Source organism: Durio zibethinus, chromosome 1 (assembly GCF_047325235.1).
Source record: "Durio zibethinus cultivar Kanyao isolate XHJ-2024 chromosome 1, ASM4732523v1, whole genome shotgun sequence".
NCBI classification, from domain to species: Eukaryota; Viridiplantae; Streptophyta; class Magnoliopsida; order Malvales; family Malvaceae; genus Durio; species Durio zibethinus.
In genome coordinates, this window is record NC_143162.1 from 31,835,476 (window position 1) to 31,907,375 (window position 71,900).

The 71,900-nt window shown below is 32.2% G+C and overlaps 4 protein-coding genes, 1 long non-coding RNA gene and 1 pseudogene across 14 annotated transcripts; 3 read left to right on the forward strand and 3 right to left on the reverse strand.

Annotated features, from left to right (window-relative positions):
• Window positions 1-6,218: 6,218 nt before the first annotated feature.
• On the reverse strand, window positions 6,219-17,674 carry LOC111312322 (fluoride export protein 1-like). 3 transcript variants are annotated; one of them, XM_089765115.1, is made up of 7 exons: window positions 17,299-17,665; window positions 9,360-9,726; window positions 9,178-9,252; window positions 8,880-8,978; window positions 8,095-8,287; window positions 7,559-7,983; window positions 6,219-7,190 (listed from the first exon to the last, which is right to left on the reverse strand). In XM_089765115.1, exons 2-7 carry the CDS (start codon window positions 9,717-9,719, stop codon window positions 6,972-6,974), a joined length of 1,371 nt encoding a protein of 456 aa, XP_089621241.1. In that variant the 5' UTR covers window positions 9,720-9,726; window positions 17,299-17,665; the 3' UTR covers window positions 6,219-6,971. The 3 variants fall into 3 exon arrangements, with proteins under 3 accessions (XP_089621241.1, XP_089621244.1, XP_089621247.1); XM_089765118.1 differs by having other exon boundaries at window positions 7,559-7,938; window positions 17,299-17,664; XM_089765121.1 differs by having other exon boundaries at window positions 7,167-7,306; window positions 17,299-17,674.
• On the forward strand, window positions 12,410-14,315 carry LOC149520540 (uncharacterized). The gene is made up of 6 exons (XM_089746244.1): window positions 12,410-12,617; window positions 12,884-12,996; window positions 13,087-13,115; window positions 13,246-13,262; window positions 13,474-13,721; window positions 14,196-14,315. Exons 1-6 carry the CDS (start codon window positions 12,410-12,412, stop codon window positions 14,313-14,315), a joined length of 735 nt encoding a protein of 244 aa, XP_089602370.1.
• Window positions 14,466-14,848, forward strand: LOC149520541 (uncharacterized). Its single transcript, XR_016344233.1, has 3 exons — window positions 14,466-14,559; window positions 14,664-14,739; window positions 14,826-14,848. It is a non-coding gene; the product is annotated as an uncharacterized LOC149520541 (long non-coding RNA).
• Window positions 17,675-44,523: 26,849 nt separating the features above from the next.
• LOC111312323 (fluoride export protein 1-like) lies at window positions 44,524-49,903 on the reverse strand. 4 transcript variants are annotated; one of them, XM_089765136.1, is made up of 8 exons: window positions 49,590-49,901; window positions 47,559-47,924; window positions 47,377-47,451; window positions 47,081-47,179; window positions 46,295-46,487; window positions 45,761-46,185; window positions 45,395-45,510; window positions 44,524-45,240 (listed from the first exon to the last, which is right to left on the reverse strand). In XM_089765136.1, the coding sequence occupies exons 2-8, from the start codon at window positions 47,916-47,918 to the stop codon at window positions 45,207-45,209; spliced, it is 1,302 nt and encodes a 433-aa protein (XP_089621262.1). In that variant the 5' UTR covers window positions 47,919-47,924; window positions 49,590-49,901; the 3' UTR covers window positions 44,524-45,206. The 4 variants fall into 4 exon arrangements, with proteins under 4 accessions (XP_089621262.1, XP_089621261.1, XP_089621259.1 ...); XM_089765135.1 differs by lacking the exon at window positions 45,395-45,510 and having other exon boundaries at window positions 44,526-45,394; window positions 45,761-46,140; window positions 49,590-49,903; XM_089765133.1 differs by lacking the exons at window positions 45,395-45,510; window positions 49,590-49,901 and adding an exon at window positions 48,736-48,758 and having other exon boundaries at window positions 44,598-45,394.
• Window positions 49,904-56,465: 6,562 nt separating this feature from the next.
• LOC111312324 (fluoride export protein 1-like) lies at window positions 56,466-61,697 on the reverse strand. Of its 3 annotated transcripts, XM_089765141.1 has the most exons (8): window positions 61,406-61,697; window positions 60,548-60,636; window positions 59,377-59,742; window positions 59,195-59,269; window positions 58,899-58,997; window positions 58,112-58,304; window positions 57,578-58,002; window positions 56,466-57,208 (listed from the first exon to the last, which is right to left on the reverse strand). In XM_089765141.1, exons 3-8 carry the CDS (start codon window positions 59,734-59,736, stop codon window positions 56,990-56,992), a joined length of 1,371 nt encoding a protein of 456 aa, XP_089621267.1. In that variant the 5' UTR covers window positions 59,737-59,742; window positions 60,548-60,636; window positions 61,406-61,697; the 3' UTR covers window positions 56,466-56,989. The 3 variants fall into 3 exon arrangements, with proteins under 3 accessions (XP_089621267.1, XP_089621269.1, XP_022768223.2); XM_089765143.1 differs by lacking the exon at window positions 60,548-60,636 and having other exon boundaries at window positions 57,578-57,957; XM_022912488.2 differs by lacking the exon at window positions 60,548-60,636 and having other exon boundaries at window positions 61,406-61,696.
• Window positions 61,698-64,004: 2,307 nt separating this feature from the next.
• On the forward strand, window positions 64,005-65,456 carry LOC111311250 (cold shock protein 2 pseudogene; annotated as a pseudogene). Of its 2 annotated transcripts, XR_016344246.1 has the most exons (3): window positions 64,005-64,991; window positions 65,093-65,131; window positions 65,255-65,456. The product of XR_016344246.1 is annotated as a cold shock protein 2 pseudogene, transcript variant X1 (transcript). The 2 variants fall into 2 exon arrangements; XR_016344248.1 differs by lacking the exon at window positions 65,093-65,131 and having other exon boundaries at window positions 64,038-64,991.
• The last annotated feature ends 6,444 nt before the right edge of the window (window positions 65,457-71,900 follow it).

Sequence of the window (71,900 nt, forward strand, 5' to 3'; positions counted from 1 at the left end):
AAATATCAAGCTATTGTGAACAACGATTAGCTACTACATAAAACATACAAATATCAAGCAGGATAAAATTGACTATTTGAAAAAGGTACCTACTATCAACTCAATAGATCTTGATAGAGACCTAAATAGTTAATACAAAACTATATTTAGTTTTAGTAAAAGAAATATAAAAATTTAAGTTCAAAATAATTTGATTTAATATAATGAAATCAATATATCATAAGAAAAAATGAGTATAAGACTAACATGTTGAACTACACCACTAAAAGAAATTAAATTGACTAGATAAAGTTGAACTTGTGGAAAAAGCAACCAACTTGGGAAGCAACTTACTACCTCACAAACCTATGGTGACTTTAAAAATGGTAGAATTGATACGATAAACAACGAAACTAGAAACAAGAATCTTGAATAGATATATCACATTTTTCAAAGACATGACAACTTTGAAGATATATATATAGAAACATTTATAGAGAACTAAAGCTTCTTTTGATACATTGCAAATTATTTATTGTCATTTTGGTTAGGAAACAAGAAAAGGCAAAAGTAAAGGCCTATTATGTATGATTCTAAAATATGTTACTTTCTTTTGATGTATGTAGTTAGCTCTTCTCTAATCATTCAAGATAAAGACTGTATAATTTAGATTAATCAACTGAAACTTCAACCTCTATTTTTAGGCCGAAGCTCCTAAAAACTTGTGCCAAATAAAAAACAAAGATGACAAATATATCAATTGTCTTTAAAGAGAGAAGATTATTTAAGCAAAATGAAACTTATGTAAGAACAATTCAACTAAGCCATAATTTCACCTTAAATAGATATAAAATTGAAGAGTTATAAGATAAATATAAAATAAAATGGGTAGTACCTTAGTGAAGTAATCCAATATTAGGTAAGAGTCTCTTGAGTAACTTGCTTTTTTCAAAAGTTGGGTCAAGACTTACTGTAAGAGAAAGACTAAAAGAGTAAAGTATTTTATTATACTCCCTGACATCAAAGTAACCCTGTGATCTTCTCAAAGAAAATATGGATGGAATAGTTAGTTTATACTACGATGCAAAATTTTTTTTTATCAAGAAATGGTGAATGAAAATTAACCAGAGAGAAAGAGATAGACAACAAAAGATTTAAAAGTAATCCTTAATAGAGAAACCATAGAACAATCTATCCCACTTAAACGTAATCTTATAACTAAGATTATGTGAGCATAATGAAATGGACATATTTATTTCTATAAATTATAGAATAATGTTGGACTTTTAAAATCTTAATAAACAACATACATTAAAAAATCTTTATCATACATTAATCAAATGTACTAGGCAAAGAGTTTTATATGATGCAAACCACTAAATCAATAATACATAGAAATTAGCCACTCACCCATTCCAATACACAATTTTTAGCAATAAAAAACCTACTTAAGGCATCAGAGTTTCATTACCATTATGAAATTAGATTTAGCCATACTCATAAGATAAAAACTAAAGCAGTCATATTCATTAAGAATTGTAACTCTATACATTGAGAAATCTAATTCCAAAAATTAAATTATTTCTTTCAAATGTTTAACCACTTCTAAATTTTGCAATATAAATATTCTTAATGGGGGGTTGTGAGATAATTAAATGCAATTTCAATTAAACTAATAATAAAGGTGCTTAGGCAACATATTGGTTAAATGAAAAAAGAATGAACACTAAAATGTTTTTTTGAATACATTTTTTCCTTAAAGTAGATTGACTGAATTTGAAAATTAAACCAAGCATGTAAATGTCATTGAAGATAAAACATAAAAATATCTAATTACTTTTGTCACCTTCCAACACAAAAATTGAAAGTGAAATGCCAATCTACTTTGTAGATGACCTTATATGACAAACTAATAACAAACCATAATTATTTAAATTCATTTAATAAATTACACATTGACATGAATAATAAATTTAGCATTAACAAGCTTTAAATCTGTAAATGCAAATCGATATTGAGTATGTACCTCTAAATGGCAAGACCTCTTAAGAGTTTGAAGTGAAGAGACTCGACTTGAGCAATAGCTCAACCAGTTCCTTGGTTAAAACCTCGTTGGGTTCCGCAATGAAGACTTCATTAGTGACAAACTGAAAGCAATGTCAATAAAACAAAAAATAGTTTGAGAAATGATGCAACAAATGGAAAAAAAGATGAAAATGAGAGATGAGAGATAATACCTTTCGTTTTTTTTTTTATTTAAGAAGCTGTCATGTTTTTAAGTTGTAGAGATTACAAGAATCTCATAATTGTGAAATAAGAAGAATATTCTAAGAACTCTAATTAGAGGAAAAACATAAATTAAACTGAGAAATTGATTGATGGTGGGAATGGAAAGGAAAAATTAGGGTTTGGTTTCAAAAATTAGGCAAAATAACATAGGATTAAATCTAGGTGATTTGAGATAGAGGTTTTAATTTTGATTCAAAAATTGATAAAATTAATTTGAGAAATGAGTGAGCAAAATGATGAAGAACAATCACTTTAGAAAGGAGAGAGTGATGATTTTTTTTTTCTTGTAAACTAGGAAATAGAGAATTTGGGTGAGCTCTTTACTTTTCAAGACCCACTATGTCGTAAAAATATTTGTTACCTTTGGCGGCTTTTTTCAGCTACAAAAGATAGATTAAAATAAAAAACCTCAAACGGTGCAACAAACCATCAAAAAATGTATGTGCCTTTAAAACTAGCATTTTTTTAGTGTCTCTTCCATAAGATATGGCCTCATTCTCAAATTAACCATTAGTTTTGGCCTCAAAACCCACCTTTTTACTAGTTTCAAAATTCACATTTTCCTTTGCACACACACACAATATATATATATATGTATGCATATTTATAAAGATTTAATCCAATTTTCTTTCGTTTCTTTTCACCTTTCCATTTACACTTTCTTTGATAGAAAGGAAAGAAAAAGAAATAAAAAATCTAAAATAAATCATATATTAGATTGAAAATTTTCTTTGTCATTCTCTATTTCCATCCTCACCCAATATAACTTATTTTCTTGGCTATATATTTCAGATATATACTGCATAACTTTAGTAGAAAGAGGCAATCTCTTACCAGACAGGAAGGGATCTTTCCACCAATATTTACTCTAGTATGGTTTCTGCAAAGTACTCAAGTATACAATTAATTAAATGAAAAAAAGCCAAATGAAAAATTTATTAAATAAAATAAGTAACAAAGTTCTTTCACTTTTTTTTTGGTATGGCCGTTTTTTTTTTTTGCTATATATGATATTGACAAGACATTCGAGAAAATATTTTTAATTATTTTTTTATTTATCTTTTTTTTTCTCATGCAAAAAAATTTTTAATGGAATGGAGCTAATTAGGATTTCAAAAAATAATTTAAATTATGATAATATTGATTTTGTAATTTAATTTGTAATAAGGTTTAAATTTTCTATAAAATTAATTATAAGCAATACATCATCATTAAACATATTATAAATATATAATCTATAAGCTATAAATTTTTAACCCATACTAAAAAGTGATAATTAAAATAATGTTTAATGGTCACCTCATACTTCTATAGTTGGGTGTTTGGGGACATCATCATGTTTCTCAATCTAGCTTTCCTCGCCTTGTCTATAGGTGGGCACTCATCAAGGCCTTTAGCCTAGCTTTCTGTTTGGTTTTCCTTAGCCATGCCACAGCCCTAAAATACACTGTCAATCATGAACGCACAAAACAAAAAGGGATTTCCTCAACCTTCTATGCATTTAATGATCCAATCTCGGTCCTAGCATACTAGCACACCTGTCTATTGACATAACATACTAGCACATACATTGTTAGGCACCAATTTGTACAATGGCTTAGCTCGCCCTGTACTTTCAGTCAGGCACCAATCTATATACCTGTAATGCACACCCAATACTCTCACAGCACCACAGCAACAATCAGTTAAATACCTATTTAGCACTCTTACACGCTCGTACCTTATGCACCAAGGGCCATATCACCGGCACATGAGCACATAAACAACCTAAGATGCCCGTACAATATGATTGAATGCCCGTACCAACACATTCGAATATCTCTCGAGGCTAACTCTGGTTCTAATAGCATCAAGCACTGATCATTTCTTCTAGACCAATTTTCATTGCATTCTCTGAACTAGCTCCAAACATGCTCTAATATCACTTGTCACTCATTGAAATTCAAGCTCCAGAACCCGTGCAACATCAGAACTCAAGAATGGGCTTATTTAACGTTTCAGATTAGCCTTCAACCAAATCGGTGCATAGACACTTAGTACTCCAGGGGCCAGTCGCCCAAATTGCTACTAGACAAAGTTGCACATTAAGTGTTTGATAGAAAGCTCAAGAGAAACAATAGAAACAGGTAAGAGTAAACTTGTACTATTTCAAGTTATGATGTGTACAATAAAGGTAGGGGTACACCCTATTTATAAGTGAAGCCTTATTGCATCAATGACTGATATTGATTATATCCTAAGGCTCATAAAGAGTCTAATGTATACAGGAGATTACAATAGGATTACATTGAAAGTTCTAATTTACATAGACTTTTATTAGAAAAGAGTTTGAATCAAGTGGGACTCCTACTTCAGTAATACCTGGTTGAGGCCTCTTTTTGGACCCGCACTTGAGTCTCTAAAAGCTATTAAACCTGATCCCCGGCCTGAGCTCATTGAGCTCATTTTAGTGCCTGCACACCCATTCTAGGTCATGGTCTTGCCCCTAGAACCTATGTTAAACCTTTGGGCTTGTTCTCCCTTACAATTTGACTTGGTCCCTCTTTCCTTAGAATCGTTCACTATCTCGACGATAACGTCTACGTCTGGTCCTTTCTACAGACTGTGACACTAGCACTTTTCATTTAATTTATATTATAAAGATAAATATGTCCTGAAAAGATAACTTTTTATTTTTAATTTTTTTCATTTAGAATTTTTTATTTAAAAACTATAAAATAATTTTATTCATTTAATATAATAAATAAAAATTTTAATTATTTATTAATTTTATAAATATTAAATAATTTAACTTTTTATTATATACAATTTTTAATTTAATATCTTTAATAATTATTTTTTCTTTTTACTTCAATTTATCTCATTGTCACTATTGATTTTACATTCAAATATGTATCTCATCATTAATTTTAAAGTATTTATTATACGTTATTATTTTTTATTTAAAAAATGAATTTAAATTTAATTCTTTTGAAGAAAAATCATGCATTGATTGTTAAATTAAATGGTTGAGCTATTATAAGTTATTTTTAGTACAATAAAATAAGTTTTTTTTACATAAAGTTAGATCTTTTGAATCAGGGTAAATCTAATGTGTTGATATCAAAAAATTAAAAAATAAGAAAATTTGAAAAAATAATTTATCTAGACATCGTTAAAATTTTTTTAGATATTTTTTTCGTTAATAAAATTGATAAATTCATTGATAGTGTTTTTATATATATTATAAATAAACACTTTCAAAAAATTTTGAATCCATCACCATATAATATAATTCATAATTAAAATAATTATTTATTTTTTTCTTGTTTGTATAACAGGTATATATGGGCATGAATATTTTATATAATCTAGAGTAAAATTACAAAAATATTTTGAGAGAAAAAGAAAAAGGGATTATATTATATTTAATTTTCTTATAATTATAAAGATTAAAGAAATTAATTGGGATAAAATTGATAAAAAAAATGATTATTTTGCTAAATTCAAAACTAATAGATAAAGTAATGAAAACATTTTAAAACTTTGAAATCTCTAATATAATATAATAGAGTGAATCAGTCTTTATGAATTTTTTTAGATGGGACTTGGCTTGGGAGTTGGGAGTAGACTAAGATAAAAATTATTTATTAAAATAAACTTTAAGAGGTAAAAAATAAAGTGTGTTATGCATGTGTCAAAAACTAATATATTGTTAAATCAAAAGAAATTATTAATAAGAAGGCAATAGGCTAAAAAGCTAGGATAAAACTAGCAAAAGCAAAGACCAAAGGCTAAATTGCAAATACGCAACTCCAAACTGATCACCAAAACTACAAATATTAACGCATATCACCTGACATCCAAAACCCAAAGACATGAAAATAGTAAAGCTGCCATGAAAAAGAATTATAAGTTAACCATCCAAAAGTAGCTCCCGACGTCTAGAAGTATGACAGCGATGGAGAAAATCCAGAAAACCAAGTGAAACCATCCAATAATATTTCTTAATACAAGAAATAATGAAGCAAATCCACCCAAATTCAAAACCAAAATGTACAGTCAATATTGCTACCGCAAGCTCAATAAAATCCCCCAGTAAATCTTCCCAGGGCCTTGCAGAGAAATACTCGCAGTACTATCAAGGAAATGTGTCAGCATCGAGTGTTCTCTGTTAAAGTTTCATTCTGTGTCTAGAATAATTGTTGTACCATCTCTTAGGATTTACTTAACGGATGTTCGCAAACACTTTTAGTTAAATTTTTACGTTATTCTCACCAAATTTGAGAAGAAATAATATATTGTTTACAAAAATCTTTTTTTAAATATTTATCCCTTTAGTTATTAAAACAGCTAGACCGAAAAAGAAACAAAATTAATGAACAAAACGGAGTAGCAAAAAGCTATCCTGAACCTCAAAAAAACCTGTTGGACAAGCTTTCAAACATTGAAGCAAATGTTGTGCCTTGTCACCTATGTTGATGCTTGATATCAGGCATCAGCAAACATTGTTTAGCATTACCGGAATGGCTGTATCAGGCAGCAATTAGTATTAGTATTAGGCAAGGTATACATCAGAATACTAGTGTACGATCGGGACTTCTTGTGGCAGGTGTTCATTTGTATGAACAAACTGAATTACTCTTCGCATCGACTTTGACTTCAAGGATGCAAGTGTAATCAAGCGAAAGTGATAAGAGGCAATGATAGCAGCCCTCAAAATTCTAGGCAAATCCTTTTGTCCAAACAGGTATGTCATATATCAGAATCCCCAATCCAAATGAAACCCCTGTGGTAATTAAGGCATAAACATAAGCTCTCCAAGGGTGCTTGCTTTCTCTCATTGCATTGAACTCAGAAATGAAAGTAGAAACTGTACTCAGACAACCCAGAAATCCTAACTCTATCCCAGTTGCAACAGGGTTGAAGTTCCTAGTATTTACCTGCACCACACCAATCTGACCTTATCAAAATTTATGGAGTAACAATTACTATATTTCGTGCTCATAGAATAATTACTCTCAATAAAACAATTACTATATTTCATGCTCAGATTTTCCTGAAAAAGAAAGAAGAAGAAAGAAACTATAGTCAATTAGTCAGGCTGAAAGCATAGCTGCATAACTATTTGGCAAATGAGGATATGCTTTGAGCCAGCATAAGAATATTTCATGATTCAGATAATGAAAGAGCAATCCATATGCCGTTATATGGAAGACTATGCCAATGTGCATGCATGCAGATGCAAAAGAGTGAGGCTTGCAATTGGGAATCAAAAAGTACGGACAGAAACCATTCAATGAACCCTTACCGACTTTTCCGCTACAGAGAGTCCTGCCATTATACAAGCTGCAGAAACATTGGCAATCAGAGTCCCAAATGGAAGCCATCTCAGAATCCCAGACTTTCCCAACCCACGTCCATTAATTCGAGCTAAGAACCACCTGATCCACACTCCTAGAGGTGCAACTAAGCAAGCCAGCCACAGCTGAGCTTCACTGCAACCACTGCCAAATTCCTTCTTGAGCAGTGCTCCGCTCACACTCAATAAACTACCTAGAACTAACAATAATACCACCATTGCTGCCAAATGATGTCTGCAACTGTTGAGCCTCCAATTACAATAAGTGCTAGGGACTTCCCTTTTTGTGTTAGTATTCAGCCTTCTGAGAATCCACCTGAAACCCTTGGCTGTCTCAATCCCAAAAATGATGGAATAAGCTACAAGAAACAGGCCTGCCGACAAAGTTTAATTTTTTTGGATGGTTTAAGCCAAGACAAGACCTTTTTCTTTTTTCAGTTTTGAATGGGCAAACAAAAAAAAGACTTGCCATTCATAAGCATTACCTGTGAGAAACCCAAGTACAGCTTGCACCCAGTGGCCATTTACACTGAGATCAAGCATTTTCTGATTCCAACCACTGAAAGTCGTGAGGCTTCCCAAATACCCAGTAGTCAATCCAATTGCCAAAATATCATATACCTGAGATATGTCTGCTTTGAAAACAACACCCCACCACCCCATCAAGAAAGAACCAACCTGTAAGAATATGTAATTAAGTTTGCAAGAGCAAAAGAACTTGGAAGATATTCATAGGAGGTGAAACAGAGAGAAATCCAAAGAAAATGAAGATCTATGTGGGGGTGCAAAAACCAAACCCCAGGAATCCAATCTATCCCAAAAATATATTTTCTAACCTAAGCCTGGAAACAGTTGTCCACCACCGTAACTGCCTTGGTTTACCTTTAATTCATTTTAGATAACTCCTCCTTGGTTAATTAAGTACCCAGAATCTACAGATTGAGATTAAGTGCTATGAGCAGCATGTCCAGCCCACGCGCCTCATAGCAGCATTCATAAGAGTAGCGCCTGGTCTAACAAATCATCAATATATCATTGCCAACATTAAATGGCACAAACTGCTCAATTAGCATTAGACAAACCAAGCCAAAATCTTGAGGCGTTCCAATAGAGCCCAAGCCTTTACAAATGTGTATGAGCGCTCACTAATAAATGTATTTTTGCACGCACGGCGGTGCCAGTGCGTGTGTGCACCCTATACCCGTGAACTGTCACTCATTAAAAACAGTGCGTGTGTGCCAGAGAGAGAGAAAGGGAAAGAAAGGGATACCATATTAGAAGGAAGGTTTGGGTATACAACCGTATGGTCGCTGGTCACACCTGAAACACTAGGTCCAAAAAGTCTTTCCAGCAAATATCTAGTTAAAACCTGCAAGACTATCAAAAGTCAAAGTTTGCCAATAAAACATATTCTTCCTTATGTTTTGTATCTCAAAATAGGAATCAAGGAATGACCAAAGTGGCTCTTTGAAGGCTGAACAAAAGACTAAAACGTCAATTCTGTCCAACTTAATAATTTCCTGTCACTAATCTAGTTAACTCAAGAATAGAAAGGTCGATTATATTACCCCAAGAATTCCAAAAACAGCCAAATGGATAAGACACAATATATACTCCAATGACAGAGGTAGTCCTTGTTTTTCCTGCATAAGGGAGCATGAAGCACATAATTTACTTGCATTATTTGAAGTTTGATATACATACTATCATTAACAATCACACAAGCAGAAACAATTAACTAAAAGCTCACTTGTTTTTTGTCCCTGGTGCACTTCAGTGGATCAACTGGAAGGGGAGATGTAACATCCTCTGGCAAGGGTGACACGAGAGAGATTGCATTTAATTCTGCCGGATGAATAACTGCCCCACTTTCCATTGCTTGATCTACAGACAAGAGGACATTACTACTCACACTCTGCCTATTGCTGTGGAGAGCCCGATCACCAACATCTCCAGCCTCCGAAACAGTCTCGCTATGAATGTCATCATCAAAGGACACAACACTTGATGTACTAAGAGAAAGCTTCCTCAATGAACAGCCAGGGCTACTTGCTCTACTAAATGATCCAGTTCGTGTAGGTTCAGAGTTATCATTAGTACCATGATCCATAACCCTCCTGTCAGAAATATCAGATTTCATTCCTATTGATAAAGCATCAAAAGAAGCAACACAAATTTTGTGCTGATTATTCATAAACCAAGAAAACATGAAGCAGTAGTAGACAATTCTTGATTATGCTGATGATTGGGTTAACTATACTTGCAGCATCAGTAAAAAATTGTCACGTACTTTGTTAAACTAAAGTCCATACATATAATAACAAGTGATTCCTCTTATACAAATTCTCACAGCAAAAAGTAATCTGAAAGAAAAAAACCATATAGACAACTGCATTTCTCAGCATTTAAACATATGTGTATGAGAGATAAGAAAAATAAAATCATCAAATGGTAACTTGAAAGGGGTGCAATGGGACCTACTCAGACTGCTTATTAACTACTTCAACTATTTGAATATGGAGAATTTTATTTTTCAAGATAAAATCATTCGAATGATTTCCTTGCACTTAAAATCATAAGCATCATCTAACACTGATCTTATTTCAAGATTTTCCACACCAAAATAGTCCGCTTCCTATGGATAAGCAACTGAAACATGTTTCAGTAATGCATGGTATTCTTTTTAAAATTAACAATTACAAACGATACATGTTAAAGGCCATAACCAAATGATAGCTACATGTTATCTCTAAAATGCCGTCCCAAATTCAGATTCCCAATTACCAATCTCAACCATCAAAATGTTTCTAAAAAGAAAAAGAAGGAAGTATGAGATGATGTAGCTGTAATAGCCTCAGCCAGGGATTCAAATAACAGTTCGATAGCGGAATAGCGGCCGCAAAATTGTGATAGCGCTGCCCTCCGCCATCGTTAATAGATAAAAAACGGTTGAGAAATTCATTCACAACAAAAATGGAGAGTAACGGCCGCAAAATAACGGCGTAACGGGCAATAGCGGCAATAACGAACCGTTATTGTCGCTATTCCGTTTTTCTACTCACGGATTTAATAGTTCTAACAAAAAAACAAAATTTTAAGCCTGCAAAACAAAACAACAAACTTGCAAAAGTAAAAGTAAAAGTAAAAGTCAAATCAAAAAATAAAGCTCATAATCTCAAAGCTTTATCATCAAAAGAAATTTTAAAACGAGCTAGAAAACAGATCAATTATTTCAAGTTTCAACTTTCAACCATTCAATCGGCATTTTCGGTATTCAAATTCAAATCAACCTCAAGTTTTCAATCAACATTCAAGATCAAACAAGGTAAGAAAAGAAAGTTAAATTACCTTTTTTTTTTGTAAAATTTCTGTAAAATGATCTGTTGTGTCTTGTGAGAGTTTGAAAGACGAACGAGATATTTGTAGATACTAGGCAAGTCAGCAAGTGATAGTGATAAATGGATGTGAGAGAAAATGAAAGATGAAAAAAAAATAAGAAAAAATTTCTGGAAAGCCAAGAAAGCAAGACGCAAGACGAAGAAGAAGATGAACAGAAAAAGGTAACGTTTCTATAATGGTCTCCGTTTGCTAGAAAAAATTAAACAAATTTGATATATTAAGCTAGTGGAGAGATTGGATGGGGTGGGGAGGATTGGGTGTGGTGGGGCGTTGGCGGAAGGTGGGGAGGGATTGGGTGTGGTGGGATGTTGGGGGGAAAGGTGGAGAGGGATTGATGGGGGTGGGGAGGGATTGGGTGTGGTAGGGTGTTTGGAGGGTGTGATTGAATTTTTTTTATTTAATTTTATAATTAATTTTTGAAAATTTTTTAGATAAAATTTAATTAGTGGTTTTGAAAATTTATAATTAATATAATATATAGACATTTTAAATGAAAAATTTTGATAAATTTTTTTGTATAAGTTAGATGAAAAATAATTAAAATTAAATATTATATTTTGATTGTGTTATATATTAATTTATAATTTTGTATATGAATTTTAATTTTTTTTGTTGTTTTGATATTTATATTATTGTCAATTCTTTTGATATTATATTAATTCTTGTTATTTTTGTGTAATTATTGAAGATTGTGTTTATTATATAATTATTAAAAGTTGTTTGTGATAAAAAATTTTTTATATCAATTAGTGTATCAAAAAAAATTAAGGTACTTAACAAATTTAGCATTTTATGATCTATTACTCTTATTAAGATTAAAAACTAAAAAATAAAAAATATAGGTTTGAAAATTTTATTAAAATATAAGTTTGAAAACTTTTAATTTTTGAAATTTTTTTTAGATAAAATCTAATTAGAGGGATTGAAGATTTATAATTAAAAAAAAAAAAGAGATTAATAATTTAATATGATATACATAGAGATTGTAGATGAAAATTATTGATAAATTTTTTATATAAGTTAGACAAAAATTAATTAAAATTAAATATTATATTTTGATTGTGTTAGATATTAATTTATAATTTTGTATATGAAATTTAATAATTTTTTTTGTTGTTTTGATATTTATATTGTTGTCAATTCTTTTTATATTAGATTAATTCTTATTATTTTTGTGTAATTATTGAAGATTGTATTTATTATATAATTATTTGAAGTTATTTGTAATAAAAAAATTAATATCAATTAGTGCATCAAAAAGATTAAGTTATTTAATAATATTCTTAAGATTAAAAACTAAAAATTAAAAAATTTAGCGTAAAATCAATTTTTAATGATGTAATAAGTAATATTAATATTTTTAAATATAAGTTTATTTTGTTTTTATACAAAATAGTAAGTATGCCACCACGTGAAGAGTTTTCGAGTAAGGGAGTAGCGAGTGCACCAAGTGATGATATAGGTTGGCATTTTGGAACACCTATGCCAAATACAAGAGGAAATGTTTCATGTAAACTTTGTGGTAAAGTTGTAAAAGGAGGAATAACACATTTCAAAGAACACACTGCTCATAAAACTAGTAATGTTGCACCATGCCCCAACGTTACTGGTATGTTATGTTTTTTTAATTTCTTTGAAAATATTATTGTTAATTTCTTAATAAAAATTATAAAATTACATAAGCATGTGCAACTAATTTTCTCTTTTTTTTTTAACTATATTATTAATAGGTATAGTAAGAGAAAGTATGATGAAACTCCTTCAAGAAAGCAAATAAAAAAAAGCTGACAACAAAAGAAGAAAAAATGAATTTTTATCATAGTTAAGAGGGGAAGATGATTATGAAGGATTTATTGATGAAGACATTGCTACTAGACAAGCCGTGTGAGATAGTATCCAATCACAACGTGAGTGGCACAAAAGACAAGAATTCAGACAAAGAACTAGTGGTTGGAGTAACATATATGAAGAAGGACGAAGCTCTCATGGTTCAATTGCTGAATATTTTGAAGAAAAAACAAGGAAATCAACTCCAAATGAGTCTGAATTTTCATTAAGGGGAGCTGTTCCTGAATTAGTTAGAAGTAAAAGTTCATGACAACCAAAAGTAAGTGATTCATTTCTAAAGACATTAAAAAGAAAAATGGGTGAATCAGTATCAAAATTTTTGATATATGATCGACTTCCTTTTTAATTAGCAAATTCCTCATGGTTGCATAATTTGATTTATGTGGCAGCAAAAATTGGCCAACATGTAAGACTTCCAACACCTTATGAGGTCTCAGATGTGTATTTACAGTCTGAGTATCAACAAGTTCATGAATGGATTAATGGATTAAAAGCTTATTGGAATGAATTGGGTGTCACTTTGATGTGTGATGGTTGGACCAATAGTTTGAATCAAATGCATATCATTAATTTTCTTGTTTACTGTAGTAAAGGGACTATTTTTTAAAAATCTGTAGATGTCTCAAATGTCCGTAGTAGAGATACAAACTTTTACTACAGATTATTAGATGAAGTTGTGGAAGAAATTGGAGAAAAATACATTGTTCAAATAGTCACTGATAACGAGATAGCACTTAAGGCCGCAAGAAAAAGGTTAATGGAGAAGAGAAAATATTTGCATTGGATAGCATGTTCAGCTCATTGTTTGGACTTGTGCCTTGAAGATATTGGGAGGAAAAAAGATGTGGCAAAGGTTTTGGATGATGTAAAGAAAATGACTTGTTTTATATACAATCACATTTGGACTGTTAATTTGATGAAGAAATATACACAAAGGAAGCAAATACTTCATCCTGCTCTTACCCGATTTGCCACTCATTTCATACAATTAGAAGAAATAATGAGGCAAAAGCAAAGTTTGAGAGAGATGTTCAATTCAAAGGTTAGTACTTAGTAATTAGTACAATTATTTAAATCTAGCATCTTTTTATGATATTATTGTTTTAAAATATTAATTTAAAATATATTACTCTAAAAATTTATTGATGAATATATAAGAATTTAAAGATTCAAAATAGGGACAACAAAAATCAGGACCTGCTTATGAAGTCAAAAAAATCATTTTGGAAAAAGATTTTTGGAAAAAAGCAGGTGATATAATAAAAGTTTATGAGCCTTTGGTAAAAGTGTTGCGCCTTGTGGATGGTGATGAAAAACCACAATGTGCTTTATTTATGAGGCTGTGGATAGAGCTAAACAAGCAATTCAACAAACTTGTCGTTATTCTGCTGAATATGAAAAGATTATTGACAATAGATGGAGTTTCATGCACTTTGACTTGCATTCAGCTGGTAAGTAAACCAAGAATATAGATGGTATTTAAAAAATATGTTTATTTTTATACTTAAATTGCTTATATATTTTTTTTTATTATTTTAATATAATATTGTTATAAATTATGTTTAGGTTACTATCTAAATCCATAATTTCAATTTGGAGTGGAACATTTTGCAAATGTATTTAAGGAAACATTAGAAGGTATAAAAGCAGTTATTGAAAGATTAGAACCTTCGATAGATACTCAAATCAGAATGATTAATCAGGTTAGTATTTAATACTATTTTATAACTTTAACATTTGTTTTATGTATTAAAAATTAAATTATTTTTTATTTATTCATTTGTTATTGTATTTTCAATCGATGTAGTTGTTATTATTTCGAGACAAGCATGAAACATTTGGTAGTCCACAAGCACAAAGAGCTTGGAAGCAAATGAATCCAGGTAAATAGTAAGTTTAATAATTATAATTTATTTATATTATTTAATTGTATAGCCCATTGAAATTTAATTTAAATAATTTTATACAGCTGAGTGGTGGATGATATATGGCACTTGTGTTCTTGAATTACAAAAACTAGCAATCAAAGTGCTTAGTCAAACAACATCTGCATCAAATTGTGAACGTAATTGGAGCACATTTAGCTATATTCACACCAAAGTAAGAAACATATTGAAGTTTGAAAGACTCCAGAAACTTGTATATACCTATTATAACATGAAGTTGAGGATGAGACATCAGAAAAAAATGAGCATTGATGAAATAAATAATAGTTTTAATCCTATTAGCCTTGATCATATTTTTGAAGATGATGATCCATTAACAGAATGGCTGCAAGAGAAAGAAAATCCTCTATTAGATGGTCAAAACTCTGATTGGTTGCCTGCAGATAATTCTGATAATGAAATGAATGTTGAACGATCACGTCAATTTCAAGAAAGGAATTTGTCTCATTCAAGTTCAAGTCCAACACCAAGTTAGAGTGATAATGATGGTGATAGAGATGGTGATGGACATGATGATGGTGATGGTGATGGTGATGGTGATGGTACGAATTTTGGTGATAATATGGATGCAAATCGACCTTACAGCCCACTTGGAAGAGAATTTAGGCTTGCTGCTACTAGTGGACTTTTTATTAATATGACAGAATATGGAGGAAATGCATTTGCTGAATCTAGTGAGGGTCAAAGTGCACGTACAACTCGATCAAAAGGAAAAGCAAAGAAGCACTACTATGAAATTTCTAGAGGTTCTTCATCTTCAGGTTAGAGACCAAATTCTAGTAACTTTGAGTATAGTGAATCATCTGCTAGTACTCAAAGACATTACTATCCATCAGAACAACATAATTTTCAATCTCATCATGGTTATCCACCTCCATATGGTTATTATCCACCTCAAATGTATCCTCCACCTCCTCAAATATATCCTCCACCTCAAATGTATCGGTTACCACAAATATACCCTCCACCACAAATGTATCATCCTCAAATATATCCTCCACCTCAAATGTATCAAGAACAAATGTCTCAGGGATAGAGATGGAGTCAACTTGGCTCTCAAAGTGAAGATAGAGAATCTGATCATCCTCGTCATTCTACCATGTGGTAAATTTGAAATATGTATCAATAATTGTAGTTGATGAAATTTGAATTTATTATATTTTTAAGTTTGTAATTTTATTAAATTAAATGCTTGGTATTTAACATATTATGTTTTGTTAATATTTGATTTGTTTAGAATTAATATTGAATATGAACTTGGCCAAGAAAAATTTTATCGATAAACCAAATATGAATGCTTTTTATAATCTAAATAAAATTGTGAATAATTTTTTTAGAAAATAAAAAACATAGAGTGTCATAAACTATTTTTAAAATCATTGAATAAGAGTTTTTATAATTATAATTATAATTATAATTATTACATTTTATAATAAATTATGCAAAAAAAAAATTTCACGACCGTGATGACCGTAGTGACCGTAATTATCTCCATTATATCCGAAAACATAATAAATGCTACGCGACCAAAAACGTGATCGCAACCACTATTTAAATTCCTGACCTCAGCACTGAAGCAGAGCCATCCAAACAGAACTGAGAACACGACAATATTTAGGAAAGGCATAATTCTGTCACATGAAGAAGACCTGATGCTGAAACTGGCATATGCAAGTTTAGTGAATTTGTTGGAACAAGAAGTTGCAAGGACCAATCCCATGTGGAATTACAAGGGTATTTATGTATTCAATTGTACCATTCCAACAAGCAACAAAGAAACACATTTCCACTGCATTGCTCACCCGGATTTAATGAAGCTGCAATACTAGTAATTGCTTAATGCTTATATAGTTTTCAGACATTAAAAACATAGCAGAAACCCTTGGAATAACTATTTTTCCCATCCTTCAATTTATATTGTGATAATTCTTATCAATTGAAGGGGGTAAGCAACCATAAAAAAGAAAACCAAAGAAAAAGCGAAGTTTCCAATAATTGCAGTGGTTATGGTAGATTGAGGGAGAGAGCATGATAAAAAAAAAATCAAATACGACAAAAATAGCTATGAACCCACCATTTTTCTCAGATAATCTGCCATTCCATTCAAGTGGAAGTGGATCCCACTTTGGATAAAAGAGTAATTATATTCTATTCAACAGGAAACTTTATAAATTTAATTGGGAACAATCTCAGTTTTTAATAAAACCATAAATCAACGTCCTTTCAATAGTTTTAAAGATGTGTACTCCACTAACATAAGAGACCAAAAAAGATGAAAAGTTACATCATAAAAAAAGTCTATAATAAAGCCAGGTTTAATCCAATGGGATTCCAGCTGAAATTCCTAAAATATTATTAAATCTTTTGGAACAAAAATCTTAAAAAGGCCAAACTTTTCCATTTTTGCACTAAAATAATAGGCATACTGTAAATAATTTCATACTAATATAACCCTTAATAATTAAATAATAGTTATAGAGGAGAGAAGTGGCGTACCGAATATTCGTAGTTGAAGTTTGAATGCCGCGGGAAACGAGCAAGAGAGGATTCAAAGCCAAAGAAACGCGTCACGAACAATAACCTTAAAAAAATAATTTCTGAGAATGGAGTCAAAGCTTCAGCAGAAAACAAGGTGGTTCTGATGGGATGATGAGATTTGGATGTTTCGATGGTAGGAAGGTTTTGGGGGTTAAGAGTTTAAACTGAAATGAAGAAGGATGTTAATGAAGGTCACGGCTTTGGAGGAATGATACAGAAAATAAAAGCCGACGTGATTTAGTTTTAAAACAATGGAGAAACATAGACTTTATATGAGAAGACATAAAGAGAGAGTTGGAGGTGGCGTTGGGGAGTTAAGACTTTATATGAGCAGATATAAAGAGAGAGTCAGAGGTGGCGTCGGGGAGTTAGCCACTTGGCTTTGATGCGTTGGAGTTTGACTTGTCTCTGTACTTTTTACTGTTTAAGGTTCAAAGATAGAATAAGTTCGTACAATGAAACTGATGCGTGGGTGATGCATATGGAGTGTATGCATTCTACCTTTAAAGAAAAAGAAAACAAGTAAAATCAGAATAATATTAACAAATCCCTGCATAACAAACTAGTTTCATGCATAAATAATAAAAAAATTAATGTCACGTCTCCTATGTTGCTATGAATTTTTTATACTATTTTTTAATAATAGTGTCTAAACAATTTTGATTAAAATTAAACAAACATAAAAATATTATTTCTAATTTATAAATTTATATTATAAAATTATGTTCAAATAAATATTATAGTTAAAAAAGTCATGTATTTCAACAAAAAATTTTAATATAAATACTACTTTTTTAATAAATAAATAAATAAAAGTTTTTTGTCAAAAGAAAATTAATTTTTTAATAATTTGATATCTAAGTTTGCATTTGTAAGATAGATTGTTATACATATTCAATCTTTCATATTTGTCAAAATGTAATACAAAGAAGAAAAAAATATATATTAATAAGGTTAGATTGCATTTAAAAATCTTTGTTATAAATTTTTGTTTGTAGAATTTGTGTTCAAAAATAAAATATGCATTATATTATATTTCATTCCAAGCTAGTCAATCGCAGATTCTTTTCATGCTCTGTTTGTAATAAATAAAATTAATGCAATGGTCATGTGGATTTATATTATTTAATAAATATATTAAATTTAAATTATATTAAATATTTAATACATTCATTTACAATTAATTTGATTCATAAATATCATAAATGATTAAATGATTAAATTCAAAAATAATTAAATTCATTCAATTTGGATTTGATTCATAATTAATAAGTTATAAACATAAAGTTAGATTCAAGATTTAAATGAAATGAATAATATAATTTATTCATAATTAATTGAGTTTATAAATATCAGAAATTCATGAATACTTAAATTCATAAATAGTCAAAGTATATTCATTTATAGTTAATTGGATTTATTGATATTATAAATTCATGAATGATTAAGTTAATAAATAATGAAATAGAATAGACTCAAATTTTAAATAGTATAATATACAAAACATACATATTCACAATTAATTAAATTTATAAATACTATAAATCCATAAATATTTAATAAAACTTACACGACATATGATTCATGCTTACATAATAGTCTAAGTGACACGATATTAAAAATATGATAGAGATAGCCAATAAGATTGCAAAGCAAAAACATTATAAAAAAACTGAGTTATGTCAAATGTCACAATTTCATAGATCTATAAATAAAAAGAATATATTATTAGATTCTACGAAATCATTGTAAAAGAAAATTTTTTGGTTAGTTGAAAATTATTAGAATTAATCTTAATAAAATATTTTATTGCGTTATTATTTAGTAGAATATATTTATATTCTATTGCATATACATAGATTATTTCTAATGAATTATTTTTAAAAGGATTTACACTTTCTTTTATTATTATTTTTTAAATTAATTAGTTTTTGTAAAATGTTTAAAAGTGTGTATTAATATGACATTTAACAATTACAGATATTAATTACATATATACAAATATTTTTAAAACTTAAATGTTTGAAATTTAAGTAATTGAATTTTTATAAGTTAGAAATATCTTTAAAAAAAACGGGCATCAGAGTAATAGTTTTAGAAGAGGAAATATTGGAACTTATAATTCTTGAATTATGAAACTACTTTCTATTTTTATTATCTTCAATAATTTTTTATTCAAGTTAATTGTTATGATTTGCGTTAATTTTTTAATATAATAAACAAACTATAAATATTTAAGATCAAATTCAAACTTAAATTAAATTGCTTCAGTTTACTACTAATTTCTATACACAGCGGCAGGTAATACGGTCAAGGTTTTGTCAACTGACACTGCTTCAGTTTCGGGCTCTTCGGGGTGGTAGAGTCCTGACAATACTATCTGGTACTATGACAACAGCGTGTAGATCGATCAAACTTGGTAAATTAATACCAACCATAAGCGTTCCATAGATCAGACATATAACCAAAATATTTTAGTCGGTGTTCAAGACTCTGGCACCTTCTCGACTTAACGTCGAACTGGGGGCCTAACTTTTATGGAGATATGTCTTTCACAATAGTAACTTACTATTAGTATGATCTTGGGGCAGTATAACTTTTTTTTGGCTGAGGGAAAGAGATCAATGATCTGTTTAACATTTTAACAAGAATTTCTGATGCAGAGGATCCATAAAATTATGGCAACTGCAGAGCATACTCAACTTGAATCACTGCAAACTATGAATAGCTTGAAGAAATCATGAAGCTAAAAGTTTAACTATGGAGAAAGGAAGATGAAATTACCAAAATAGAAGAGAGGTTTTTAGCCAAACATTTTTTATAAAGAAAGGTTTGTTACAAGAGATGTGTTTATTAATTTTTTGGATAATTCCTAGATTCCTAGATTCCTAGATTACTTGATTCCTAGATGATTTCTTCTTAGAGAAGTATCATCCTATTTATACAAGAAAAAAGTAAAGGAATAGTAACCTAATAAGACAATGCTAGGACAAGACATAATTATAACTTTACAAGTGGCTTAAGATAAAGCTAAAGGATGGTGACTCATAACTATGGTATAATGAATCATTACTATGGTACGGTAACTCATCACTATGAGTCATTACTTATTTGACATAAAGTAAAGGTAACTCATCATGACTTGACTTAGACATAAAGTTGATGAAACTTGACATAAAGTTATCTTGATGTGGAGGCATCATAATCAACTCTTTGGAGTCTTCTGGAGAAAACTGAAATTATCACGCGTAATTATACATAATTAGACTGGAACAAGGAATCTTCTGTCTTGGATCACCATGAGTGTCATTATTTGAGAGAACGATGAGTGTGTTCTGAAGAGAGGTTGAGGTGTGAGTTGTCTGCACCTGGTGTGAAATCATATCCTATGTTTTCTAACCATTGATCTGGATCAAAATCTTCAAGAGGGTCTTGAGATTCTTGTCATTCCATTTGTGGTAGAACTTCAGAAGGTTTCCAATAAGGATTCCATTCTACTGGTCCTGTATGGTCAAGTTCAAATCTAGTAGTATCAGAAAGAGGTTCTATCTAAGTACTATCAAGTCTAATTTTATAAATCTTTTTATCAAATTTGAGCTGGTAATTGTATTCTAAAGGATAATTTCCTCATGAAACTTCATCTTGGAGCTCGGGCTAATTTTGCTTGGAAAATTTATGATTCATTTCATAAATTTATCTATGAAATTCAGTGTATTCAGCTAGGTGATCAAACTGTGAATCAAACAGCGAATATCCTTGAGAGCTGGAAATTACTGCATAAGGAAAATATTGGGGGTCTTTTGTTAAACAGCTGTAAGATCCGTGAAAGATTAAAACAATATGAGGATTAGGAAGAACTTTTGTATATCTGTCATAGGTTTCAATCCATTGAATCCAAATGGGAATGGGTCTGAACCAGGTGAAAAAAAACTTAAGATGTTGTTGACTGAGGTCCAACTGGTGTTTGATAGGGTTGGTGGTTGACTGCTGAAAAAGGTGGAGAAGGGTTTTGAGCTTTGGGAGTATGAATTCTACAGCAATATAGTAAAGGTGACAAAGGTACCACATAAAACAAACTATTTCTTTCGGGAAACAAAGAGGTTCAGGGAATTTAAAAAGATGGATGAAGGGATAGTCAGGGTGTATACCAAGAGATTGAATGAAGGTGTCTCCAAACTTTATGAGTGTTTTAGACTGGTATTTAAGCAAGAGGTGTGAGGCTTTTTGATCAAAGGTTTGAATGGCAAGAAGTCTTGATAACTCTGAAGGAAGATTTTCTACTAGAAGGTTAAGAAATTCATTAGGTAAAGTAAATTCATCATCAAGGTGAGGTTTTTAAGAAGAAGGGAAAATAGAGCTTTTTGAGGATAAGGCTTATGAAGAAGAAGGTATTGGGTTCATCATGAAAATGACTGAAAGAATCTGTAAGGTGTTTGAAGAAAGGTTTGAAGGAGGTCCTGTGAGCATATTTGAAATGAGGTTATCTTTACCTTTTATATGTACGATCGTGAAGGAGTACTATGAGAACCACTGTGATAGCCTGAGTAACTATGCATATGGTATTATTTTTTTTGAAATTAAGATTCTGATCAAAGGCTGACATATCTAATTTCACGAGAAAATGATATCTAATGAGGTGAAATTCAAATCTTTGGATTTCATACTTTACAGCTAAAATCTCTTTTAGTGTAGAGTGATAATGAAGTTTCGAATCATTGAAGTTTTTGCTCTTGTAATCACAGATTTATCTATGTCCATCTTTTTTTTCTAAAAAGATTACTGATCAAAACTGTTTACTAGCATCTGTCTGTAATATTCTTTTTCCATCAGAAGAAATCTTTAAAGTGAGAAGTGACTTTGCTTTTATCTTCAAGGCTTGTACTACATTTGTCTAGATCTAAGACCACGTGGGTGGTTCTTTCTTGAGCATCTGTCTGAGTGGATGAGTTAACTGTGCAAGATCTAAGAAAAATTCACTCATGTAATTGACTATGCCAAAAAATTACTGGATTTGTTTCTGGGAAAGATTTTCATCAAAAAAATCTACAAATGACTGAGCAATGTGAGGTTGAGCTATGTACTGACTATCTTTAAGATGCATGCCTAAGAAATCAATTTTTGTAGCACCAATGATCATCTTTTTCTCTAAAAGCATTATCCCATATTGTTGAACAATTTGCTGGAACTTATCCAATAACTGTGTATGAGATGTGTCATCTAGAGAGAACAATAAGATATCTTCAATGTAAATTAAGACATTATCAAGAATTAAAGCAAATATCTTTGTCATGACTTTCTGGAACAATGAAAGAGCAACTTTTAATCCAAAAGGTATTACTGTCCACTGAAAATTATGTTGGGAAATGCAAAACGCCGTTTTGTATCTATCCTGTGGATGTATACCTAGTTGCCAAAATCCTGCTTTAAGGTCAAACTTTGAGAAGACTTTTACATTTGCCAAATTTACAAACAAAGTTTTTCTGTCTGAAAGAGGAAACTTATCATCTGCAAGGAAAATGTTAAGAGGTTTGTAATTGATTACCAATCTTAATTTTCCACGAACTTGTTCTGAACGTTTGTTGACATAAAACGCTTCATATGCCCATGGAGAGGAGGTTGGTTGAATTAATCCTTGAGCTTGGAGAAGAAAGCATTCTTGGATTACTTGCTTGAAATGATCTGGATTCATGCCTGAATGACTAGCTTTTGTAAGATTGGTAGTTTCATCTCTTTTAAAAAGAAGAGAAATAAAAAATTCAGGGTTTTTTCAAAGTGGGTGGTCACATTTCTGGAGGAAGTCTGAATGATTTTCTGCACACGAAAAATGAATAAACTTGTGTCTGAATTCTTGGAAAACATCTAGTTGAATGGTTAGGGTGAAGAGATTGGGAAAGTTTTTCTAATGTCTAAAATAACTTTCAAACTTGATACTTTTTCCACTAAGCTTTAAACCTGGTAGACTAGTAATGATATCAAAACCAATAACAAGATCTTTTTGGGGAAGTGGAGATCCTAAAATCTTTTGAGTTATTTGACATCCTAAAAAGATTTGAAGGGTAACAGGGTTACTGATAAAGTATGTAAAAAATACATTCTCATCAGTGGTTTTGAATAAGGTTTTTTGTTTTATCCAAAAGTTTTTTGGTAAGACAAGGGGGTTTGCTATGGTTTGGGTTACACCAGTATCAAAAAAAATTATGACTATTATAGGAAGGAAATGTTTGTGAGGGAAGATCTGAACTAGAGCTTAGGGTAATTTTGAAGGTTGGAGAGTTTGGATTTTTTAGAGTTCTTGGACTGACATATACTCATAACATTGATCATCTGTGAAATTATCTGAGTATTCTAAATAGTCTGAATCTGTAAACTCATCATCATCAAATTGCTTGGTAATAAACATGAATCTTTCATTTTGCTCATCATCAAGGGAGAAAATTGATTTATAATCATCATTGGAGAGATTAATACTTGAGATATTAGGAATGTCTTAGATCATCTTGACTAATTTTTTGTTTGACTTTGGGCAATTCTTTGAAAAATATCTTGGTTTTTCACAGAGAAAACATTTTAAACTTTTGATTTTTGGATCTTTCTTTTTTCTTGTAAATTTGAATCTTTGAAATCTTTTGAGCTTATCAGCATATCTGAAGAACTTCTTACGTCTGGGTCTAAAGAAAATTAGAGGTCTGAAAGGTCTGAATCTTCTGAAATACTTTTTTTTCTTGTTGCTATAAAAACATGTGGGATCTTTGGAAGAACATTTGATTTGAAGTCCTAAAGAGGAGTAAGAGCATGGCTTTTTAACTTTTTGGAGTTGTGCACCAAGGATTTGATGTATTTGTGCTCTTTGTAAATCTTATCAAGTGCTTTCAATATCATCTTGTAGATATCTTCAAGGGTCATAGATTTAACATCAAGATATCTGAGGTTTAACTGGGTCTTTGTTTGTTGGGCAAGTTCTTCTGAAACAGAATTAAGGAAGGCTTGCGTTAAGTTGACATCATAAAATCCATCAAGTATGTAGAAATACTGAGAGAATTATTGATAGTGTCTGTCAAGGTCTTTTGGATGGAGAGAATAGTATTTTAGTTTAAAGAATTATTCTCTGATCTTTTCCAATCTGTGAGTTTCTTGTCTACAAAAGATTACTGCAAATTAAGAGACAGCTTTTATGATTATTGGGCATTAAAGAAACTGAAGTTGTCTATATTCACCATGTTGTCTCAAAAGTTTTTCAGAGTTTCAACTAATCTGAAAATAAATCTGATCAAAATTATGTTTATCGTAACATTGGGATGAGAGTTTAATTCAACAAGTCCCCACGCTAAGAATTCTTGAAATCTTGAGGGCCATTTTGATGGAGGAATATCATCAATGGTAAAAACTAAGAATTTTAATGTTAAACAAGGAACATATGATTGTTGTAGAAGAGAGTGTTGTTCAGCATCCATTGCATCAGGGTTATGAACTTCTGGAGTATCATCTGGAACTTCAACTGTTGGTTCTGTCATAAAAATCTGAGGGAGCATTATTTCATCTGAGTTATTAGTATCATCTAATTCATCTGAATTGACAGTATCCATGTGGGATTCAGATTCAAAGGTAGAAGGAAAAATATCTTCAAGAGAGAATTGAAGAAGGTTGTCTTGTGCCATCTGGTAAAGTATTTTTAGAAGGGTTTATGTAGGAGAAATCATAAGTTGTACAGGTTTTTAGTTTGGTTGTGGTGTAGGGTTTTATGGTGTGGAACTTGAGCTTGGTTTTGGTTTTGAAGGTTGAAAAAATGGTTGTTCTGCTATTCTTTTGGGTTTTGGATCAACTGGTTATTTTTTTTTAAATCTGTGAATCCATTTTTCAGTTGTACCAAAGAGGGGTTGTTCTGGTTGGTCTGAGATAAGAGTGAAGTATTGTGTTGGTTGTGAGGATGTTGGGGTTGATGTTGGGGGATGTTTGTACTAAAAATGTGTGAAAAAAGGTTTTGAAGGTGAGGTTGAAGGATTGTATGGTTGAAATGAAGGATGAGTATAGGCTTGGTAAGGAGTATCATGCATACCAATGTGAAATGGTGTGAAGATGTTGTAACTGGAAGTTGCCTGTTGTTGTTATTATTTCTGACGAAACCGATTTTGAAGGTCTGCAAGTTGAATCTTTAGGCTTTTCATTTCTTTCTCTCGTTCAGTGAAAGCATAAGTGAATCCAGTGTTGGTTTCAACCATATATCTGAGTTCTTGATCAAGTGTGATTATCCTTGACTGAATTTTAAGAATAATATTTTAGAGATTGACAAGGCTCTTATCAAAGTGTTGACTGACTTGGTCTAACTTATGTTCAATTCTGTGCATGTATGAATTCTGCTGGAAAGAATTTTTAGTTTGCCAGTTTAAAACTACTTCAGCACGAGAAACACTTTTTTGGTTCCCATATTCATCTCTGTCAATAGGAGTGGAGATTTTTTGAATGTGTTTGTACTGGTCTTTATGAAACTCTTGAAAATGAGAGAAATCTGAGCTTGGGAATGTTGGTTTCATCATTGAAATTTGTGGTAAAGGTTGGGTGGAATTTTGAGTGGAATTTGGTTTTTGTGTGGGTTGATTTGAATAGGTTTGAGAGAGTGGTTTTTCTGTCTTAGGATAGATGACATAATAGTCAAACTTTCTTGAGGGTTTACTAAGAAGATCAACTTCAGGGTCTTCATTCTCATATCTTTCTTTGAGCTTTTGCTGGGAAGACTTTTTCTTCTTTTGCTTATTTGGAACATCATCATCATCATCATCCATGAAGCTTTTATATGCGTTTATCTGGCATTCTTTGCATTGACAATTTATGTCCCAATAACAATGTCCTTATGGAGATCTATATGCATACACGGGATTTCCATTAGACTGAAAATGTGTGACTGAAACATCAAGGAGATCAACATTATTTCTTTGCATCATAAATTATGTTGGAAAGATTATTGAAGGAGGAACATCCTTTTCTTTGCTATGATCAAACTCAATTATGATAGTACCATCTTGATTTATCTTGTAGGTTAGATCAAAGTGTTCAATTGGTTCATCTTGCTTCCAAATCTTTTGATAACTTGTCGTCCACGTCTTTGGGAGAAAGTAAGTTCTTCATTTGAGATCTACTTTGGAATATGAACATGTCTAGGAGTTCTGTCAGCTGTTTTTATTTTTACAAAAATAACATCATTGAAGTGTGAAAGAGATAAGTTAATGGCATGATCTTGAACTCTATATGCCATCTGGTAGTGAAAGGTTGCTTGGAGGCCTTTTATTTTTATGCTTATGATATGGACTTGAACTTTTAAAGCATCTAACAAGGTTGGATCATGAAGAGACATATTATAATTTGAGAAGATTATGAAGAAGACAGTTCCTGCATTGAGTGTTGTCTCAACGATTCTAAGGACTGTATGCTTATAATCTTTAAATCTTGTATTCAACAAGGCCATTCTGGTACAAACAGGAATTCCATTTCTGCCATGAAAGGTTAAGGTGATTTTGATAGCACTAAAATGAATGTAAGTGTATCCTTATTCTAACCACTGGTGAAGAAATTCTTCTGGGATCTGAAGAGTAATAAAATGCTCTTGAGGTCTTGCTAGAAGAATACATTGATCAAAGTTTATGGCTTGAACATACTCTTTTGGAGCTTGGTATTTGGGTTTTAAAAGAGTTTTTAAAGATCTAGTAAGAGAAGAGGAGGAGTTTGAGAAAGCTATATAAAGATTTACAAGGGATAGAACTGTTTGTTGGGTTTTCTTTTCTTCTGAAATATAATCTACTTCATATAAGAACTTAAACTTAGAAGAGGAAGATTTTTTAAGTACCGAAGAAGGAGGAAAAGACAAACTGAAAGAAGATCTAAAAGAAAAAAGTTGAGAACTGGAGTTGCTAAGAGTGGATAGATCAATGAAAATAAGACTCTCTTTTGGCTTTTTCTTTTCCAACTTCAATAATCAAAGCTTTAGAAACATGTGTTTCTTCTCACTATCTTGGCAAGCTGTAAAGCTCTGATGCCATTTCTATACACAGTGGCTCTGATACCATTTTTATACACAGCGACAGGTAGTATGGCCAAGGCTCTGGCAACTGACACGGCTTCAGTTCTGGGCTTTCCGGGTGGTAGAGTCCTGATAATACTATCTGATACTATAACAACAGCGTGTAGATCGGTCAAACTTGGCATGATAATACCAACCATAAGCGTTTTATAGATTAGACATATAACTAAGGTATTTTAGCCGGTGTTCAAGACTCTGGCGCCTTCTTGGCTTAACATCGAACTAAAGGCCTGACTTTTATAAAGATATGTCTTTCACTATAGTAACTTACTATTAGTATGATCTTGAGGCAGTATAACTTTTCTTTGGCTGAGGGAAATGGATCAACGATCTATTTAGCAGTTTAATAAGAATTTCTGATGCAAAGGATCCATAATAATATGGCAACTGCAGAGCATACTCAACTTGAATCACTACAAACTATGAATAGCTTGAAGAAATCATGAAGCTAAAAGTTTAACTATGAAAAAAGAAAGATGAAATTACTAAAAGAGAAGAGAGATTTTTAGCCAAACATATTTTATAAAGAAAAGTTTGTTACAAGTGATGTGTTTCTTAATTTTTTGGATGATTCCTAGATTCCTAGATTACTTAATTTCTAGATGATTTCTTCTTGAAGAAGTATCATCCTATTTATACAAGGAAAAAGTAAAAAAATAGTAACCTAATAGGACAAGGCTAGGACAAGACATAATTACAACTTTACAAATGGCTTAAGATAAAGCTAAAGTATGGTGACTCATAACTATGGTACAGTGACTCATCACTATGACTCATTACTTATATGACATAAAGTAAAGGTGACTCATCACAACTTGACTTAGACATAAAGTTGATGAAGACTTGACATAAAGTTATCTTGATGTGGAGGCATTATAATCAACTCTTTGGAGTCTTCTGGAGAAAACTAAAATTATCACGCGTAATTATACATAATTAGACTGAAACAGAGAATCTTCTATCTTGCATCACCATGAGTATCTTTGTTTTGAGAAAACTTCTGAGAAATTTTCAAGGTATTGGAGAACGAGACAATCATCTATCCATCTGTATAGTTCTTGTTCAAAATCATCATGATCAGAATCATAATATTGGAATAAGTGATTGTAAACTCTGTGTTCAAATCTTGCTCGAAGTCTAAAGAGATCTTCATCATTCTGTTAGTAAGGGTTTGTTGAAAGTTCTGCTAGTTCTGAAGAAAAGTGGATATCAAAATTAACAAGTCATTGTGATAAATCTCTCCACCAAGTGTCATAAGATGGTTCAGAAATCCAATGTACCAGGTGAATGTATAATTTTTGGATGTATTCTGGATAGTACCACCATCATGGTTCTTTCTTGAAAGGAGAAAGTTCTGCAGGAATTGGGATGTTGTTAATTTTGCAGAGTCTTTTTAACAAGAGCTTGTATTCACAAGCATAGAAAAAGATAGATTTGTACAAAGAGTATGGATTACATACATACAGGTCTGAGTGGGGTTGAAAGAAGCTATAATTTTCAGAGAGTTCACAAGGTCAGTGGAAGAAAAAGATAACATGATAGTGTTGAAGAAAGTGTTTGGTGATAGAATACCAAGTATGGAGGGGTTTAAACCACTTCAAGAAGTTTTCTAAATGAATATCAGCTTCATAAAAGAAGTCATTATTAGCAAAAGTGATTGTGGCAAAATTGAGTTCAAAGGAGTTAAACTCAATGGCAATGGTGTAGAGTTAGCATAAATACCATAAAAGAACTAAGGCTTCTTTAAATAAACCTAAGGTATGAAGGATCTGGAACAAGTGTAGAAAAAGGAATTAAAAATGAAAACTAATGGGTTTGAGACTATGATCACCTTATTTTCTGATAAGTATAGCCTACATTTTGTAAATGAGATCATGAGCACGTCTGTCAAGTGTCTTTCTAGCAATGATCTGCTAGATTTCAAGAGAAAGACTGTGAACTGGAAAAACTAGTTGAAAATCTAGATCTGGAACAAAAGGTTTTTATTTTGGGTTGTAAAAGTAAGGGTAGAGAAAAGGATTAGTTACCGTTTGAAGAACAGGATTAAAAGAGGGTAAAGGTAAAGGTAAAGAGGTCATCATGCAAATGATTGGAAGAATTTACAAGGTATTTGAAGGAAAGTTTGAAGGAGGTTTGTGAGCATATCTGGAATAAGGTTATCTTTGCCTTTTATATATGCGGTGGTGAAGGAGTACTGTGAGAACCACTGTGATAGCCTAAGTAACTGTGCATTTGGAATTTTTTTTCTTTTTGAAATTGAGCATTTAATTAAAGGCTGACATATCTAATTCTATGAGAAAGTGAAATCTAATGAGGTGAAATTCAAATATTTGGATTTCATACTTTACAACTAAAATCTCTTTTAGTGTAGAGTGATAATGGAGTTTTGAATCGTTGAATTTTTTGCTCTTGTAACCACAGATTTGTCTGTATCCATCCTTTTCTTCTAAAAAGATTACTGATCAAAACTATTCACTAGCATCTGTCTGCAATATTCTTTTTCCATCAGAAGGAATCTTTAAAGTGGAAAGTGACTTTACTTTTATTTTTAAGGCTTGTACTGTATTTGTCTAGATTTAAGACCACGTGGATGGTTCTTTTTTGAGCATCTGTTTGAGTAGATGAGTAAATTGTTCAAGATTTGAGAGAAATTCACTCATGTAATTTACTATATTAAGAAATTACTGGATTTACTTCTTGGAAAGATTTTCATCAGAGAAATCTATAAGTGATTGAGCAATGTGAGGTTGAGCTATGTACTGACCATCTTTAAGATGCATGCCTAAGAAATTAATTTCTATAGCACCAATGATCATCTTTTTCTCTGAAAGTATTATCCCATACTGTTGAACAATTTGCTAGAACTTATCTAATAACTGTGTATGAGATGTCTCATCTGAAGAGAACAGTAAGATATCATCAATGTAAATCAAGACATTATTAAGAATTGGAGTAAATATCTTTGTCATGGCTTTCTGGAACAGTGAAAGAGCAAATTTTAATCCAAAAGGCATTACTGTCCACTAGAAATGGTGTTAAGGAATACAAAACACCGTTTTGTATATGTACTGTGGATGTATACCTAGTTGCCAAAATCTTACTTTGAGGTCAAACTTTGAGAAGACTTTTGTATTTGCCAAATTTGTAAACAAAATTTTTTTGTCTGGAAGAGAAAACTTATCATCCGCAAGAAAAATGTTAAGAGGCTTGTAATTGATTACCAATCTTAATTTTCCACGAACTTGTTCTAAACATTTGTTGACATAAAACGCTTCACATGCCCATGAAAAGGTTGGTTTAATTAATCCTTGAGCCTGAAGAAGGAAGCATTCTTAGATTGCTTGCTTGAAATGATCTGAGTTCATGCCTGAATGACAAGCTTTTATAGGATTGGCAGTTTCATCTCTTTTGAAAAGAAGGGAAACAAAAAATTTAGGGTTTTTTTAAAGTGGGTGGTCACATTTCTAGAAGAAGTCTGAATGATTTTCTACACACGAAAGGTGAATAAACTTGTTTCTGAATTCTTGGAAAACATCTGGTTGAATGGTTAAGGTGAAGAGATTGGAAAGGTTTTTCCAATGTGTAAAATAACTTTCAAACTTGATACATTTTCCACTAAGTTTTAAACCTGGTATACTGGTAATGATATCAAAACCAAAAATAAGGTCTTTTTGGGGAAGTGGAGATCCTAAAATCTTTTGAGTTATTTGACATCCTGGAAAGATTAGAAAGGTAATAGGGTTACTGATAAAGTCTGTAAAAAATACATTCTCATCAGCGATTTTGAAGAAAGTTTTCTGTTTTATCCAAAGGTTTTTTAGTAAGATAAGGGAGTTTGCTATGGTTTAGGCTGCACCAGTATCAAAAAAAGCTATGACTATTATAGGAAGGGAATGTTTATGAGGAAAGATCTGAACTGGAGCTAAGGGCAATTTTAAAGGTTAGAGAGTTTAGATTTTTTAAAGTTCTTAAATTGATATATACTCATAACATTGATCATCTGTGAAATCATCTGAGTATTTTGAATAGTCTAATTTTACATACTCATCACCATCAAACTGTTTGATCATAAACAGGGATCTTTCATTCTGCTCATCATCTAGGGAAAAAATTGATTCAAGATCATCATCGAAGAGATTAATACCTGAGATATTAGCAATGTCTTGAATCATCTTGACTAAATTTTTATCTGATTTTGGGTAATTCTTTAAAAAATGTCTTAGTTTTCCATAGATAAAATATTTTGAACTTTTGATCTTTGGATCTTTCTTTTTTTTACAAATTTGAATCTTTAAAATCCTCTAGGCTTATCAGCATATCTGAAGAACTTTTTACGTCTGGGTTTGGAGAAAATTAGAGGACTGAAAGGTCTGAATCTTCTGAAATGCTTCTTTATCTTGTTGCTGTAAAAACATATGGGATCTTTAGAAGAACATTTGATTTGAAGTCTTGAAGAAGAGTAACAGCATGGCTTTTCTAGCTTTTTAGAGTTGTGCACCAAGGATTTGATGTATTTGTGCTCTTTGTAAATCTTATCAAGTGCTTTCAACATCATCTTATAGATATCTCTAAGGGTCATAGATTTAATATCAAGATATCTAAGGTTCAACTGGATTCTTGTTTGCTAGGCAAGTTCTTCTGGAATAGAATTAATGAAGGCTTACTTTAAGTTGACATCATCGAATCCACCAAGTATGTAGAAATACTAGAAGAATTATTGATAGTGTATGTCAAGGTCTTTTGGATGGAGAGAACAACATTTTAGTTTGAAGAATTGTTCTTTGATCTTTTCCAATCTATGAGTTTTTTATCCATAAAAGATTGCTGTAAATTGAGAGATAGCTTCTGTAATTGTTGGGCATTGAAAAAATTAGAGTTGTCTGTATTCACCGATATTGTCCCAAAAGTTTTTCAAAGTTTCAACTAGTTTGGAAACAAATCTGATCAAAACTGTATTCATCGTAACATTGGGATGAGAGTTTAATTCAATGAGTTCCCATGCTAAGAATTCTTGAAATCTTGAGGGCCATTTTGAAGGAGAAATATCATCAATGGTAAAAACTAAGAATTTTGATGTCGAGAGAGGAACATGTGATTGTTGTGAAGGAGAGTGTTGTTCAGCATCCATTGCATCAGGGTTACAGACTTCTGGAGTATCATCTAGAACTTCAACTATTGGTTTTGTCATGAAAATCTAAGAGAGCATCATTTCATCTAAGTCATCAATATCATCTACTTCAATTGAGTCATCTGTGTTGATAGTATCCATGTGAGATTCAATCTCAAAGGTAGAAGGAAAAATATCTTTTAAGAAGAATTGAGAAAGGTTATCTTGTGTCATCTGGTGAAGTATTTCTGGAAGTGTTTGTGTAGGAGAAATCATAAGTTGTACAGGTTTTTGGTTTGGTTGTGGTGTAAGGTTTTACGGTGTGAAACTTAAGCTTGGTTTTAGTTTTGAAGGTTGAGAAAGTGATTGTTCTACTACTTTTTTAGGTTTTGGATCAACTGGTTATTTTTCTCGAAATCTGTGAATCCATTGTTCAGCTGTACCAAAAAGAGGTTGTTCTGGTTGGTCTGAGATAGGAGTAAAGTATTATGTTGGTTGTGAGGATTTGAGATGGATGTTGGGGAAGGTTTATACTGAAAATGTGTGAAAAAAAGTTTTGGAGGTAAGGTTGGAGGATTGTATGGTTGAAATGAAGGAAGAGTATAGGCTTGGTAAGGAGTATCATGCATACCAGTGTGAAATGGTGTGAAGATGTTGTAATTGGAGGCTACCTGTTGTTGTTGTTGTTTCTGATGAAACTGGTTTTAAAGGTCTGCAAGTTGAATTTTTAGGCTCTTCATTTTTTTTTCTCGTTCAGTGAAAGCATAAGTGAATCCGGTGTTGGTTTCAGCCATATATCTGAGTTCTTGATCAAGTGTGATTATCTTTGACTGAATTTCAAGAATAATATTTTAGAGATTGACAAGGCTCTGATCAAAGTGTTGACTGACTTGGCCCAACTTATGTTCAATTCTGTGCAGGTATGAATTCTGCTGGAGAAAATTTTCAGTTTGCCAGTTTAAAACTGCTTCAGGACGAGAAATAATTTTTTGGTTCCCATATTCATCTTTGTCAATAGGAGTGGGGATTTTTGGAATGTGTTTGTACTGATCTTTATGAAACTCTTAAAAAAGAGGAAATCTGAGCTTAGGAAGGTTGGTTGCATCATTAAAATTTATGGTAAAGGTTGGGTGAAATTTTGAGTGGAATCTGGTTTTTGTGTGGGTTGATTTGAATAGGTTTGAGAGAGTCGTTTTCCTTTCTTAGGATAGATGACATAGTAGTCAAACTTTTCTAAGGGTTTATTAAGGAGATCAACTTCAGGGTCTCCATTCTCATATCTTTCTTTGAGTTTTTGCTGGGAAGATTTTTTCTTCTTTTACTTCTTTGAAACATCATCATCATCATCCAGGAAGCTTTTATTTGCGTCTAACTGGCATTCTTTGCATTAATAATTTATGTCCCAATAACAATGTCATTGTGGAGATCTATATGCATACACAAGATTTTCATTAGACTGAAAGTGTATGACTAAAACATCAAAGAGATCAAAGTGTTGACTGACTTGGCCCAACTTATGTTCAATTCTGTGTAGGTATGAATTCTACTGGAGAGAATTTTTAGTTTGCCAGTTTAAAACTGCTTCAGCATGAGAAATAATTTTTTGGTTCCTATATTCATCTCTGTCAGTAGGAGTGGGGATTTTTGGAATGTGTTTGTATTGGTCTTTATGAAACTCTTAAAAGGGAGAGAAATCTGAGCTTGAGAAGGTTAGTTGCATCTTTGAAAATTGTGGTAAAGGTTGAGTGGAATTTTGAATGGAATCTGGTTTTTGTGGGTTGATTTGAATAGGTTTAAGAGAATGGTTTTCCTTTCTTAGGATAGATGACATAGTAGTCAAACTTTCCTGAGGGTTTACTAAAGAGATCAACTTCAGGGTCTCCATTCTCATATCTTTCTTTGAGCTTTTGCTGGGAAGACTTTTTCTTCTTTTGCTTCTTTGAAACATCATCATCATCATCCAAAAAGCTTTTATTTGCGTCTAACTAGCATTCTTTGCATTGACAATTTATGTCCCAATAACAATGTCCTTGTGGAGATCTATATGCATACATGGGATTTTCATTAGACTGAAAATGTATGACTAGAACATCAAAGAGATCAAAGTGTTGACTGACTTGCCCCAACTTATGTTCAATTTTGTGCAGGTATGAATTCTACTGGAGAGAATTTTTAGTTTGCCAGTTTAAAACTGCTTCAGCATGAGAAACAATTTTTTGGTTCCCATATTCATCTCTGTCAGTAGGAGTGGGGATTTTTGGAATGTGTTTGTATTGGTCTTTATGAAACTCTTAAAAAGGAGGGAAATCTGAGCTTAGGAAGGTTAGTTGCATCTTTGAAATTTGTGGTAAAAGTTGGGTGGAATTTTGAGTGGAATCTGGTTTTTGTGTGGGTTGATTTGAATAGGTTTAAGAGAGTGGTTTTCCTTTCTTAGGATAGATGACATAATAGTCAAACTTTCTTGAGGGTTTACTAAGGAGATCAACTTCAGGGTCTCCATTCTCATATCTTTCTTTGAGCTTTTGCTGGGAAGACTTTTTCTTCTTTTGCTTTTTTGAAACATCATCATCATCATCCAAGAAGCTTTTATTTGCATCTAACTAGCATTCTTTGTATTGACAATTTATGTCCCAATAACAATGTCCTTGTGGAGATCTATATGCATACACGGGATTTTCATTAGACTGAAAGTATATGACTAGAACATCAAAGAGATCAGCATTATTTTTTTGCATCATAAATTATGTTGGAAAGACTGTTGGAGGAGGAACATCCTTTTCTTTGCTGTGATCAAACTCAATTGTGATAGTACCATCCTGATTTGTCTTGTAGGTTGGATCAAAGTATTCAATTGGTTCATCTTACTTCTAAATCTTTTGATAACTTATCATCCACATCTTTGGGAGAAAGGTGACAAGTTTTTCATTTAAAATCTGTTTTAGAATATGAACATGTTTAGGAGTTCTGTCTACTGTTTTCATTTTTACAAAAATAGCATCACTAGAGTGTGAAAGAGACAAGTTAATGGCATGATCTTGAACTCTATATGCCATCTGGTGGTAAAAAGTTGTTTGGATGCCTTTCATTTTTGTACCTATAATCTGGACTTAAACTTTTAAAGCATCTAACAGGGTTGGTTCATGAAGAGACATATTATAATTTGAAAAGACTGTGAAGAAGATAGTCTTTGCATTAAGTGTTGTCTCAATGATTCCAAAGACTGTATGCTTGTAATCTTTAAATCTTGTGTCTAACAAGGCCATTCTGGTATAGAAAAGAATTTCATTTCTGCCATGAAAGGTTAAGGCGATTCTGATAGCACCAAAATGATTGTGAATGTATCCTTGTTCTGACCACTAGTGAAAAAATTCTTCTGAGATCTGAGGAGTAACAAAGTGCTTTTGAGTTCCTACTGGAAGAATACATTGATCAAAGTTTATGGCTTGAACATACTCTTTTGGAGCTTGGTATTTGGGTTTTAAAAGAGTGTTTAAAGATCTAGTTAGAGAAAGAAAGGAGTTTGATAAAGTTGTATAAGGATTTACAAGAGGTAAAACTATTTGTTGGGTTTTCTTTTCTTCTGGGATATAATCTACTTCATATAAGAACTTAAACTTAGAAGAAGAGGATTTTTTAAGTACAGGAGAAGAAAAAGAGGATAAACTGAAAGAAGATCTAGAAGAAGAAGGTTGAAAATTGAAGTTGCTAAGAGTGGATAGATCCATGAAAATAAGACTCTCTTTTGACTTTTTCTTTTCCAACTTCAATAATCAAAGCTTTAGAAACATGTGTTTCTTCTCACTATCTTGGTAAGCTACAAGATCTGATACCATTTCTATACATAGAGTCTGGTCTGATTTTTACCGAGTGACCTCTATGGGTACTTTAAAACTAGTTTTACAAGGAGCCTCTCGTCTCTAGGCATATTCTCATGTGGGTTTTTCCCATCTTCAACCGTACAGGTGGCTAGCCTACCTGGCCATGTCAGGGTAAGAGTCAATGTTTCACCATAGATCACACTGTGAGAACCCTTGATCATGATTCTGACTATTTATAGCCTTCTATACACAGCGGTAAGTAGTACAGTCAAGACTCTGACAACTGACATGGCTTCAGTTTCGGGCTCTCTGGGTGGTAGAGTCCTGACAATACTATCTGGTACTATGACAACAGCGTGTTGATCAATCAAACTTAGTAAGATAATACCAACCATAAGCGTTCCATAGATCAAACATATAACCAAGGTATTCTAGCCGATGTTCAAGACTCTGGCGCCTTATTGGCTTAACGTCGAACTAGAGGCCTAACTTTTATGGAGATATGCCTGTCACTATAGTAACTTACTATTAGTATGATCTTGGGTAGTATAACTTTTTTTTGGCTGAGGGAAAGGAATCAACGATCTATTTAACAGTTTAACAAGAATTTTTTATGCAGAGGATCCATAATAATATGGCAACTGCAGAGCATACTTAACTTGAATCACTGTAAACTATGAATAGCTTGAAAAAATCATGAAGCTAAAAGATTTAACTATGAAGAAAGAAAAATGGAATTACCAAAAGAGAAGAGAGGTTTTTTAGCCAAACATATTTTATAAAGAAAGGTTTGTTACAAGGGATGTGTTTCTTAATTTTTTGGATAATTCTTAGATTCTTAGATTACTTAATTCCTAGATTCCTAGATTATTTGATTCCCAGATGATTTTTTCTTGGAGAAGTATCATCCTATTTATACAAGAAAAAAATAAAAGAATAGTAACCTAATAGGACAAGACTAGAACAAGACATAATTACAACTTTACAAGTGACTTAAGATAAAGCTAAAGTATGGTGACTCATAACTATGGTACAATGACTCATCACTTATTTGACATAAAGTAAAGGTGACTCATCATGACTTGACTTAGACATAAAATTGATGAAGACTTGACATAAAGTTGTCTTGATGTGGAGGCATCATAATCAACTATTTAGAATTTTTTGGAGAAAACTAAAATTATCACATGTAATTATACATAATTGGACTGGAATAAGGAATCTTCTGTCTTGGATCACCATAAGTGTCATTAATTGAGAGAACAATGAATGTGTACTGGAGAGAGATTGAGGTGTAAGTTGTCTGCGTCTGGTGTGAAATCATATCCTATGTTTTCTAACTATTGATCTGGATCAAAATCTTCAAGAGGATCTTGGGATTCTTGCCATTCCATTTGTGGTAGAACTTTAAGAGGTTTCCAGTAAGGATTCTATTCTACTGGTCTTGCATGGTCTAGTTCAAATCTGATAGTATCAGAAAAAGGTTCTGTCCAAGCACCATCAAGTCTGGTTTCATAAATCTTTTTATCAATTTTGAGCTAGTAATTGTATTCTGAAGGATAGTTTCCCCATAAAACTTTATCTTGGAGCTCGGACCAATTTTGCTTGGGAAATTTATGATTCAATTCACAAATTTATCTCTAAAATTCAGTGTATTCAGTTGGGTAATCAAACTATGAATCAAACAACGAATATCCTTAAGAGCTATAAATTACTGCATAGAAAAAATACTGGGAGTCTTTTGTTAAACAGCTGTAAGATTTGTGAAAGATTAAAACAATATAAGGATCAGGAAGAACTTTTGTATATCTCTCATAGGTTTCAATCCATTGAATCCAAATGCGAATGGGTTTGAACCAGGTGAAGAAAAACTTGAGATGTTATTGACTGAGGTCCAACTGATGTTTGGTAGGGTTGATGGTTGACTACTGAAAAAGGTGGAGAAGGGTTTTTAGCTTTAGGAGTGGGAATTCTACAGCAATATAGTAAAGGTGACAAAGGTACCACATAAAACAAACTATTTTTTCGAGAAACAAAGATGTTTAGGGAATTTAAAGGGATGGATGAAGGGATAGTCAGGGTGTATACCAAGAGATTGAATAGAGGTGTCTCTAAACTTTTTGAGTGTTTTGGACTGGTATTTGAGCAAAAAGTGTGAGGCTTTTTGGTCAAAAGTTTGAGTGACAAAAAGCCTTGGTAACTTTGGAGAAAGATTTTCCACTAAAAGGTTACGAAATTCATCAGGTAAATCAAATTCATCATCAAAGTAAGGTTTTTGAGAAGAAGTGAAAAGAAGGTTTTTTGAGGATGGGGCTTGTGAAGAAGAAGGTGTTGGGATCATCATGAAAATAACTGGAAGAATCTATAAGGTATTTGAAAGAGGTTTTGAATGAGGTCTTGTGAGCATGTCTGGAATGAGGTTATCTTTGCCTTTTATATATGCGGTGGTGAAGAAATACTGTGAGAACCACTGTGATAGCCTGAGTAATTGTGTATTTGGTATTTTTTTTTTTTTTTGAAATTGAGCATCTGATCAAAGGCTGACATATCTAATTTTACAAGAAAATGATATCCAATGAGGTGAAATTCAAATCTTTAAATTTCATACTTTACAACTAAAATCTCTGTTAGTGTAGAATGATAATGGAGTTTTGAATCTTTGATTTTTTTGCTCTTGTAACCACAGATTTGTCTGTGTCCATCTTTTTCTTCTAAAAGGATTGCTGACCAAAAGTGTTCACTAGCATCTACTGTAATATTTTTTTTCCATCAAAAAAAATCTTTAAAGTGGAAAATGACTTTACTTTTATCTTCAAAGCTTGTACTGCATTTGTCTGGATCTGAGACCACGTGGGTGGTTTTTTCTTGAGCATCTATCTAAGTGGATGAGTAAACTGTGCAAGATCTGGGAAAAATTCACTTATGTAATTGACTATGCCAAGAAATTGCTGGATTTGTTTCTTGAAAAGATTTTCATCAAGAAAATCTACAAGTGATTGAGCAATGTGAGGTTGAGCTATGTACTGACCATATTTAAGATGCATGCCTAAGAAATCAATTTATGTAGCACCAATGATCATCTTTTTCTCTGAAAGCAGTATCCCATATTGTTGAACAATTTGCTAGAACTTATGTAATAACTGTGTATGAGATGTGTCATCTGGAGAGAATAGTAAGATATCATCAATACAAATTAAGGCATTATCAAGAATTAGAGCAAATATCTTTGTCATAGCTTTCTAGAACAATGAAAGAACAACTTTTAATCCAAAAGGCATTACTGTCCACTAGAAATGATGTTGAAAAATGCAAAACGCCGTTTTGTATCTGTCATGTGGATGTATACCTAGTTGCCAAAATCTTACTTTAAAGCCAAACTTTGAGAAGACTTTTGCATTTGCCAAATTTGTAAATAAAGTTTTTCTGTCTGGAAGAGGAAACTTATCATTTGTAAGGAAAATGTTAATAGGCTTGTAATTGATTACCAATCTTAATTTTCCACGAACTTGTTCTGAATGTTTGTTGACATAAAACACTTCCATGGAGAGGAGGTTGGTTCAATTAATCCTTAAGCCTGGAGAAGGGAGCATTCTTGGATTACTTGCTTGAAATGATCTGGGTTCATGCCTGAATGACTAGCTTTTGTAGGATTGGCATTTTCATCTCTTTTGAAGAGAAGGAAAATGAAAAATTTCAAGTTTTTCCAAAGTGAGTGATCACATTTTTGGAGAAAGTCTGAATGATTTTCTGCACACGAAAAGTGAATAAACTTGTGTCTGAACTCTTGAAAAACATCTGGTTGAATGGTTAGGGTGAAGAGATTGGAAAGGTTTTTCCAAGGTCTTAAATAACTTTCAAACTTGATACCTTTTTCACTAGGCTTTAAACCTGATATACTGGTAATGATATCAAAACCAACAACAAGGTCTTTTTGGGGAAGTAGAGATCCTAAAATCTTTTGAGTTATTTGATATCCTGAAAAGATTTGAAAGGTAACATGGTTGCTGATAAAGTTTGTAGAAAATACATTCTCATCAGTGATTTTGAAGAAGGTTTTCTGTTTTGTCCAAAAATTTTTTGGTAAAACGAGAGGGTTTTGTATGGTTTGAGCTGCACCAGTATAAAAAAAAAAAAAAACTGTGACTATTATAAGAGGAGAATGTTTGTGAGAAAAAATCTGAACTGGAGCTAAGGGTAATTTTAGAGGTTGGAAAGTTTGGATTTTTTGGAGTTCTTGGACTGACATATACTTATAATATTGATCATCTGTGAAATCATCTGAGTATTCTGAATAATCTGAATCTGTAAACTCATCATCATCAAATTGCTTGATCATAAATAGGGATCTTTTATTCTGCTCATCATTAAGGGAGAAATTTATTCAAGATTATCATCGAAGAGATTGATACCTGAGATATTAGCAATGTTTTAGATTATCTTGATTGACTTTTTATCTGACTTTGGGTAATTTTTTGAAAAATGTCATGGTTTTCCACAGAAAAAATATTTTAAACTTTTGATCTTTGGATCTTTCTTTTTTTTTGCAAATTTGAATCTTTGAAATCTTCTGGGCTTTCAGCATATCTAAAGAGCTTCTTACATCTGGGTCTGAAGAAGATTAGAGGTCTGAAAGGTCTGAATCTTCTGAAATGCTTCTTTATCTTCTTGCTGTAAAAATATGTGGGATCTTTGGAAGAACATTTGATTTAAAGTCTTGAAGAGGAGTAAAAGCATGGTTTTTCTAGCTTTTTGGAGTTGTGCACCAAGGATTTGATGTATTTGTGCTATTTGCAAATCTTATCGAGTGCTTTCAACATCATCTTGTAGATATCTCCAAGGGTCATAGATTTAACATCAAAAGATCTGAGGTTCAACTGGGTCCTTGTTTGCTGGGCAAGTTCTTTTGGAACAGAATTGAGAAAGGCTTACTTTAAGTTGATATCATCGAATCCACCAAGTATGTAAAAATACTGAGAGAATTGTTGATAGTGTCTGTCAAGGTCTTTTAGATGGAGAGAACATCATTTTAGTTTAAAGAATTATTTTTTGATCTTTTTCAATCTGTGAGTTTCTTGTCTACAAAAGATTGCTGCAAACTGAGAGACAGCTTCTGTGATCGTTGGGCATTGAAGAAATTGAAGTTGTCTGTATTCACCGATATTGTCCCAAAAGTTTTTCAGAGTTCCAACTAGTCTGGAAACAAATCTGATCAAAACTGTGTTCATCGTAACATTGGGATGAGAGTTTAATTCAACGAGTCCTCATGCTAAGAATTCTTAAAATCTTGAGGGTCATTTTGAAGGAGAAATATCATCAATGGTAAAAACTGAAAATTTTGATGTCGAAGGAGGAACATATGATTGTTGTGGAGGAAAGTGTTGTTCAGCATCCATTGCATCAAGGTTATGGACTTCTGGAGTATCATCTAGAACTTTAACTGTTGGTTTTATCATGAAAATCTGAGGGAGCATCATATCATCTGAGTCATCAGTATCATCTGTTTCAACTGAGTCATCTGTGTTGACAGTATTCATGTGGGATTCAGTCTCAAAGGTAGAAGAAAAAATATCTTCAAGGGAGAATTGAGAAAGGTTGTCTTGTGCCATCTGGTGAAGTATTTCTGGAAGGATTTGTGTAGGAGAAATCATAAGTTGTACATATTTTTGGTTCGATTGTGGTGTAGGGTTTTGTGGTGTGGAACTTTAGCTTGGTTTTGGTTTTGAAGGTTGAAAAAGTGGTTGTTCTACTACTCTTTTGGGTTTTGGATCAATTGGTTATATTTTTTGAATTCTATGAATCCATTTTTCAGTTGTTTGCATCATAAATTGTGTTGAAAAAATTGTTGGAGGAGGAACATCCTTTCCTTTGCTATGATCAAACTCAATTGTGACAGTACCATCCTGATTTATCTTGTAGGTTGGATCAAAGTGTTCAATTGGTTCATCTTACTTCCAAATCTTTTGATAACTTGTCATCTACATCTTTAGGAGAAGGGTGGCAAGTTCTTCATTTGAAATCTGCTTTGGAATATGAACATGTTTAGGAGTTCTATCTGATGTTTCTATTTTTACAAAAACAGCATCACTAGAGTGTGAAAGAGGTAACTTAATGGCATGATCTTGAACTCTATATGCCATCTGGTAGTGAAGGGTTATCCGGAGGCCTTTCATTTCTGTGTCAAAAAATTGCTGGAGTTGTTTCTTGAAAAGATTTTCATCAGTAAAATCTGCAAATGACTGAGCAATATGAGGTTGAGCTATGTACTGAGCATTTTTAAGAGGCATGCCTAAAAAATCAATTTCTGTAGCACCAATGATCATCTTTTTTTCTGAAAGCATTATCCCATACTGTTGAACAATGTACTGAAACTTATCCAATAATTATGTATACATAACGGTAGATAGTACGGTCAAAGCTCTGATAACTGACACGGCTTTAGTTCCGGCCCTTCGGGTGATAGAGTCCTGACAATACTATCTGGTACTATGACAACACATGTAGATCGATCAAACTTGGCAAGATAATACCAACCATAAACGTTCAATAGATCAGACATATAACCAAGGTATTCTAATCGGTGTTCAAGACTTTGACGCCTTCTTGGCTTAACGTCGAACTAAGGGCCTGACTTTTATAGAGATATGTCTTTCACTATAGTAACTTACTATTAGTATGATCTTGGGGCAGTATAACTTTTCTTTGGCTAAGAGAAAGGGATCAACGATCTGTTTAACAGTTTAACAAAAATTTTTGATGCAGAAGATCCATAATAATATGACAACTGTAAAGCATACTCAACTTGAATCACTGCAAACTATGAATAGCTTGAAAAAATCATGAAGCTAAAAGATTTAACTATGAAAAAAAGAAGATGAAATTACCAAAAGAGAAGAGAGGTTTTTTAACCAAACATATTTTATAAAGAAAGGTTTGTTACAAGGGATGTGTTTCTTAATTTTTTGGATAATTCCTAGATTACTTGATTCCTAAATGATTTCTTCTTGGAAAAGTATCATCCTACTTATACAAAGAAAAAGTAAAGGAATAGTAACCTAATAGGACAAGGCTAGGACAAGACATAATTACAACTTTACAAGTGGTTTAAGATAAAGCTAAAGTATGGTGACTAATAACTATGGTACAATGACTCATCACTATGACTCATCACTTTTTTGACATAAAGTAAAGGTGACTCATCATGACTTGACTTAGACATAAAGTTGATGAAGACTTGACATAAAGTTGTCTTGATGTAGAGGTATCATAATCAACTCTTTGGAGTCTTTTGAAGAAAACTGAAATTATCACACGTAATTATACATAATTAGACTAGAACAGGGAATCTTCTATCTTGGATCACCATGAGTGTCTTTATTCTAAGAAATCTTCTGAAAAATCTTCAAGGTACTGAAGAACGAGACAATCATCTACCCATCTGTATAGTTCTTGTTCAAAATCATCACGATCAGAATCACAATATTGGAATAGGGGATTGTAAACTCTATGTTCAAATCTTGCTCAAAGTCTAGAGAGATCTTCATCATTTTACCAGTAAGGGTTTATTGAAAGTTCTGCTAGTTCTGAAGGAAAGTGGAGATCAAAATTAACAAGTCGTTATGATAAATCACTCCACCAAGTGTCATAAGGTGGTTCAGGAATCCAATGTGCCAGGTGAATGTGTAATTCTTTGATGTATTCTAAAGGGTACCACCACTATGGTTCTTTCTTAAAAGGAAAAAGTTCTGCATAAATTGGGATGTTATTGATTTTACAGAGTCTTTTTAACAGGAACTTGTATTCATGAGCATAGAGGAAGATAGATTTGTACAGGGAGTATGGATTATACACATACAGATCTGAGTGGGGTTAAAAGAAGGCATAATTTGCAAAGAGTTCACAAGGTCAATGGAAGAAGAAGATAACATGATAGTGTTGGGGAAAGTGTTTGGTGACTAAACAAGAAAAAAAGAATATTAACCCATATCACCTGACATCCAACACCCAAAGACATGAAAATAGTAAAGCTGCCATGAAAAAGAATTACAAGTTAACAATCCAAAAGTAGCTCCCAACGTCTAGAAGTATGACAGCAATGGAGAAAATCCAGAAAACCAAGTGGAACCATCCAATAATATTTCTTAATACAAGAAATAATGAAGCAAATCCACCCAAATTCAAAACCAAAATGTACAGTCAATATTGTTACTGCAAGCTCAGTAAGATCCCCCAGTAACTCTTCCCAGGGCATTGCACAGAAATATTTGCAGTACTATCAAGGAAATGTGTCAGCATTGAGTGTTCTTCTCTGTTGAAGTTTCATTCTGTGTCTATCTCTTAGGATTTAATTAACGGATGCTAGCAAATACTTTTAGTTAAATTTTTACGTTATTCTCATCAAATTTGAGAAGAAATAATATATTGTTTACAAAAATCTTTCTTTAAATATTTATCCCTTCAGCTATTAAAACAGCTAGACCGAAAAAGAAACAAAATTAATGAACAAAACAGAGTAGCAAAAAGCTATCATAAACCCCAAAAAAACCTGTTGGACAAGCTGTCAAAACATTGAAGCAAATGTTGTGCCTTGTCACCTGTGTTGATGCTTGATATCAGGCATCAGCAAACATTGTTTAGCAGTACCGGAATGGCTGTATCAGGTGGCAATTAGTATTAGTATTAGGCAAGGTATACATCAGAATACTAGTGTACGGCCGGGGCTCTTGTGGCAGGTGTTCATTTGTATGAACAAACTGAAGTATTCTTCGCATTGACTTTGACTTCAAGGATGCAAGTGCAATCAAGCCAAAGTGATAAGAGGCAATGATAGCAGCCCTCAAAATTCTAGGCAAATCCTTTTGTCCAAACAGGCATGTCATATATCAGAATCCCCAATCCAAATGAAACCCCTGTGGTAATTAAGGCATAAACATAAGCTCTCCAAGGGTGCTTGCTTTCTCTCATTGCATTGAACTCAGAAATGAAAGTAGAAACTGTACTCAGACAACCCGGAAATCCTAACTCTATCCCAGTTGCAACAGTGTTGAAGTTCTTAGTATTTACCTGCACCACACCAATCTGACCTCATCAAAATTTATGGAGTAACAATTACTATATTTCATGCTCATAGAATAATTACTCTCGAGAAAACAATTACTATATTTCATGCTCAGATTTTCCTGAAAAAGAAAGAAGAAAGAAAGAATGGTCAATTAGTCAGGCTGAAAGCATAGCTGCATAACTATTTGGCAAATGAGGATATGCTTTGAGCCAGCATAAGAATATTTCATGATTCAGATAATGAAAGAGCCATCCATATGCCGTTATATGGAAGACTATGCCAATGCGCATGCTTGCAGATGCCAAAGAGTAAGGTTTGCAAATTGGGAATCAAAAAGTATGGACAGAAACCATTCAATGAACCCTTACCGACTTTTCCCCTACAGAGAGTCCTGCCGTTATACAAGCTGCAGAAACATTGGCAATCAGAGTCCCAAATGGAAGCCATCTCAGAATCCCAGACTTTCCTAACCCACGTCCATTAATTCGAGCTAAGAACCACCTGATCCACACTCCTAGAGGTGCAACTAAGCAAGCCAGCCACAGCTGAGCTCCACTGCTACCACTGCCAAATTCCTCCTTAAGCAGTGCTCCGCTTACACTCAATAAAATACCTAGAACTAACAATAATACCACCATTGCTGCCAAATGATGTCTGCAACTGTTGAGCCTCCAATTACAATAAGTGCTAGGGACTTCCCTTTTTGTATTTGTATTCAGCCTTTTGAGAATCCACCTGAAACCCTTGGCTGTCTCAATCCCAAAAATGATGGAATAAGCTACAAGAAACAGGCCTGCCAACAAAGTTTAATTTTTTTGGATGGTTTAAGCCAAGACAAGACCTTTTTCTTTTATTAGTTTTGAATAGGCAAACAAAAAACACTTGCCACTCATAAGCATTACCTGTGAGAAACCCAAGTACAGCTTGTACCCAGTGGCCACTTACACTGAGATCAAGCATTTTCTGATTCCAACCACTGAAAGTCGTGAGGCTTCCCAAATACCCAGTAGTCAATCCAATTGCCAAAATATCATATACCTGAGATATGTCTGCTTTGAAAACAACACCCCACCACCCCATCAAGAAAGAACCAACCTGTAAGAATATGTAATTAAGTTTGCAAGAGAAAAAGAACTTGGAAGATATTCATAGGAGGTGAAACAGAGAGAAATCCAAAGAAAATGAAGATCTATGTGGGGGTGCAAAAACCAAACCTCAGGAATCCAATCTATCCCAAAAATATATTTTCTAACCTAAGCCTGGAAACAGTTGTCCACCACCGTAACTGCCTTAATTTATCTTTAATTCATTTTAGATAACTCCTTGGTTAATTAAGTATCCAGAATCTACAGATTGATAGTAAGTGCTATGAGCAGCATGTCCAGCCCATGCGCCTCATAGCAGCATTCATAAGAGTAACGCCTTGTCCAACAAATCATCAATATATCATTGCCAACATTAAATGGCACAAACTGCTCAATTAGCATTAGACAAACCATGCCAAAATCTTGGGGCGTTCCAATAGAGCCCAAGCCTTTACAAATGCGTATGAGCGCTCACTAATAAACGTATTTTTGCACGCATGGCGGTGCCAGTTTGTGTGTGCACCCTATACCCGTGAACTGTCACTCATTAAAAACAGTGCGTGTGTCACAGAGAGAGAGAGAGAGAGGGAAAGAGAGGGATACCATATTAGAAGGAAGGTTTGGGTATACAATCGTGTGGTCGCTGGTCACACCTGAAACACTAGGTCCAAAAAGTCTTTCCAGCAAATATCTAGTTAAAACCTGCAAGACTATCAAAAGTCAAAGTTTGCCAATAAAACATATTCCTCCTTATGTTTTGTATCTCGAAATAGGAATCAAGGAATGACCAAAGTGGCTCTTTGAAGGCTGAACAAAAGACTAAAGCCTCAATTCTGTCCAACTTAATAATTTCCTGTCACCAATCTAATTAACTCGAGTAGAAAGGTCGATTATTTTACCCCAAGAATTCCAAAAACAGCCAAATGGATAAGACACAATATATACTCCAATGACAGCGGTAGTCCTTGTTTTTCCTGCATAAGGAACCATGAAGCACATAATTTACTTGCATTATTTGAAGTTTGATATACATACTATCATTAACAATCGCACAAGCAGAAACAATTAACTAAAAGCTCACTTGTTTTTTGTCCCTGGTGCACTTCAGTGGATCAACTGGAAGGGGAGATGTAACATCCTCTGGCAAGCGTGACACGAGAGAGATTGTATTTAATTCCGCTGGATGAATAACTGCCCCACTTTCCATTGCATGATCTACAAACAAGCGGACACTACTATTCACACTCTGCCTATTGCTGTGGAGAGCCCGATCACCAACATCTCCAGCCTCCGAAACAGTCTCGCTATGAATGTCATCATCGGAGGACACAACACTTGATATGCTAAAAGAAAGCCTCCTCAATGGACAGCCAGGGCTACTTACTCTACTAAATGATCCAGTTCGTGTAGGTTCAGAGTTATCATTAGTACCATGATCCATACACTCCTGTCAGAAATATCAGATTTCATTCCTATTGATAAAGCCTCAAAAGAAGCAACAGAAAACTTGTGCTGATTATTCATAAACCAAGAAAACATGAAGCAATAGTAGACATTTCTTGATTATGCTGATGATTGGGTTAACTATGCTTGCAGCATCAGTAAAAGATTGTCCCGTACTTTGTTAAACTAAAGTCCATACATATAACAACAAGTGATTCCTCTTACACAAATTCTCACAACAAAAAGTAATCTGAAAGAAAAAAACCATATAGACAACTGCATTTCTCAGCATTTAAACATATGTGTTTGAGAGAGAAGAAAAATAAAATCATCAGATGGTAACTTGAAAGGTGTGCAATGGGACCTAATCAGACTGCTTATTAACTACTTCAACTATTTGAATATGGAGAAATGTATTTTTCAAGATAAAATCATTCATATGACTTCCTTGCACTTAAAATCATAAGCATCACCTAACGCAGATCTTATTTCAAGATTTTCCACACCAAAATAGTCCGCTTCCTATGGATAAGCAACTGAAACATGGTTCAGTAACGCATGGTATTCTTTTTAAAATTAACAATTACAAACGATAAATGTTAAAGGCCTTAACCAAATGATAGCTACATGTTATCTCTAAAATGCCGTCTCAAATTCAAATTCCCAATTACCAATCTCAACCATCAAAAAGTTTCCAAAAAGAAAAAGAAGGAACTATGAGATGATGTAGCTGCAATATGCCTCAGCACTGAAGCAGAGCCATCCAAAGAGAACTGAGAACATGACAATGTTTAGGAAAGGCATAATTCTGTCACCTCAACAAGAACCTGATGCTGAAAGTGGCAAATGCAAGTTTAGTGAATTTGTTGGAACAAGAAGTTGCAAGGACCAATCCCATGTGGAACTACAAGGGTATTTATGTATTCAATTGTACTATTCCAACAAGCAACAAAGAAACACATTTCCATTGCATAGCACACACGGATTTAATGAAGCTGCAATTCTAGTAATTGCTTAATGCTTATATAGTTTTCAGACATTAAAACCATAGCAGAAACCCTTGCAACAACTATTTTTCCCATCCTTCAATTTATATTTTGATAATTCTTATCAATTGAAGGGGGTAAGCAACCATAAAAAAGAAAACCAAAGAAAAAGTGAAGTTTCCAATAATTGCAGTGGTTATGGTAGAGAGAAGGAGAGAACACCATAAAAAAAAAAATCAAATACGACAAATCAAGCAATGAACCCACCATTTTTTTCAGATAATCTGCCATTCCATTCAAATGGAAGTGGATCCCACTTTTGATGAAAGAGTAATTATATTCTATTCAACAGGAAACTTTATAACTTTAATTGGGAACAATCTCAATTCTCAATAAACCATAAATCAACATCCTTTCATTAGTTTTAAAGATACTCCACTACCATAACAGACCAAAAAAGATGAAAAGTTATATCATAAAAAAATCTATAATAAACCCAGGTTTAATCCAATAGGATTCCAGATGAAATTCCTAAAATATTATTAAATCTTTTGGAACAAAAATCTTAAAAAGGCCAAACTTTTCGAGCTTTGCACTAAAATAATAAGCATACTGTAAATAATTTAATACTAATATAACGCTTAATAATTAAATAATAGTTATAGAGGAGAGAAGTGGCGTACCGAATACTCGCAGTTGAAGTTTGAACGCCGCGGGAAACGAGCAAGAGAGGTTTCAAAGCCAAAGAAACGCGTCAGGAACCATAACCTTAAAAAAAATTTTCTGAAAATGGAGTCAAAGCTTCAGCAGAAAACAAGGTGATCTCTGATGGGATAATGAGATTTGGATATTTCGATGGTAGGAAGGTTTTGGGGGTTAAGAGTTTAAACTGAAATGAAGAAGGATGTTAATGGAGGCCACGGCTTTGGAAGAATGATACAGAAAATAAAAGCCGAAGTGATTTAGTTTTAAAACAACGGAGAAACAAGACTTTATACGAGAAGATATGAATACAGAGTTAGAGTAAGAGGTGACGTTTGTTTCACCTGAAGCAAAAATTACGATAATATAAAAATAATCAATAATAATCAATAATAGAAAAACACAGAAAAATAAAGCAAATCAAAATTTACTTGAAAAATCTTTCAATATAAAGAGAAAAAATTACGGACCACCAAAAAAATTTTTACTATCAAATAATAGGTATATAAAGTTTTTTTTAACTAAAACTAGAGTTAAACAACAATTAGAGAAACAATTGGAGAAATCTCACCAAATAAGTGACTCAAAAAATACACTATGGATTTATTCTTAGAGAGCTTCAAACTCGATCTTCAACATTCAGAATGTAAAACTCTGAATCATAAACCTCCTGAAAAGGTTCCAACTCAATCGGACCACGGATCGACTTCCGTTCAACAACTCTCTCTTCTTTTTTTTCTTTCTGCTTTTTATAGCTTTTCTTCTTTTTCTACTTGGTTTTCAACACTCCCTTAAAATAACCCCACCTCTTTTTTATTAAGTAGCTAGGGTTCTATGTAAAATGAAATATCAAAGCCCATGGCCTTTACTTGATCCAAAACCACTTATATGGGGCTGGATCTCATTTTTCTAACAATCTCCTCCTTTAGCCCCATTAGGAGGAAATTCATCACTATAGCAATCTCATTTGGAACTTACCTTGGCCAAGAAACTCATTCCGGTTAAGTTATTGCAGAGCTCAAGCTTTTTTCTGGGAAGTATCTTAGTCAACATATCTGCTATATTCTTATCAGTATGAACTTTCTTCAACAGCATCTGATGTTCTTCAATCACTGAACGTAACCAATAATATCTAACATCAATGTTCTTTGTTCTAGCATGGTACATGACATTCTTACTCAAATCTAAAACACTCTGGCTATCACAAAATATCACATACTCTTTTTGATTCAATCCCAATTCAAGAAGAAAACGTTTCATCTAAAATATTTCTTTACATGCTTCGGTTGCTGTAATATACTCAGCCTCTGTAGTTGACAAAGTAACACACTTTTGTAACTTAAATTACCAAGATACAGCTCCTCTTGTAAAAATGAACAAATATCCTGAAGTAGATTTTCTACCATCAAGATCGTCTGTTATGTCAGCATCAGTAAACCTTGCTAGAACTGGTTGTGAAACTCCATAAGTCAAACACATTTTTGAGGTACCCCTCAAATATCTAAAAATTCATTTCACTACTTTTCAGTAAACCTACTCCGAATTAGAAAGAAATTTGTTCACTACACCAACTGCATGAGCAATGTCAGGCTTTGTACAAACTATAAGATACATTAAAGAACCGACTACAAAAGAATAAAAAATACTAGACATAGTTAGTTGTTCTTCCTTAGACACTAGACAAGATTTCTTACTTACGTGAAAATGATTGACAAGTGGACTGCTAACTAATTTAGCATGTTATATGTTGAATCTATCAAGCACTCATTCAACTTATTTTTTCTGTGACAACCACAGCTTTTTAGCTCTCTTATCCCGGATAATGTCCATACCAAAAATCTACTTTGCTGGACCTAAATCTTTCATATCAAAAGACTTAGATAACTATTCTTTCAACCTGCAAACTATACTAGCATCTTGTCTTACAATTAACATATAATAATAGGATAGTGAAGTTACCATTAGGAAATTATTTAACATACATATAAGAATCCGTTGCTATTCTTTTATAGCTATGACTCACCATAAAAGAATCAAACTTCTTATACCATTGTCGCGGAGCTTGTTTCAAGCTATACAAGCTTTTTTTCAATTTGCAAACTAAGTGCTCTTTCCTTTTCACTTCAAAACCCTCAAGTTTATTCATATAAATGTCCTCCTGCAAATCACCATTCAAAAATGCAGTTTTAACATTAAGTTGCTCAAGCTCAAGATTCAAACTAGTTGCTAATCCCAATACCACTCGAATAGAACTCATCTTTACAACTGAAGTAAAGATCTCATCAAAATCGATGCCTGATTTTTTAGAAAAATCTTTTACTATCAATCGAGCTTTGTACCTCACTAGTTTGTCACTATCCTTTTTCAACTTGAACACCCATTTATTCTTTAATGGCTTCTTCCCTTTTGAAAGTTTAACAAGATCATAAGTACCATTATTTTACAATGACTCAATCTCTTCTTTCATTACTTTTAACCAGTGCTCTCTATCTGGAGTAGCCTGTACATCTTGGAAGCTTTCTAGCTCCCATTCATTGATAACTAAAATAAAATCTGAACTTGGATACCTAGTAGATGGCCTACGCTCTCTAATAGATCTTCTAGGTTGAGACTCTATATCACTTGATATCAAAGGTAGCTCTTCCTGTTCAACACTCTCAGATAGAGAGGATTGCTTCCCTTGCTCAAAACTAATTGCATGTGGCTCATTGCCAACTGTGGTTGGTTCATTCATATCCTCAAGTTCTGTTTTTTATTCATTTTCACCATCTATGGCTCTTTCCTGTAGAATCTCTATCGGTGTTGAAACATCACACTCAATAGTAACTCGTGTAGTCTTCTTATTTTTTTCAAGGTCTGTTATGGTTTTTTTTTCATGAAAGACCACATCTCTGCTTCTGACTGTCTTTTTCTTTACTAGATCCCATACCCTGTAACTAAATTCTTCATCATCATATCCTACAAACACACACTAAGTGGCTTTACTGTCAAGCTTTGATCTCTGCCCGTTCGACACATGTATGAATGCTTTATACCCAAAAACTTTCAAGTGAGAGTATGAAGTCCACACTCTTTCTGGAATGTCAAAGCCTAAAGGAACTGATGGTAACCTGTTAAGTAAGTAACAAGCTATGTTGACTGCTTCACCTCAAAATGGCTTTGGTAATTTTACCATCCTCAACATACATCTAACTTTTTTCACAATGGTGTGATTCATTCTTTCAGTTATACCATTATGCTACGGTGTTTCAGGTTTTGCCATCTCATGCTTGATCTCATGCTTTGAACAATACTCTTTAAAGCTTTTAGATGTGTATTCCCCACCATTATCAGTTCGAATACACTTCAAGGGTAACCCTGTCATCCTTTCAACCATGACATGAAATTTTTAAAAATATTACAGTACTTGACTTTTGTATTTCAATATATACACCCAAGTCTTATGTGAAGTATCATCAATAAAAGTGATAAAATATTTGCTACCACCTAATGACTCAACTTCAATGGGACCATATACGTTAAAATAAATTGATTCCAATTTATTTTCTTTTCTCTGAGAACTTTTACGAAAAAAAACTCTATGAAGCTTACTAAACAAATAATAATTACATGAATCAAGAGACATACATTTGGTCAAAGGAATAAGAGATTGCCTTGCCAAAACTTGTAACCTCTTTTCACTCATGTCTGCCAGTCTTTTGTGTCACAAATTTGCTGAAGCATCATTTTTAACGGTATTTACCTGGTTACCATTTAATTGCATCCATATCTTATACATTGTGCCACATAGTTTCCCCTTGCAACTACCATAGATCCTTTGAAAAGCTTTCACTATCCATTCTTTTGTCGACCTTCATATCCCTCCTTATCAAGGATATTAATAGCAAGCAAGTTCATTCTCATATCTGAAATGTGTCTGACATCCCTCAAAGTCAACATGCAACCTATACTAGTTTGTACAATAATATCACCAATCTCAACAATCAGTGACACACTCTTGTTTCTCATATTGGTACAATCAAAGTCTCCCTACTTTGTAAGTTGTAAACAACTTTCTCTTAGGAACACAATGATATGTCGCTCTTGTGTCAATTATCCACTCAATGTCGGGATCACTAACATGATTATAATCACCATGTGTACAAATCAAAGTAACTAAATCACTATCCGAATTCACTGTTGCAACATTGCTATCATCTGAACTCTTACGTTTCTCATCTTTTCACTCTTACTTCAAGATTTTACAGTTTCATTTTATATGACCTGTCTTATCATAATAGAAACACTTCACTTTACCTTTAGACTTGGATCTATGTTTAGACTTACCACAACTTTTTGAGTCCTGACCTCTGTCGATGTTTCTACCCCTATTCTCTGTGACCAGAGCTTGATTCTCAGGGTTTACATCTTTTCACCTTACTTCTTCATTAAGCATACTATCATTTACCATCTCCAATGTCACCTTATAATTAAGAACTGAATTAAGAACAGTCACAATTAGAGTATTCCAACTGTCTGGTAATGAACCCAAAAAAAATAACGCATTCATTTCGTCATCCATCTTAAGCTCCATAGTAGTCATCCGATTAAATATATCTTGAAAATCACTCAAGTGCTCTGTAACAGATCGTTCATCCTTATACTGTAAAGTTACAAGCTTTTCAACAAGCATAACTTTATTCATTCCTATTTTTCTCTCATAAATGCTGTCAATTTTTCTCAAATAATGTGAGCATCTGACTCCTGCGCTACATGATGAAACACGCTGATATCAACATATTTTTTTATTGTAGCCTGCATCTTTTTATCTAGCTTCTTGCTTTCATATCTGCTGGTTTAACCGAATCACCCAATACTGGCTCATACAAATCTTTGCAATATAGATGATCTTTCATCATAGGCTTTCAAATTGAATAATCGATGCTGTTAATTTTATCATGGAACCTGTATCACCCTTCATGATCTCAAACAGAATTTACTTTTATCCTGGGTTGCTTCTGTATCGATGTTTCAAAATAACTATCGCTCTGATACCACTTGTTGCGTCTGAAGCAATAATCACAACAATATAGAAGCAATAGACAACAATCAATAATCAAAAAAATAAAAAAAAAATAAAGCACACTAAGATTTAAGTAAAAAACCCTCCAGTGTAAAGGAAAAAAATCACGAACCACTAGAAAAATCTTCACTATCAAATAATATGTATACAAAGTTTTTTTTTAGCTAAAATTAGAGCTAAACAATAACTAGATAAACAATTAAAGAAATTTTATCAAATAAGTGACTCAATATATATATCCTAGATTTGTTCCTATAGAACTTTAAACTCGATCTTCACCATTCAAAATGTAGAACTCTGAATCATAAACCTCATTACAAGATTCCAATTCAATCATATCACGGATCGACTTTCGTTCAATTAACTCTTTTTTTTTCTCTCTACTTTTTTTGATTTTTCTTCTTTTTCTACTTGGTTTTCGACACTCCCTTAAAACAACTCACCTCTTTTTTATTAAGTAGCTATGATTTTGTGTAAAATGAAAGATTAAGGTCTATAACCTTTACTTGATCTAAAACTATTTACATGAGACTAGACCCTATATTCCTAAAAGCGTCGGCGAGTTAGCCACTTGACTTTGATGCGTTGGAGTTTGACTTGCCCACGCTGTACTTTTATCTGTTAAACATAGCACAAGTTACTATAATGAAATTGATGTGTTGGTGATGCATATTAAGTATATGCATTGTCCCAAGAAAAAGAAAACAAGTAAAATCAGAATAACATTAACAAATCCCGGCATAGTAAGCTACTTTCGGGCATAAATAATAATAAAAAAATAAGTGAAATCAGAATAATATTAACAAATCCCTGCATAATAAACTAATTTCATGCATAAATAATAAAAAAAAATTAATGTCACGTCTCCTATGTTGCAATGAATTTTTTATATTATTTTTTTAATCATAGTGTCTAAACAATTTTGATTAAAATTAAAGAAACGTAAAAAATATTATTTGTAATTTATAAATTTATATTATAAATATTATGTTCAAATAAATAGTATAGTTAAAGAAGTCATGTAATTATGTAGTTCAACAAAAATTTTAATATAAATAGTACTGTTTTTAATATATAAATAAATAAAAGTTTTTTTCAAAAAAAATTTAATTTTTTAATAATTTGATATCTAAGTTTGCCTTTGTAAGATAGATTGTTATACATATTCAATCTTTCATATTTGTCAAAATGTAATACAAGGAAGAAAAAAATGTATTAATAAGATTAGATTGCATTTAAAAAGATTTGCTATAATTTTTTGTTTGTAGAATTTGTGTTAAAAAATAATATGTGCATTATATTATATTTCATTCCAAGCTAGTCAGATCGTGAATTCTTTTCGTGCTCTATTTGTAATAAAAAAAAATTAATGCAATGATCATGTGTATTTATATTATTTAATAAATATATTAAACTTAAATTATATTAAATATTTAATACATTCATTCACAATTAATTTAATTCATAAATATCATAAATGATTAAATGATTAAATTCAAAAATAATTAAATTCAATCAATTTGAATTTAATTCATAATTAATAACTTGTAAATATAAATTTAGATTCAAAATTTAAATGGAACGAATAATATAATTTATTTATAATTAATTGAGTTTATGAATATCATAAATTCATGAATTCTTAAATTCATAAATAATCAAAATATATTTATTTATAATTAATTAAATTCATTGGTATTATAATTTCATGAATGACTAAGTTAATGAATATTCAAATATAATAAACTCAAATTTTAAATAATACGATATAGGAAATATATGTATTCACAATTAATTAAATTTATAAATACTATAAATCCATAAATATTTAATGAAACTTATACAAGAAATGACTCATGCTTACATAATAGTCTAAGTGACACAATATTAAAAATATGGGAGAGATAGCCAACAAGATTACAAAGCAAAAACACTATAAAAAAAAACTCAGTTATGTCAAATGTCACAATTAATGAACAAAACAGAGTAGCAAAAAGCTATCCGAAACCCCCAAAAAAACCTGTTGGACAAGCTGTCAAAACATTGAAGCAAATGTTGTGCCTTGTCACCTGTGTTGATGCTTGATATCAGGCATCAGCAAACATTGTCTAGCCGTACCGGAATGGCTGTATCAGGCGGCAATTAGTATTAGTATTAGGCAAGGTATACATCAGAATACTAGTGTACGGCCGGGGCTCTTGTGGCAGGTGTTCATTTGTATGAACAAACTGAAGTATTCTTCGCATCGACTTTGACTTCAAGGATGCAAGTGCAATCAATCCAAAGTGATAAGAGGCAATGATAGCAGCCCTCGAAATTCTAGGCAAATCCTTTTGTCCAAACAGGTATGTCATATATCAGAATCCCCAATCCAAATGAAACTCCTGTGGTAATTAAGGCATAAACATAAGCTCTCCAAGGGCGCTTGCTTTCTCTCATTGCATTGAACTCAGAAATGAAAGTAGAAACTGTACTCAGACAACCCGGAAATCCTAACTCTATCCCGGTTGCAACAGTGTTGAAGTTCTTAGTATTTACCTGCACCACACCAATCTGACCTTATCAAAATTTATGGAGTAACAATTACTATATTTCATGCTCATAGAATAATTACTCTCGAGAAAACAATTACTATATTTCATGCTCAGATTTTCCTGAAAAAGAAAGAGGAAGAAAGAAAGAATGGTCAATTAGTCAGGCTGAAAGCATAGCTGCATAACTATTTGGCAAATGAGGATATACTTTGAGCCAGCATAAGAATATTTCATGATTCAGATAATGAAAGAGCCATCCATATGCCGTTATATGGAAGACTATGCCAATGTGCATGCTTGCAGATGCCAAAGAGTAAGGTTTGCAAATTGGGAATCAAAAAGTATGGACAGAAACCATTCAATGAACCCTTACCGACTTTTCCAGTACAGAGAGTCCTGCCGTTATACAAGCTGCAGAAACATTGGCAATCAGAGTCCCAAATGGAAGCCATCTCAGAATCCCAGACTTTCCTAACCCACATCCATTAATTCGAGCTAAGAACCACCTGATCCACACTCCTAGAGGTGCAACTAAGCAAGCCAGCCACAGCTGAGCTCCACTGCTACCACTGCCAAATTCCTCCTTAAGCAGTGCTCCGCTTACACTCAATAAAATACCTAGAACTAACAATAATACCACCATTTCTGCCAAATGATGTCTGCAACTGTTGAGCCTCCAATTACAATAAGTGCTAGGGACTTCCCTTTTTGTATTTGTATTCAGCCTTTTGAGAATCCACCTGAAACCCTTGGCTGTCTCAATCCCAAAAATGATGGAATAAGCTACAAGAAACAGGCCTGCCAACAAAGTTTAATTTTTTTGGATGGTTTAAGCCAAGACAAGACCTTTTTCTTTTATTAGTTTTGAATAGGCAAACAAAAAACACTTGCCACTCATAAGCATTACCTGTGAGAAACCCAAGTACAGCTTGTACCCAGTGGCCACTTACACTGAGATCAAGCATTTTCTGATTCCAACCACTGAAAGTCGTGAGGCTTCCCAAATACCCAGTAGTCAATCCAATTGCCAAAATATCATATACCTGAGATATGTCTGCTTTGAAAACAACACCCCACCACCCCATCAAGAAAGAACCAACCTGTAAGAATACGTAATTAAGTTTGCAAGAGAAAAAGAACTTGGAAGATATTCATAGGACGTGAAACAGAGAGAAATCCAAAGAAAATGAAGATCTATGTGGGGGTGCAAAAACCAAACCCCAGGAATCCAATCTATCCCAAAAATATATTTTCTAACCTAAGCCTGGAAACAGTTGTCCACCACCGTAACTGCCTTAATTTATCTTTAATTCATTTTAGATAACTCCTCCTTGGTTAATTAAGTATCCAGAATCTACAGGTTGATAGTAAGTGCTATGAGCAGCATGTCCAGCCCATGCGCCTCATAGCAGCATTCATAAGAGTAGCGCCTGGTCCAACAAATCATCAATATATCATTGCCAACATTAAATGGCACAAACTGCTCAATTAGCATTAGACAAACCATGCCAAAATCTTGGGGCGTTCCAATAGAGCCCAAGCCTTTACAAATGCGTATGAGCGCTCACTAATAAATGTATTTTTGCACGCATGGCGGTGCCAGTTTGTGTGTGCACCCTATACCCGTGAACCGTCACTCATTAAAAACAGTGCGTGTGTGTCACACACAGAGAGAGAGAGAGAGAGAGGGATACCATATTAGAAGGAAGGTTTGGGTATACAATCGTGTGGTCGCTGGTCACACCTGAAACACTAGGTCCAAAAAGTCTTTCCAGCAAATATCTAGTTAAAACCTGCAAGACTATCAAAAGTCAAAGTTTGCCAATAAAACATATTCCTCCCTATGTTTTGTATCTCGAAATAGGAATCAAGGAATGACCATAGTGGCTCTTTGAAGGCTGAACAAAAGACTAAAGCCTCAATTCTGTCCAACTTAATAATTTCCTGTCACCAATCTAATTAACTCGAGTAGAAAGGTCGATTATATTACCCCAAGAATTCCAAAAACAGCCAAATGGATAAGACACAATATATACTCCAATGACAGAGGTAGTCCTTGTTTTTCCTGCATAAGGAAGCATGAAGCACATAATTTACTTGCATTATTTGAAGTTTGATATACATACTATCATTAACAATCGCACAAGCAGAAACAATTAACTAAAAGCTCACTTGTTTTTTGTCCCTGGTGCACTTCAGTGGATCAACTGGAAGGGAAGATGTAACATCCTCTGGCAAGGGTGACACGAGAGAGATTGTATTTAATTCCGCTGGATGAATAACTGCCCCACTTTCCATTGCATGATCTACAGACAAGCAGACACTACTATTCACACTCTGCCTATTGCTGTGGAGAGCCCGATCACCAACATCTCCAGCCTCCGAAAAAGTCTCACTATGAATGTCATCATCGGAGGACACAACACTTGATATGCTAAGAGAAAGCCTCCTCAATAGACAGCCAGGGCTACTTGCTCTACTAAATGATCCAGTTCGTGTAGGTTCAGAGTTATCATTAGTACCATGATCCATACCCTCCTGTCAGAAATATTAGATTTCATTCCTATTGATAAAGCCTCAAAAGAAGCAACAGAAAACTTGTGCTGATTATTCATAAACCAAGAAAACATGAAGCAATAGTAGACAATTCTTGATTATGCTGATGATTGGGTTAACTATGCTTGCAGCATCAGTAAAAGATTGTCACGTACTTTGTTAAACTAAAGTCCATACATATAACAACAAGTGATTCCTCTTACACAAATTCTCACAACAAAAAGTAATCTGAAAAACCATATAGACAACTGCATTTCTCAGCATTTAAACATATGTGTTTGAGAGAGAAGAAAAATAAAATCATCAGATGGTAACTTGAAAGGTGTGCAATGGGACCTAATCAGACTGCTTATTAACTGCTTCAACTATTTGAATATGGAGAAATGTATTTTTCAAGATAAAATCATTCATATGACTTCCTTGCACTTAAAATCATAAGCATCACCTAACGCAGATCTTATTTCAAGATTTTCCACACCAAAATAGTCCGCTTCCTATGGATAAGCAACTGAAACATGTTTCAGTAACGCATGGTATTCTTTTTAAAATTAACAATTACAAACGATAAATGTTAAAGGCCATAACCAAATGATAGCTACATGTTATCTCTAAAATGCCGTCTCAAATTCAAATTCCCAATTACCAATCTCAACCATCAAAAAGTTTCCAAAAAGAAAAAGAAGGAACTATGAGATGATGTAGCTGCAATATGCCTCAGCACTGAAGCAGAGCCATCCAAAGAGAACTGAGAACATGACAATGTTTAGGAAAGGCATAATTCTGTCACCTGAATAAGAACCTGATGCTGAAAGTGGCAAATGCAAGTTTAGTGAATTTGTTGGAACAAGAAGTTGCAAGGACCAATCCCGTGTGGAACTACAAGGGTATTTATGTATTCAATTGTACTATTCCAACAAGTAACAAAGAAACACATTTCCATTGCATAGCACACACGGATTTAATGAAGCTCCAATACTAGTAATTGCTTAATGCTTATATAGTTTTCAGACATAAAACCATAGCAGAAAACCGTTGCAACAACTATTTTTCCCATCCTTCAATTTATATTGTGATAATTCTTATCAATTGAAGGGGGTAAGCAACCATAAAAAAGAAAACCAAAGAAAAAGTGAAGTTTCCAATAATTGCAGTGGTTATGGTAGAGTGAGGGAGAGAACACCATAAAAAAAAAAATCAAATACGACAAAACAAGCCATGAACCCACCATTTTTTTCAGATAATCTGCCATTCCATTCAAATGGAAGTGGATCCCACTTTTGATGAAAGAGTAATTATATTCTATTCAACAGGAAACTTTATAACTTTAATTGGGAACAATCTCAATTCTCAATAAGCCATAAATCAACATCCTTTCAATAGTTTTAAAGATGTGTACTCCACTATCATAACAGACCAAAAAAGATGAAAAGTTATATCATAAAAAAATCTATAATAAACCCAGGTTTAATCCAATAGGATTCCAAATGAAATTCCTAAAATATTATTAAATCTTTTGGAACAAAAATCTTTAAAAGGCCAAACTTTTCGAGCTTTGCACTAAAATAATAAGCATACTGTAAATAATTTAATACTAATATAACGCTTAATAATTAAATAATAGTTATAGAGGAGAGAAGTGGCGTACCGAATACTCGCAGTTGAAGTTTGAACGCCGCGGGAAACGAGCAAGAGGGGATTCAAAGCCAAAGAAACGCGTCAGGAACAATAACCTTAAAAAAAATAATTTCTGAAAATGGAGTCAAAGCTTCAGCAGAAAACAAGGTGATCTCTGATGGGATAATGAGATTTGGATATTTCGATGGTAGGAAGGTTTTGGGGGTTAAGAGTTTAAACTGAAATGAAGAAGGATGTTAATGGAGACCACGGCTTTGGAAGAATGATACAGAAAATAAAAGCCGAAGTGATTTAGTTTTAAAACAATGGAGAAACAAGACTTTATATGGGAAGATATGGATACAGAGTTAGAGGTGGCGTCGGGGAGTTAGCCACTTGGCTTTGATGCGTTGGAGTTTGACTTGCCCACGCTTTACTTTTATCTGTTAAACATAGCACAAGTTACTACAATGAAACTGATGTGTTGGTGATGCATATTAAGTATATGCATTGTCCCTTTCAAGAAAAAGAAAGCAAGTAAAATCAGAATAACATTAACAAATCCCTGCATAGTAAGCTACTTTCAGGCATAAATAATAAAAAAAAAAACAAGTGAAATCAGAATAATATTAACAAGTCCCTGCATAATAAACTAATTTCATGCATAAATACTAAAAAAATTAATGTCACGTCTCCTATGTTGCAATGAATTTTTTATATTATTTTTTTAATCATAGTGTCTAAACAATTTTGATTAAAATTAAAGAAACGTAAACAATATTATTTGTAATTTATAAATTTATATTATAAATATTATGTTCAAATAAATAGTATAGTTAAAGAAGTCATGTAATTATGTAGTTCAACAAAAATTTTAATATAAATAGTACTGTTTTTAATAAATAAATAAAAGTTTTTTTCAAAAGAAATTTAATTTTTTAATAATTTGATATCTAAGTTTGCCTTTGTAAGATAGATTGTTATACATATTCAATCTTTCATATTTGTCAAAATGTAATACAAAGAAGAAAAAAATGTATTAATAAGATTAGATTGCATTTAAAAAGATTTGCTATAATATTTTGTTTGTAGAATTTGTGTTCAAAAATAATATGTGCATTATATTATATTTCATTCCAAGCTAGTCAGATCGTGAATTCTTTTCGTGCTCTATTTGTAATAAAAAAAAATTAATGCAATGATCATGTGTATTTATATTATTTAATAAATATATTAAACTTAAATTATATTAAATATTTAGTACATTCATTCACAATTAATTTAATTCATAAATATCATAAATGATTAAATGATTAAATTCAAAAATAATTAAATTCAATCAATTTGAATTTAATTCATAATTAATAAATTAATAACTTGTAAATATAAATTTAGATTCAAAATTTAAATGGAACGAATAATATAATTTATTTATAATTAATTGAGTTTATGAATATCATAAATTCATGAATTCTTAAATTCATAAATAATCAAAATATATTTATTTATAATTAATTAAATTCATTGGTATTATAATTTCATGAATGACTAAGTTAATGAATATTCAAATATAATAAACTCAAATTTTAAATAATACGATATAGGAAATATATGTATTCACAATTAATTAAATTTATAAATACTATAAATCCATAAATATTTAATGAAACTTATACAAGAAATGACTCATGCTTACATAATAGTCTAAGTGACACAATATTAGAAGTATGGGAGAGATAGGCAACAAGATTACAAAGCAAAAACACTATAAAAAAAACTCGGTTATGTCAAATGTCACAATTTCATAGATCTATAAATAAAAATAATATTTTATTAGATTCTATGAAATCATTGTAAAAGAAATTTTTTTGATTACTTGAAAATTATTAGAATTAATCTTAATAAAATATTTTATTGCCTTATTATTTAGCAGAATATATGTATATTCTATTGCATATACATAAATAATTCTAATGAATTATTTTAAAAATGATTTATACTTTCTTTTATTATTACTTTTTAAATTAATTAGTTTTTGTAAAATGTTTAAAAATGTGTATTAATATGAACATGTAACATTTATTGATATTAATTACATATATACAAATATTTTTAAAACTTAAATGTTTGAAATTTAAGTAATTGAATTTTTATAAGTTAGAAATATCTTTAAAAAAATGGGTATCAAAGAAATAGTTTTAGAAGAGGAAATATTGGAACTTATAATTCTTGAATTATGAAACTACTTTCTATATTTTTATTATGTTCAATAATTTTTTTTTCAAGTTAATTGTTATGATTTGCGTTAATTTTTTAGTATAATAAACAATTTATAAATATTTAGGATCAAATTCAAACTCAAATTAAATTGCTTTGGTTTACTACTAAAACATGAGTACATTCATTGCTGCATTAATTGTATTTAATGTTAACAAGTTAAAAGATATTTTAATAACAAAAATTTGTTAATATAAATTATTTAATAAATGTTAAATTAATTAATAACTTTCTCTCTCCAGAAAAAGAAAGTCAACCCCATTACCCTACAACCGACGCAAGGCCAACACCGCCAAACTGATATACACAACAAAAAATAAAATAAAATAAAATAAAGCTAATCCATTCAGCCTCGTCAAACACCCTCAGACGGATAAACCACCAAAATTTCCAAAACCGTCAGATGATCCAACCCAACCCCACTTCTCTACCCTCCGATCTCCACCAATTGGGTCCCACAATAAACAAAAAAAAAATCCCGCCTCCAATATTTCTGGGCGTACCCAAAAAACCACAGACCAAAAAAAAAAAAAGCCCCCTAGAAGAACTTTATTTTGGGCCTTTTCCAGAATCTTCTGGAAGGCAATGGCTGAGACCACCAGCATCGAGAGATCCACTGGCAGAGTCAAATGGTTCAGTGCCCAAAAGGGTTTCGGTTTCATAACTCCCGACGACGGCGGCGAGGACCTTTTCGTCCACCAAACCTCTATTCTTTCCCAAGGCTTTCGCACCCTCTCCGATAATCAACCCGTAGAATTCTCCGTTGATTTCGGCGAAGACGGCCGCGGTAAGGCTGTTGATGTAACTCCTGTGCCCCGTTCTCGCCGCCCTTTCCGTGGTGGTCGTGATGGTGGAAGAGGCGGATATTTTGGTGGAACAGGTAGAGGCGGTGGTCCTCCTGGTGCTGGTGGTGGTTATAGAACAGGGGGTTATCGTGGTGGTGGTGGTGACGGCGGAGGAAGAGGTGGTGGCGCGTGTTATAATTGTGGGAGGATGGGGCATTTGGCGAGGGATTGTTATCAAGATGGTGGAAGTAGGAGATACAGTGGAGGCCGAGGTTATGATGGCGGAAGTAGAAGATACGGCGGTGGCCGAGGAGGTGGAGAACGAGCCAGACCAGAAGGAAAATGTTTTAATTGTGGAGAAGAAGGTCATTTTGCAAGGGATTGCCCTAATAAATGATTCAGAAAACATAATCTAAGATTTCTATTGGTATTTCTCTTGTGGTGTTGTTGCAGAGGGGTTGGTTTTCAGCAAAAGAAGAAAATATTGGAACGTTCTATATATTTCCGATTGGCATTTTCTGTTCCCACTTGTTTCTGAGTGATTTGGTCGCGCCGGTAAAAAAAATTATTATTTATATGATGTGTTAATGTTATTCTCTTATTCTTATCAATTCTTTTTTTTTTTAATCATTAATTCATAGTCTTTACATTTGCAGAATTGCAGTATGAATGGGAAAAAACTTGTCTTCCTTGAAGTATCTTTCTTTTGTTTGTTATGCTGATTACTCCATTGTTTTTACTGTTTTTTCAGTGCCCCTTTTAGTTTATATATATATATATATATATATATATATGAGTTTTTTTTTGGGTATCTGCAGGTATGAATACGAGGGTCCTGTGATGGTGAGTGATTTTGGCGTATGTGGACAACATGTCTAGGCATTTTGTACTTTTTTTTTTTATCTTGAAACATAAACAATATTGTGGACATTGTTTTTTTTTGTTGTTTTGGAAAATACATCACTGAAAGGTACATTAAGAGCAAAAATACAGTTGCAAGACTTTCTAGAGATTCGCGGATATCTACTTGCTTGTTAGCTGCATTGTGTTATGAGTATGTTAAGGGGCCTTGATGAAACAATCCCAACAGATAGACATGAACGCTCAATTTATCTGTTTCCTTTTGGAGAGGATGAGGACCAAATCATCTATGCCTGGTGGGCCTTATAAACCTTATCCTGCTTTATAACATTTGAGAGGTTGGTGTTGGGTTGGTTAAGATTACTTATACGCTCGCTTCTTGACAAGATTCAGTGTATGGTCTTAACTCAAGGTTCTGCTTTTTATCTTTAATTCCATTTCTTTTTAATGGTCTGCTAACATAATTTTTCTCTGTTGATTAATCCTGTCATTCAAGGGGACAAAAGACCAAGAAACAATGGTTACATCTAATACAGTAACTGTTCTGTACCATGAGATGGTATAATGTTATTGAATCTTTTCGCCTTATGTGTGTCATTGGATCAAAACTTGGAAGTGGACCATATAAGGCATCCATTATAATGGTTGATTTCTGTATTAATGTTGCATTCATAGTAGTGAACATATTATTTTTTGATTAATCATAATGGAAACTGATATTGCACCGTAGGTGTTAATAGTTGAATAATATTCAACCCTGTGAATTTGAACAGACAACAGCTAATTCTTGTACGAGTACAGTTTCTCAATATCATCATAGTGTTATAAAAATAACCTTGATGAGCTAATCAACTTCAGAACTTCCTTCCTTCTTTTTTTTTTTTTATTGTCTTCTTCTCTATTTGGGTATAGAAAGTTGTTTAGCAATTAGGACAGAAGTTTTTTGGCCATGGAAGAATACAAATTATAAACCACTTTTGCATGACCAGCAAACGAGACTGCAAGCAATTAGTTGTGTAAGTAGTATTTTTTTTATTTGGAATTTAAGAATCTCTTGATGAGCTTATAAGCTATTCTCTATTGTGAGACATCTTTTTCATAGTTCAAAAGCAAGAAATAAAGTGTGCTCATGGGGCTAAGACCCAATCCTTTGTAGGATACAAGAATTCATTCTAGAATGGTATTGTTGGCATTTTATTTCATTGAAACCACACAAATATAGTAATTTTTTATGCTTATATCAGATGCATGTAGTTTCATTCATCCATCAAACTCTACTAGTTTCTTGTCCTTGCAAGTTACAATAAAACCCAGCGTTCGGATTGCAGACTATTCATATTTCATGCTAATGCACCAAATGGATTTCGGTTGATCTTCAATTCTGACTCTATGGAGCTTTCGATAAAAACTTTGGGGACTTTGTTTGTGATGTAAGTTAGTTCACTAAGACATAAAAGTAAGGTATAGTTGCCGACGGTGGATGAAGGTTCAGATAATGTTTTGATGAATACATTGTGTTGTGAAGTATGTAGATGGTACACTACAATTGGTATTTATTAGCTTAGAGGATTGATAGCAAGTATCGTTCATGGAATGCTCTTGAATGATGTAACTCGATGAGTAACTTTTAAAAGATAAGTGTACTGTGGGCCTCTGTTAACCAAGACTTTGCTATCTTAAGTGACATAAGGCTTAGGCTCCCTTACTTTTGGCGATTTTGAGATAGTTGTATGAAGTTATTTTTAGATGAAAGCGAAAATGATGTTGAGAAGCAGTTTTTTATGTACATTATTTTTCTCTATTTGTTCTGAAATGCTTGTATCAGTAGTTACTGGTGTATATGTCCAAGGCATCGACATTTTATTGATGGACTATCCAGAAATCTAAGAATTCAGTTTTGCTGATCATGTAACTAAACCATTTAAAGAAGTTAGAAGTAGTGAAAAGAACTTGTTAGGTACTTTTTTCTTCTGTCTGTTTGATAAGATTCAGATTGTCATGTTAGGTTTCTTCGGTGGCAGTTATTAGAGTTTCTCAACCATTGATTTACAGAACATAAGCCGATACTTTGCTGACTTTCCAGAGTATTTATTTCGTAAGCGTATGAACTAACTTTATATACATATATATATATATATATATATACACACACATACATATATTATTATTATTATTATTGTTATAGAAAACGGATTACCAAGGAATAGGATTTGCCAGGACATTGTACATGAAAGATCATGTTTGGTGTTTAAGATGATAGATGAAATAAGATAATTATTTTATATTATGTTTGATTTGTATACAAAGAAAAAAATAAGATTGTAGAAAGGATTAATTTTTTTTTATACAAGATAATTCAATCTTTTCAAAATGAAAAGAATTATTTTCAATTCATGATATTAAACTTATATAAGTTATTATACGTGTAAAAATTATATCAATAATAATTTAAATTATATAAATTAAAAAAAAGATAATTTTGATTAATAAATAAAATTATTTTATGTTAATTTTTATACAAATCAAACACAAAATAAGATAATATTATTTAATTTAATTTTACTTATAATAATTTTTTTCTTATTCATAATTTTATGCATTAAACATATAAAAAAGACTAAATATTAAAGTGACGGGGTCTTATTAGATTATTACATCTGAATTTATTCTCAGAGCCTTACCCAGCAGCCTTTGATTTGGTATTTTTCCTTACCATTATGTCATCCTCTTCATTATCATGAATTCTACGCATAGGTCGAAAATTCACTGTGTTTGGACTGCTTGCTCTAAATGGCGGCATAAAGAATGTAACGAGCAGGGAGAAAAGGGATTTCACAATTGCCCTGATGTTCTAGTCTTAACCATAGCGCAAAAATCACCTCATTTAAAGATTTGTACACTCAGGTCTGCGTTTCAATCATGTTATGCAAGATTGAGATTGAGTTTGTTTCATAAGAATTGCTTGACTGAATCATTAGAACAGTTAGACTTACAGTTCTGACTGTAGTTTGTCAATATGATCTGTTACTTGAGACATTGAACAGCCTGTTGGGAATCACATGTCAAACTTTCAAGTTCATTCTTAAGAATTCCAACACAGGTCGTCCGATGGTGTTGAAACAAAATCTAAGGAATATATCACAGGCATGGGACATTTGAGTATTTGACTTGATAAGCTAGATGATCACTAGTTTTTGAAGTATATGGAGTACTGGCAAGTCAAACATAATTTATCAGTAATATATATATATATATATATATGATAAAAAAGTACTCAAATCAAATATCATAGAACATCAGCAGTTGCAGTCATCAGCAACAATGGTTTCAATAAACTCAGGACACTCATCTATCCGGCATCTATTAGCTATATTAGTCAAAGCATTTCTAGCCATAATACGTGCAGCCACATTGGCATCTCTGCTTATATGAGTGCAGATAAACTCTTTGAAACATTTCAATCTCAGTTTTATCTTTTCAATCAGATTGCCTATTGGTGAAAAGTCTGCTTCCCTACCCCTAAGGCATCCCCTTCCAAAACAAGACGACCAAATCCTAGTCGTAAAGGTCTTCAAATCATTAGACGAAAAGATTTTAAAATTGAGAAAAAAATAAAAGGAGTCATCACTAATTTATTTTAAAATATAATTAATCATTTAAAAATTTATCCTTTTGATAAAGTGATTAAACAAATTTAAAGTTTATCAAAAAAATAACTTTGGCTTATAAAAATAGAATTAGATTCAAAAATCGATTATACGTGAAGAAGGATTAGCACCTCTATAGTACCTATGAAAATTAGTACTAATTAATTATGTATTATTTTTTGTGTTGATAAAATAATTTCGATTCAAAATTTAATAATAATTCCCTTCACTTTCCTAAAAAAAAAAATCATTTTATTAAAAGTTTTTGTTTAAGAATATTGTAAAAATATTTAAGTTAAAAAATTACTTTAAATTTCTTCAATATCTAAGTAAAATTTTAAAGATAACTCTTTTACCTAAGATTACCTTTGACATTCTCTAAAAATGAAAATAATATTTTTTATAGATGATAATTATTGATGTTTCTCTAACATCTAGGTAGAATATTAAAAATTATTTTTTTTCGAATGTTATTTTAGTTTTATTTCAAAATCTTTATTTTCGAGTAAAATTTTTTCTAATAAATTTTGTGTAATAGTAATGGTATTGCAATTAACAAATGATCAATAATGATAATCAAAAGACATAAATATGTAAAAATGAATGCAATCAACGATTTAAAGATAAATTGATGTAAATGGATGCTATACTTGAAAGTGAAATGCAATTTTGGGATTAAATCCTTAAATATAAAGGGATCACTTGAACTCTTCAATATTTAGGTAGAGTTTAGATGTGACTATTTATATTTAAGTTTCAATTTTTAGTAATATATATTTTTTACTCTTTCGTTTAATTTCATTATTATTGCGAGTTAAAAACTCATATGAATAACTTAATAAAATAAAATTTTTTAAATGTCTCATTTTTTAGATAACATTCAGAAACAAATTACTTCATATAAAATTTTTATATGTATCATTAGAATTTTGGATGATTTTAAGTGTAGGCTTAGATTAAGATTTTTAGGGTTGAAATGATTTTTGGATGATGATTTGGAGTTGCAAATCGAATTTATGGTTTGGATTAAATTTAAGCTCTTGATAGATTTTTAAGATTTAGGGTCCCATTTTAGGATTTTAAGATTTTAGGTTATGAGATTTTGGTTTTGGGGTTTTAAATTAAGATTTTAGAGTTTCAAGATTTTAGAGTTTCGAGATTTTAAAGTTTTAAGTTTTTTTGTAGAAAAAATGAGAAACTTCCTCAATTATTCTCAACATCTAGACAAATTTTTAAAATAAATTTGGTTTTCGTAATTCTTCATTTTCTTTGATAATTTTATATCGATACAACACGAAGTAAATAAATTATGCATTCGAAAGCTAAAAATTAAAACAACCAATTTAATCAATTTTTTATATATTTTATTCCTATTTAATTTTTTTATCATTTCATTTTTAAAACAAAAATTAAAAAAGAAAGAAATTTTATTTATAATTTTTGGTTTGTGCAAAAAAAAATTTATTATTTTATTATTTTAAGATTTTTAATTAATTAATTTTTTTAATCTCTTAATTTTTCAACATCTAAGGGAAATTAAATTTTTTAAACACAATTTTGAATTCCTTAAAACATTTAGGCAAGGTCTATAAAATCATTTTTTAATTATTATATTTTATTTTAAAAAATAATCACTTCAATGAAAATTATTTTTATTATTGTAAAATTACTATTATTATTTGTTAAAAATCTATTATCATTATCCATTCTTTTCATTTTTTATTTTTTTTCAGCTTCATTAATCCATAAATCTATTGTCAAAAATATCTAAAACATAAGTAAAATAAATATACATAATAAAATAACAAGATCAAAAGGGATAGAAGGTGTACCAAATGGGGCTTTCATTGATAATAGGACCGTGACACAGGGGCGGGCATTCTTTGATAATAGGAAAAAACTAGGTTTTTTTTTTTAAGTTTCAACAAAAACCGATTGTCGTGATTGTTAGTAGCGTCTGTGATTGAAGATTAACTGGTAATTGCAATGAAGGGTAAGATTTTTTTGGTTCTAGAGGCTCCCCTTGAAAATTTTCTTTTTAAAAGTTCCCCTAATTAAGACTACCTCCAAATAGGAGATCTTTTGAGATTTGTAAGGACTGGTGTTTTTGAAATGTTGTTGTAGTAGCTATTGGTGCACTTTGAGAGATGGAGCATGCTTGCTCTAGGAAATTGGGTCATTTTTTTGTCGATTCATGTAAAAGATCAATGGGTAAATAAAGAGGGAAAAAATGAAAGCTGGAAATAAGCATCAATCTAAAAGGAAGGGTTATTGGGAAGCATGGAAAGCTGGCTGCCAGGGCAGTCGCAGCTTCAAGCTTTTTCATTTCTTTTTTTTTTTTTACTTTAATTAATTAATAAATCATAATAAAATGCAATGAGGTCTCAAAAATTAAATTTGGACTCATAATGGGTTTTGGGTTTTTACTTAAAGATTAAGATTTTTAAACTCAAATGATTTAATTTTAAATTGTATTTAATAAAAAAAAAAAAACCTAAATAGTCACGTAAGATAAATTCAACTAAATTTCTCAAATAGCTCAAAATAAAATATGCAAATTAAACAAAAAAAATTGAATAAATTTGATATGATTTGAATAAAATTAAGTATCTACAATTCTTTGGATGCAAATTCTAAAGTCCTGCTTGCTGCTAACGCCTCTAATATTATTGGATCCACAAAGCCATTAACCCTCAAAAATAATGCTCCACGAACAGCCCCTGTTACGCCCCGAATAACAATCCCCATTCCTCCTACTGCCTGATGCTATTTAGCGCCCCATCCAAGTTTATTTTCACCCAGTTTCCTGTAGGCCTTCTCCAATTCATCTTCTCTGTGTTGTCCCTTTTTACCGTCTCCCGTTGATACTGTTGATATTCCTCCAAGTATGCCTTTGCATAGGAAGCTATCATTCGACTGCTTCTCGGTTATATTTTATTATCATTTCAATGTATTT

Coding starts and splice junctions, on each gene's coding strand:
- LOC111312322 (XM_089765115.1), bottom strand. CDS start 9,719: ATGGATCATGGTACTAATGATAACTCTGAACCTACACGAACTGGATCA. Junction 8,979..9,177: donor CTGTTTTTGGAATTCTTGGG/GTAATATAATCG, acceptor ATAGTCTTGCAG/GTTTTAACTAGATATTTGCT. Junction 7,984..8,094: donor TGTACTTGGGTTTCTCACAG/GTAATGCTTATG, acceptor CTTTGTCGGCAG/GCCTGTTTCTTGTAGCTTAT.
- LOC149520540 (XM_089746244.1), top strand. CDS start 12,410: ATGCCACCACGTGAAGAGTTTTCGAGTAAGGGAGTAGCGAGTGCACCA. Junction 12,618..12,883: donor ACCATGCCCCAACGTTACTG/GTATGTTATGTT, acceptor CATTGCTACTAG/ACAAGCCGTGTGAGATAGTA. Junction 12,997..13,086: donor AGAAGGACGAAGCTCTCATG/GTTCAATTGCTG, acceptor TTCCTGAATTAG/TTAGAAGTAAAAGTTCATGA.
- LOC111312324 (XM_089765141.1), bottom strand. CDS start 59,736: ATGGATCATGGTACTAATGATAACTCTGAACCTACACGAACTGGATCA. Junction 58,003..58,111: donor TGTACTTGGGTTTCTCACAG/GTAATGCTTATG, acceptor CTTTGTTGGCAG/GCCTGTTTCTTGTAGCTTAT. Junction 57,209..57,577: donor TCTCTGTACTGGAAAAGTCG/GTAAGGGTTCAT, acceptor GGTGTGGTGCAG/GTAAATACTAAGAACTTCAA.
- LOC111312323 (XM_089765133.1), bottom strand. CDS start 47,918: ATGGATCATGGTACTAATGATAACTCTGAACCTACACGAACTGGATCA. Junction 46,186..46,294: donor TGTACTTGGGTTTCTCACAG/GTAATGCTTATG, acceptor CTTTGTTGGCAG/GCCTGTTTCTTGTAGCTTAT. Junction 45,395..45,760: donor TCTCTGTAGGGGAAAAGTCG/GTAAGGGTTCAT, acceptor GGTGTGGTGCAG/GTAAATACTAAGAACTTCAA.